Below are 72,089 nucleotides of genomic sequence, written 5' to 3' on the forward strand. Positions count from 1 at the left end.
AGCTTTTATAGATATGTGAAGAGAAAAAGACTAGTTAAGACAAATGTAGGTCCCTGGCAGTCGGAAACAGGTGAATTGATCATAGGGAACAAGGAGATGGCAGACCAATTAAACAACTACTTTGGTTCTGTCTTCACTAGGGAAGACATAAACAATCTGCTGGAAATAGCAGGGGACCGGGGGTCTAACGAGATGGAGGAACTGAGGGTAATCCAGGTTAGTCGGGAAGTGGTGTTAGGTAAATTAAATGGATTAAAGGCCGATAAATCCCCAGGGCCAGATCCCCAGGCCCAGAGTGTTTAACGATGTAGCCTCAGAAATAGTGGATGCATTAGTGATAATTTTTCAAAACTCTTTAGATTCTGGAGTAGTTCCTGAGGATTGGAGGGTGGCTAATGTAACCCCACTTTTTAAAAAGGGCGGGAGAGAGAAAACGGGGAATTATAGACCAGTTAACCTAACATCAGTAGTGGGGGAAATGCTAGAGTCAGTTATTAAAGATGTGATAGCATCACATTTGGAAAGTGGTGAAATCATAGGACAAAGTCAGCATGGATTTATGAAAGGCAAATCATGCCTGACGAATCTTATAGAATTTTTGGAGGATGTAACTAGTAGAGTGGATAAGGGAGAACCAGTGGATGTGTTATATCTGGACTTTCAGAAGGCCTTCGACAAGGTCCCACATAGGAGATTGGGGTACAAACTTAAAGCACACGGTATTGGGGGTTCAGTGTTGAGGTGGATAGAGAATTGGTTGGCGGACAGGAAGCAAAGAGTAAGCGGGTCCTTTTCGGAATGGCAGGCAGTGACTAGTAGGGTACCGCAAGGCTCAGTGCTGGGACCCCAGTTATTTACAATATATATTAATAATTTGGACGAGGGAATTGAATGCAACATCTCCAAGTTTGCGGATGACACGAAGCTGGGGGGCAGTGTTAGCTGTGAGGTGGATGCTAGGAGGCTGCAGGGTGACTTGAATAGGTTAGGTGAGTGGGCAAATGCATGGCAGATGCAGTATAATGTGGATAAATGTGAGGTTATCCACTTTGGTGGCAAGAACAGGGAAGCAGACTATTATCTGAATGGTGGCCAATTAGGAAAAGGGGAGATGCAACGAGACCTGGGTGTCATGGTGCACCAGTCATTGAAAGCAAATGTGCAGGTGCAGCAGGCAGTGAAGAAAGCGAATGGTATGTTAGCATTCATAGCAAGAGGATTTGAGTATAGGAGCAGGGAGGTTCTGCTACAGATGTACAGGGCCTTGGTGAGACCGCACCTGGAGTATTGTGTACAGTTTTGGTCTCCTAATCTGAGGAAAGACATTCTAGCCTTAGAGGGAGTACAGAGAAGGTTCACCAGATTGATCCCTGGGATGGCAGGACTTTCATATGAAGAAAGACTGGATAGACTAGGCTTATACTCACTGAAATTTAGAAGACTGAGGGGGGATCTTATTGAAACATATAAAATTCTTAAGGGGTTGGAGGGGCTAGATGCGGGAAGTTTGTTCCCGATGTTGGGGAAGTCCAGAACCAGGGGTCACAGCTTAAGGATAAGGGGGAAGTCTTTAAGGACCGAGATGACAAAACATTTCTTCACACAGAGAGAGGTGTCTGTGGAATTCCCTCCCACAGAAGGTAGTTGAGGCCAGTTCATTGGCTATATTTAAGAGGGAGTTCGATGTGGCCCTTGTGGCTAAAGGGATCAGGGGGTATGGAGAGAAGGCAGGTACAGGTTACTGAGCTGGATGATCAGCCATGATCATATTGAATGGCGGTGCAGGCTCGAAGGGCCGAATGGCCTACTCCTGCACCTATTTTCTTTGTTTCTAAAATGATTGAGGACTTGCGAATTGTGTCCTGATCTTCAAACAGTCTTCTCCTCAGACGGCCAAAGGTTGTGCAGGTGCACTGAAGGCGCTGGTGAGTCTCACCATCAATGTCTGCCTTCCTCTGGGAAGAGGAGCGCCGGCCAGAGCACCCGAGGTTCACCATCGTTACGACCATTTTAAAGGAAGGAGACAAATCCACCCGCGGGAACTATGGAGGGTTCACCCGCTCTTTACCACAGGGAGGGGTCAGTTACACATTAAACTGTCCTGAATATACACGGAAGCGGAGAGTAGCGCTTGGGACAGTGTAAGGCAGGATAAAATGCTGGAAACAACTGCAGAGTGGATTCACGAAGATGGTGCCAGGATTTGAGGGTCAGAGCGAAAGGGAGAGGTTGGGCAGGGAAGGATTTATTAATTGGAGCGCAGGAGGCTAAAGTACATAAGATCAAGAGGTGAATAGACAGGGTGAATGCACAGTCTGTTACCCGGAGCAGTGGAATCGAGAACTAGAGGACACAGGTTTGTGGTGAGAGGTGCAAGATTTAATCGGAACCTGAGGAACAACATTTTCACACAGAAGGTCGTGGGTGTCTGGAACAAGCTGCCAGAGGGGGTTAATGAGGTTGGATAACAACGTGGAGTGGAGTTCAAGCCCCGTTTCCTGAAGAAAGAGGATACCTCCGAATCACCCCTCCACTTCCTCTCCTTCACCCCTCCTCCTCTCCTTTCTTCCTCCCTCTCTCCTCCTCTCCCTTTCACCCTTTTTCCGCTTTCACCCTCCTCTCCCTGCCACCATTCTCTCTCATCCTCTCCCTCTCCCTGCACCTCCCCCTCATCCCCCCCTTCCTCTCCTCCTCCTCCTCCCCCTCCTCTCCCCTCTTCCTCGCCTCCTCACCCCTCCATTTTTCTCTCCTCCTCTCCCTCACCCCTCCATTTCTCTCTCCTCCTCTCCCTCACCCCTCCATTTCTCTCTCCTCCACTCCGGGCCTCAAATGCCGCCTCTCTCCGCAGCCGCCGCCGCTCCTTGTGGAGCTGCTGCCGGGTGGGGTCGGGGCCGCCGCTGCAGGCCCGGCGGAGAGGGAGGGGGATGAGGGGGAGAGGGTGGAGGAGGGGGATGAGGAGCCGCAACAACAGCGGGTCTCGGGTTGCCGCCGCCATCAGCGCCATGGGGTCTTGCTTCCATAATACCGGTTGCCATCAAAGCTGAAGTGAACAGTAATCAGTCGGTATGTGTAGGAAGGAACTGCAGATGCTGGTTTAAACCAAAGACAGAAACAAAGTGCTGGAGTAACTCAGCGGGACAAACAGCATCTCTGGAGAGAAGGAATGGGTGACGTTTCGTGTCAAGACTCATCTTCAAACGGTCAGAATCGACCCGTTAGTTGGAAGTAACTGCAGATGCTGGTTTAAACCAAAGATTGAGTCTGAAGAAGGGTCTCGGCTCGAAACGTCACCCATTCCTTCTCTCCAGAGATGCTGCCTGTCCCGCTGAGTTCCTCCAGCCTTTTGTGTCTATCTTCAGCAATCAGTCGGTGACAAGCTTTGAGTTTAAAGTCTGAAGATGTTAGAGGGGATGATTGAGGTTTCAGTGATGAATCAGGCTGGCAGACGGCATCCTGATTTAGTAGTAAATAACTCACTTAGACCAGAGATTTCAGGAGTAAATGTTCAGTACCAAAGTACAACTAGTATTTGATTGTCAGTTTGTGCTAGAATTCCGTCCATCTAGCAGTTCAGCAACCGTGGATCCGGCCACTCTGGCCACTCTACGGAGCCTGGGACTGCTACGTCGGATGGTACCGGCGGCCGACAAAGCTGCGGAGCCTCCTCCCAGCCCCAGCCGCTGTCGGAGGAGACGGAGGCGGTGCGACAGGAGGCAGAAGTGCGGCACTCGGGGAGGGCTAACAGCGAAGCTAAAGGCGAACCCCTGCAGAACGCCGCTTCCATCTATTCTGCTCGCTCACGTCCGCCCCTTGGAGAATAAACTGGACTATCTGAAGCTGGGTTTAATAACCAAACGGGAGATGAGAGACTGCTGCGCCCTGATCTTGACAGACATGGTTAAACTCCTCCGTTCCCGACGTCGCTATCAGCGTGGAGGGCGAACAACATTCCGGTCGGACAGGAGCTGCGCTCTCAGTGGTAAATCCCGGGGCGGTGGTGTGTGCATTTACACTAATAACAGCTGGTGTAATAATGCCACAGTGGTCTCAAGTCATTGCTCTCCAGACATTGAGTTTTTGACAATAAAATGTAGACCCTTCTATCTGCCCAGGGAATTTACTATCATAACCATCACAGCCGTGTACATCCCCCCAGTGCAAACACTAAGGAGGCCCTGAATGTCCTTTATCGCTCCATCAGTGACCTGCAAACTGCACATCCGGATGGTGTTTTCATTGTTGCTGGGGACTTTAACCAGGCCAACATGAAGACAGTTCTCCCACATTACTACCAGCATGTGGACTTTGCAACCAGGGGAGTGAACACACTGGGCCTAGCCTATACAAACATCAAGAAGGCACTCAACGCAGTCCCCCGCCCCCACCTTGGCTCCTCAGACCATCTCTCTGTGATGCTAATTCCTGCATACAGGCCCCTGCTCACCAGAGAAAACCCCACTGTGAAGCAGGTTAGGGTCTGGCCAGAGGGAGCTATGTCAGCATTACAGGACTGCTTTGAGTGCACTGACTGGGACATGTTCAAGAAGGCTGCGACTGACAATCAACACACCAGCCTGGAGGAGTACGCTGCATGTGTGTCTGCGTACATGGACAAGTGCATAGAGGATGTCTGTGTCACCGAGATCATCACTATACGGGCCAACCAGAAGCCCTGGATGACCAGCGAGGCACGTGCAATGCTGAGAGCACGAAATGCGGCATTTAAATCCGGCGACATGGTGGCACTCAGATCAGCAAGAGCCAGCCTGAACCGAGTCATCAGGCGAGCAAAGCGTGCCCATGGTCAGGAAATCCAGAGTCTCTTTCATGACCCCATGAACACCAGGCCCATGTGGCAGGGAATCCAAACCATCACAGGCTATAAGACTGCTCCACCGCCCTGTGAAGACAGCACAAACTTTCTCAATGAACTGAATAAATATTTTGGACGGTTCGAGGCGCTCAACAACACACCTGCGAGGAAAGCTATTCCTCACCATGATGACAAGCCACTCAGTCTCAACACAGCAGATGTCCGGAGGACCCTAAGAAGAGTCAGCGCACGGAAGGCGGCAGGCCCTGATAACATACCAGGCCGGGTGCTCAGGGAATGTGCTGATCAGCTGGCACATGTCCTCACTCACATCTTCAACACCTCGCTGAACCACGCTATTGTCCCATCGTGCTTCAAGACTGCTACCATCATACCAGTGCCGAACAAAATCCACAATCACTTGTCTCAACGATTACCGCCCTGTAGCACTCACTCCCATAATGATGAAGTGCTTCGAGAGGCTGGTCAAGGACCATATCATCTCCAGACTAACCCCCCCCCACACACTTGACCCGTTGCAGTTTGCTTACCGGCCAAACCGCTCCACAGAGGACTCCATATCCTCTGCACTCCACCTGAGCCTGGCACATCTGGAGGACAAGAACACATATGTGCGAATGCTGTTCTTGGACTTCAGTTCAGCATTCAACACGATCATCCCTCAGCATTTGGTTAGAAAATTGGGTCCACTGGGCCTTAGCAACTGGCGGACTGGTGCAACACAAGTAATCTGGTCCTGAATGTCGCAAAACCAAAGGAGATCATCGTTGACTTCAGGAGAAAACGTTGCAGGCACACACCACTCCACATCAGTGACACTGCGGTGGTGGTAGTCAGTAGCATTAAGTTCCTGGGGGTGCAGATCACAGACAGTCTGACCTGGTCCCTAAACACTGCAGCTCTCGTCAAGAGAGCCTAGCAGCGTTTGCACTTTCTGCGCCTGATGACAAGAGCACACCTCCCCCATCACACCCTCACCACTTTCTACAGGGGCACCATAGAAGTCCGTGCAGAGAGTGGTGAGGACGGCTGAGAAAATCATCGGGACTTGACTTCCTTCCATCCAGGACATTGCACACAAACGCTGCTTGTCCAAGGGCAACAAAATTATTAAAGACCCCACCCATCTCCATCACGGACTGTTCACCCTGCTGCCCTCTGGTCAAAGGTACTGCAGCATCCGGAGCAGAACAGTCAGGTTCTGCAATAGCTTCTTCCCCCCGAGCCATCAGACTCTTGAATTCACAATGGTCCCCCGCCATTATTTTATATGCGAGTCACTTATTTATTTATTTTTCTTTAATACATTTTTATTATTTTGTGTTACATTGAAGCCAGTTGCAACGGAATTTCTTTCAAATATGCACTCGTCTGTATAGTTTTGAATGAAAGTAAAGTTTTATTCATTCATTCATTCATTCATCACAGATCCTCATTACACGATAATCAGAAACAAAGATAAGGTCTGAACAAGAGCTAGTTTAAAAGCATTAAGTTCTCCAAGCAAGCTTTAGTAAGTTTTAGAGATATAGGTTTCAAAGGGGTTTTTTTTGTCACGTGTGCCAATTAAGCTACAGTGATATGCGAATTACCATAAAGCTATACGAATATAAAAGCAACAAGACACAGAATTACAAAAAAGTATTTCTGTTCCGTTGGCGGACGCAGTTAACTCGTTGAAATGAACGGATCGACAGCTGTGATTCCACTTGCTGTTTATTTCTCTCTTCCCACATTTACATTCCCCCTGGTTTTATTTCCGTGCTCACTGGGGTTTTTACGACGCGGAATTTGGGGAAAATGGGAGCCGTTCAGCGCCGACCTGTTGTCCACCGGGTTTCTGCCCCACAGCCCCTGAGCCCCGCTCCTCACGCCGGTCCTGGGACCCGACCCTTTTACACACCCGGAGCGGAACCGGAGCAGATCCTCAGCCAGTTTCCAACCCAATAAACCCCGAAGAAAGGGTAAAGTTTCTCCGTGAATTTATTCCCAGTGAAGGTGTGGAGATGGGACTTGGTGTCCGCGTCGTAAAATGAAACTGTCCCGGACTCGTAACTGAGATAAACTCCCACCCTCCCGGTGATGGGACAGGCGGGGAGACGGGATGGAGGGGAGGTGAGTGCATCAAACCCGCCACCCACCCGCCTGATGCCCCAGACGCCAGTCTCCAGTGTCAGTGTGGCCTGTCTCTTCCTCTCCACAGACTCTGCGGCGACTCCCAGACCCCAGCACAGACTCCCCGCCACCTCCACCTCCCAGTAATGTCTCCCCGATGTGAATCCCTCCGATCCCAGCACACACTCCCTGCCTGTAAACCTCTTCCCGGTGTCAGGGAGACTCCTCCTGGTCTGGGTCAGTCTCACCCTCTTCCGATCCTCAAACACCTCGAGCTGCGGATGCGCTGTTTCCACATCCAGGGTGACGGAGACTGGGGAGAGAAGCAGAGAATCAGAGAGTCCCCGGGGGTCGGGGGGAAGACTCGGGCAGCGCGGCCCCGGGACCGGGGGAGAGGCCGCTCGGCCTCAGGCACAGGCGGGCGGACAACTGAAACCCTGCCCGGGGTTTCACCCCGACCACATCGGGTGGACAACAGACATCTCTCCCGGAGATTTTATCCGGGGATGGAGAGGAGAATTTCGTGAGGTGGGGGAGGGTGGACGGGGAGGACGAGTGTGGAGAGTGAGGAGGATTGCGAGATTGCGGTGGGGATGGAGGAATGAAGCGGGTTATTCAGATATGGAGGCAGATCGGAGCAGGTTGATATTGAGGTTAGCGGTAATTTGAGGATGTTGAAGAGGAGTTGGAGGTGTGTGGTGGGGTCGTTATGATCACGGTGAATTGGAGTGGGTGCAAAAGTGTTTACAACAACTTCATCAGGTCTGAAGGGCTGGGTTATCAGGTGAAGTTGGACCATCATCAGGTCGTAATGTCATCAGTGAAAGTATTAGAATTTGGCCATTCGGCCCTTCAATTCTACTCCACCATTTAATCATGGCTGATCTATCTCTCCCTCCTAACCCCATTCTCCTGTCTTCTCCCCATAACCTCTGACATCCATACTAATCAAGAATCCAGCTATCTCTGCCTTAACAATATCCACCGACTTGGCCTCCACAGCCTTCTGTGGCAATGAATTCCACAAATTCACCACCCTCTGATTAAAAGCATTTCCCCTCATCTCCTTCCTAACGGAACATCCTTTAATTCTGAGGCTCTGACCTTTCGTCCCTTTCTGCCCAAACCACCCCATCCCCGGGCACATTCCCCTGCAACCGCAGGAGATGCAACACCTGTCCCTTTACCTCCCCCCTCAACTCCATCCAATTTATCCCAAAGAGGAGGAAAGATTCCAAGGGGAGTAAGAGACACCCGTGGCTGACAAGGGAAGTCAAGGACAGCATGAAAATAAAAGAGCAGAAGTATAACAAAGCAAAGAAGAGTGGGAATCCAGAGGATTGGGACTCTTTTAAAGAGCAACAGAAGATGACTAAGAAGGCAATACGTGGAGCAAATGAGGTACAAGGGTAAACTAGCTAATAATATAAAGGAGGATAGTAAAAGCTTTTTTAGGTATGTAAAGAGGAAAAAAATAGTCAAGGCAAATGTGGGTCCCTTGAAGACAGAAGAGGGAGAATTTATTATGGGAAACAAGGAAATGGCAGACGAGTTGAACCGGTACTTTGGATCAGTCTTCACTAAGGAGGGTACAAGCAATCTCCCAGATGTTCTAGTGGGCAGAGATCCTAGGGCAGTGGTGTCCAAACTTTTTTCAAAGAGGGCCAGATTTGATAATGTGAAAATACCCAAGGGCCAAAGACCCCCCGCCCCCGAACCTTTAACTAATGCGCCCCCCCGCCGAACCTTTAACTAATACGCCCTCCCCCCCCCCCCCGAACCTTTAACTAATGCGCTCCCCCCCCCGAACCTTTAACTAATACGCCCCCCCCGGACCTTTAACTAATGCGCTCCCCCCCCCACCGGACCTTTAACTAATACACTCCCCCCCCCCCCCCCACCGGACCTTTAACTAATGCGCTCCCCCCCCCCCCCACCGGACCTTTAACTAATACGCTCCCCCCCCCCACCGGACCTTTAACTAATACGCTCCCCCCCCCCCCGGACCTTTAACTAATGCGCTCCCCCCCCCCGACCTTTAACTAATGCGCTCCCCCCCCCCCCCCCCGGACCGTTAACTAATGCGATCAGTTAGTCTGACATCACTGGTGGGGAAGATGCTGGAGTCAATTATAAAAGACGAAATTGCGGAGCATTTGGATAGTAGTAACAGGATTGTTCCGAGTCAGCATGGATTTACAAAGGGGAAATCATGCTTGACTTATCTTCTGGGATTCTTTGAGGATGTAACCAGGAAAATTGACAGGGGAGAGCCGGTGGATGTGGTGTACCTTGACTTTCGGAAAGCCTTTGACAAGGTTCCACATAGGAGATTAGTGGGCAAAATTAGAGCACATGGTATTGGAGGTAGGGTACTGACATGGATAGAAAATTGGTTGACAGACAGAAAGCAAAGAGTGGGGATAAATGCGTCCCTTTCAGAATGGCAGGCAGTAACTAGTGGAGTACCGCAAGACTCGGTGCTGGGACCGCAGCTATTTACAATATACATTAATGACTTGGATGAAGGGATTAATAGTACCATTAGCAAATTTGCAGATGATACAAAGCTGGGTGGTAGTGTGAACTGTGAGGAAGATGCTATGAGGTTGCAGGGTGACTTGGACAGGTTGTGTGAGTGGGCGGATGCATGGCAGATGCAGTTTAATGTGGATAAGTGTGAGGTTATCCACTTTGGTTGTAAGAATAGGAAGGCAGAGTATTATCTGAATGGTGTCAAGTTAGGAACATGGGACGTACAACGAGATCTGGGTGTCCTAGTGCATCAGTCACTGAAAGGAAGCATACAGGTACAGCAGGCAGTGAAGAAAGCCAATGGAATGTTGGCCTTCATAACAAGAGGAGTTGAGTATAGGAGCAAAGAGGTCCTTCTGCAGTTGTACAGGGCCCTAGTGAGACCGCACCTGGAATACTGTGTGCAGCTATGGTCTCCAAATTTGAGGAAGGATATTCTTGCTATTGAGGGCGTGCAGCGTAGGTTTACTAGGTTAATTCCCGGAATGGCTGTACTTTCAAATGTTGAAAGACTGGAGCGACTAGGCTTGTATACACTGGAATTTAGAAGGATGAGAGGAGATCTTATCGAAACGTATAAGATTATTAAGGGGTTGGACACGTTAGAGGCAGGAAACATGTTCCCAATGTTGGGGGAGTCCAGAACACAGTTTAAGAATAAGCCATTTAGAACTGAGATGATGAAAAACTTTTTCAGTCAGAGAGTTGTGAATCTGTGGAATTCTCTGCCTCAGAAGGCAGTGGAGGCCAATTCTCTGAATGCATTCAAGAGAGAGCTGGATAGAGCTCTTAAGGATAGCGGAGTCAGGGGATATGGGGAGAAGGCAGGAACGGGGTACTGATTGAGAATGATCAGCCATGATCACATTGAATGGCGGTGCTGGCTCGAAGGGCCGAATGGCCTCCTCCTGCACCTATTGTCTATTGTCTTTAGATAGTTCCTCTGTCCCTCTCTTCCCCTCCCCTTCCCAGTTCCCCTCTGTCTTCCTGTCTCCACCTACATCCTTCCTTTGTCCTACCCGAAACGTCACCCTTTCCTTCTCTCCTGAGATGCTGCCTGACCTGCTGAGTTACTCCAGCATTTTTGTAAATAAATATCTAGTCCTAGACTCGCTCACTAATGGAAACGTCCTCTCCACGTCCATTCTATCCAAACCTTTCACTATTCTGTATTTTTCAATGAGATCCCCCCCTCATTCCTCTAAGCAACAGCGAGTACAGGCCCAATGCCGACAAACGCTCATCATAGGTTAATCTACTCATTCCTGGAACAGACTATTTAGACTGGGACATTTTTTCTTGGGAGCCTGTCAGAGAGACATTATATATGTGTATAAGATGCACAGACAAGGTGATTAGCCGTAATACTTTACCCAAGGTCGGAGAGTCTAAACCTCGAACGCATCAGTTTAAGGTGAGAATGGAAACAATAAAAAGGACCTGAGGAGCAGGTTTTTCAGTCAGTGGGTAGTGTAGATGTGGAACGATCTGACAGAGGAAGTGGGCGAGGCAGGTACAATTACAACAGTTCACAGAGAATTGGGTAGATACGTGGGTAAGAAAGACTTGGAAGGATATGAGCCAGACTCAGGAAAATGGGGCTAGCTTGGTTGGGCAACGTGGTTGGCATGGTCGAGTCCAGTCAAAGGGCGTGTTGCTGTGCTACAAAGCTCTCTGACTCGGTGATGCTTCCCAGCAGATGAGCTTGGTGGTAGATCAAATCTTCAATTTCCCTTCAGTTCAAAATAACATTAATCTTTGCATCTTTGTATAACTTAAAGATAGTCCAATCAAAGGTAGACACAAAATGCTGGAGTAACTCAGCGGGACAGGGAGCAGCTCTGGAGAGAAGGAATGGGTGACGTTTCAGGTCAAGACCCTTCTTCAGACTGAAGAAGGGTCCAGACCCGAAACATCACCCATTCCTTCTCGACTGAGATGCTGCCTGTCCCGCTGAGTCACTCCAGCATTTTGTGTCTACTTTCGATTTAAACCTGCAACTGCAGTTCTTTCGTACACATCTTACTTCAAGATGTCAGAAACAAGAACAATGGAAAAGTTATAAGCTTTACCTTGCTTGAAGTCATCAGATGTTTCTTTAAATGTTGTGTTGAATGAAACAGGGCAATGAAACTTTTCAATCGGCAAGGCCTCCTCTACCACCGACGGTGGTTTGGCTTCATCATGAACCCTGCGAATATTTAACAGCCGCTGCCACGCAGATAGAAAGTGGACATTACCGTCGAGACGTAGAACGATGGGGAAAAGCACAAGGAATGTTCATGATAATGATGCCATGACTGAGAGGATGGAGCGCAATGCAAAGACAGGGCAGGTCGTGGGGTTTTATCTGAAGAATGATGAGATAGGATTTAAGTTTATCGGTGGATTTAAATGGGTGAGGATGAAATAATATCTCTAATCGATGGGAGAGCAAAAATCAAAGCTGAAATGTAACGTGGTCTTCAACAAATACCGAAAGGAATGCAGTCATGAGAACATGGACCTCACTAGCATTGGAGGGAATGAAGACAACAGCAGAGAGACATTTAAGGGCAAGCGGGATAAACACGCGAGCGCTCCTGGAATTCGGGGTATTGTTACCGGGTGTGGTGAGTAGATGGGAGGGATGTTGAGTGGAGCAAAAATCCTGACTGGATAGGATGTGCCGAATGGCCTGGTCTATGATGTAGAATGGGATGTCATTCTATGGTGAACAAAGGTGGGTAAAACAAACAGAGCAAATTCCCCCAAGGTGACCGCCCACTGCTGATGGGAACCGGATATAGATGATCAATCTGCTGTGTGCGCCACATTCCAGATTTCAATGTTAATCCCCACAATGTGGTCATGGCTGATCTAGCCCAGGAACAAACTCCTCCGCCTTGTCCCATTCCCTTTCATTTCAGTTCCCCGAATTTTCAAAAATGTATCTTCCTTTGGTAAAATACGTCTAACAGGTTAAACCTCTCAGAGTCTCTTGGTTGGAGAACCCCAGAGATTTACAGTCCTCTGCTCATTCGTGGCCCTTGGGATCAGTTATAGGATCACCCGTCGGAGTTCTCAACTCCACAGAATACAAACACCTCTCTACATTTAGGCCAGGCAGTCCTGAGATCCCATAGATTATGTGGGAGGCCAATTAGTTTGGGAACAACAACAACTGGAACAGATGAAACATTTACCCAGTTCTGAATTACTGGTAAATGCAGCATTTATTTCTGAAATATCCCCCTCCATTTTGTGACTGTACTTTCACTTCGCCAGACTGTAGTGTAACTCCTCACCTTTAGAAACACCACAATGTTTGTCTAAATGCTTCTGAAATGTTGTGATGGTAATCTGATAACCCATCAATCCTCTCCCCCGAATGCAATTCCCAGCTGCCTATTCCTTTTCAAGTGCCCATTAATTCCCATTTATCCGTCCACCACCCCCTAGTGGGGTGCCGCAAGGCTCATTGCTGGGACCGCAGTTATTTACAATATATATTAACGATTTAGACGAGGGAATTAAATGTAACATCTCCAAGTTTGCGGATGCCACAAAGCTGGGCGGCAGTGTGAGCTGCGAGGAGGATGCTGTGAGACTGCAGGGTGAGTTGGACAGGTTGGGTGAGTGGGCAGATGCATGGCAGATGCAGTAAAATGTGAATAAATGTGACGTTATCCACTTTGGTTTCAAGAACAAGAAGGCAGATTATTATCTGAATGGCGTCAGATTAGGAAAAGTGGAGGTGCAATGAGACCTGGGTGTCCTTGTACATCAGTCAATGAAAGTAAACATGCACGTGAAGAAAGCTAATGGCATGTTGGCCTTCATTGTGAGAGGATTGGAGTTTAGGAGCAAGGAGGTCCGACTGCAGTTGTGCATGGTCCTGTTGAGACCACACCTGGAAAATTGTGTGCTGTTTTGATCTCCTAATTTAAGGAAGGACATTCTTGCTATTGTGGGAGTGCAGTGTAGGTTCATCAGGTTAATTACCGGGATGGCAGGACTGACAAATGATGAAAGAATGTATCACAAATGCTGGAGTAACTCAGCAGGTCAGGCAGCATCTAGGAGAGAGGGAATGGGTGACGTTTTGGGTCGAGACCCTCTTCAGACTGATTCTGAATGGGTCGACTGGGCTCGTATTCACTGGAATTTAGAAAGATGAGATAGGATCTTATGGAAACATGTAAAATTCTTTAGGGATTGGAGAGGCTAGATGCAGGAAAAATGTTCCCGATGTTGGGGGAGTCCAGAACCTGGGGTTATAGTTAAAGAATAAAGGGTAGGCCATGATCATATTGAATGACGGTGCTGGCTCGAAGGGCCGAATGGCCTACTCCTGCACCTATTTTCTATGCAGCACCCGAGGTCAGGATCGAACCCGGTAACCAGAACTGGGAGACAGCAGCACTACTTGTGTCACTGCGCTGCCCTGTTATTACACGCGTCACAGGGATCAAACCTGCACAAGATCAGGAAATCGAAACTTAAAAGCCTTACCAGAACTCCAGAAATCTTCTCTTTCTGTTGCTGCATCATTTGCTGGATCCCTGATTTATCTTTTGTGAGAGACTGGATGGAAGCTTTAACCTGACCCTGCGATTGTTTTTGAAAATCGGAGAATACAAGTTTTAGAGTATAAAGACGGAATTAAACAACGATGCGATCAAAATCGGTTTGCTTTTACCTTGTAGTTTTCAACAGCTTCATCTATCAGAATGAAGCGGTGATCTCTGTGTTCCCGCCCACCTGCACAAACCACACAGATCAGCTTCTTGTCAGTTTCACAAAACAGCTTCAGTTCTTCCTGATGTTCCTCGCAGTGAAGTTTACTTTCCTTCTCTGTCCGATTCAGGCTCAGTGTTCGAGCTTTCTCAGCCAGTCTCGCCAAGGCCCGACTCACCCTGAGGGTGCGGTCTGTAAACACCTCTCTACATTCCGGGCAGGAGTTTCTCCCCTCCATGTCCCAACTCTGTGTGATACAGGAGCGGCAGAAGTTGTGCCCACACTCCAGTGACACCGGATCGGTGAAGAAATCCAGGCAGATGGGACAAACTGCCTCCTCGGTTAAAGTCTCGAACCTGTCTTTCGAAGCCATTTTTTAACTCTGCCTCTTCCTGGTTCAAAACGCATGTCCACTGCGTACGCCGCCGTCTAGAGGAATGAATGTAAATCTGACGCAAATGTTCAACGTGAAGGTGCAGAAACAAGAAACTGCAGATGCAGGTTTACAAAAAAAAGTACAAAGTGCTGGAGTAAGTCAGTGGGTCAAGCAGCACATCTGGAGAATATGGACAGCTGATGTTTCGGGTCGGGACCCTTCTTCAGACTGATTGTAGGGGGTGGGAGATGGAATAACGATGGGAGGAAGGAGGCAGGACAAAGCCTGGCTGGCAATAGGTTGACACAGTTGAGGGGGGAGAGGGAGTTGATAGTCAGACGGTTGGACAAAGGCCAGAGATGAAAAGACAGAAGGTGTGTGACAAAATGATTGAGGACTTGCGAATTGTGTCCTGATCTTCAAACAGTCTTCTCCTCAGACGGCCAAAGGTTGTGCAGGTGCACTGAAGGCGCTGGTAAGTTTCACCATCAATGTCTGCCTTCCTCTGGGAAGAGGAGCGCCGGCCAGAGCACCCGAGGGTCACCATCGTTACGACCATTTTAAAGGAAGGAGACAAATCCAGCCGCGGAAACTATGGAGGGTTCCCCCGCTCTCTACCACAGGGAGGGGTCAGTTACACATTAAACTGTCCTGAACATAGACGGAAGCGGAGAGTAGCGCTTGGGACAGTGTAAGGCAGAATAAAATGCTGGAAACAACTGCAGAGTGGATTCACGAAGACGGTGCCGGGATTTGAGGGTCAGAGCGAAAGGGAGAGGTTGGGCAGGGAAGGATTTATTAATTGGAGCGCAGGAGGTTGAAGTGCATAAGATCAAGAGGTGAATAGACAGGGTGAGTGCACAGTCTGTTACCCGGAGCAGTGGAATCGAGAACTAGAGGACACAGGTTTGTGGTTGGAGGTGCAAGATTTAATGGGAAACTGAGGAACATTTTCACACAGAAGGTCGTGGGTGTCTGGAACAAGCTGCCAGAGGGGGTAAGTGAGGCTGGACAACAACGTGCGGCGGGTTTAGGACCCGGGGGGGCGGAGCTGTGGAGCCGCCGCCGCGACTGCTGCTGCTGCTGAACCTGCGGCCAATGAAAGGGGCGGGGCACGGCTGGGGGGAGGCGGAGCTCAGCCCCGTCAATCACAAAGTGGATGTCATTTGCAATCAGCTGCGGGTAAATTTCATTCCCTTAAACTCAACACATCAGTGTTTCTCATCGTGAATTGTTCATTACATTAGGCTGCACAATAACATTACTTCTACAGCAAACACTGTTATTTTATTTAACAGTCTCATGTGCAAACTTGAATTAAACTCAATGATTCAATTATACTCTATTGTCACATGTTATGTGACCCCCCCTCCCCCACTCATACGCCGCTTCATCTGGGGGTCGAGGATGGACCGGGTGCGACGGGCCATAATGCACAAGTTGGCAGACAATGGGGGTAAAAGCTTGCCCAACGTCGCATTCACCCTGATGGACGCCTTCGTGTGTGGCTGCATCAGGCGGAGCGTAGAGCCAAGGCATGTGGGCACCAAGTATCACTGCCTGCTGACGTTCTACCTGTCCCCAGTGTTGCGAAGGATGGGCCTGGCGCAGATACCACGCAATGTGACAGTCAGCTGGACCATTGCCGCAACAAGTGATTCGTGGTAAGGTTCTTCCAGACCAACACGTTTGACCACAAGTCCATCGGACAGTGGTCAGCACGGAACGTCCTGCAGGCACTGCAGGGAAATGACTCCATGGATCATGTGGCGTGGTTCCTAGAGCAGACTGCCCAGCTTGTCTGGCAAAATGTCTCATCACCAGAACTCACCAACAAGCACCAAGATCTGGCTTGGCTGGCGGTGAGGGGAGCCCTCCCACTCAGATCCTTCCTGCACGGTCAGAACCTCACTACCAGCGCACACTGCCCTCGGGACGGCTGCTACGGAGAGGAGACGGTCGCACACCTCTTCACAGAGTGTGGATTTTCCAAGAAAGTCTGGAGAGGTTTGCAGGGGTCCCTGTCACGATTTATTCCGATCAGCTCCGTCACAGAGGACTCTGTGATCTACGGACTGTTCCCAGGGACGCATTCAGAGACTGACATCGAGTGCTGTTGGAAGGTCATCAACTGGGTGAAAGACGCTCTTTGGTCTGCCCGAGCTTTGTTGACCTCCCAGCGGAGCGAGCTGTCCGTCTGATAATGTTGCCGACTGGCCCACTACAGACTGCAGGAGTACGTGCTGAGGGACGCATTGAAGCTTGGTGCAGCCAACACCAAGGCTCTGTGGGGGAGGGCCACAGACTAGGGTCCTTCTGCTGCTGGACACGGGGGGGGGGGAGGGGGGCAGGGTGTGGTGGAGACGCCCCTCCAAATAAGGGAAGGGATTCCACGCCATTGAGCCACATGAGTGGCAAGGGTAGGGGGTAATTTTGTGTAAGTGGTGTATTGAATATCTGCATTGAATGTGTGTATAGCCTCTGAGAATGTCGGATGGAGTTTTGGAAGGAACATCTTTTGTATATACTGATTTCTTGAATAAAATATTTTTTGATAATAAAAAAATAAATAAAAGGGAAGGGCGATTGTTTCACTCTTTATATTTTCACAAAAGTATTTCTGTTCCGTTGACGGACGCAGTTAACTCGTTGAAATGAACGGATCGACAGCTCTGATTTCACTTGCTGTTTATTTCTCTCTTCCCACATTTACATTCCCCCTGGTTTTATTTCCGCGCTCACTGGGGTTTTTTACCACGTGGAATTTGGTGATTAAACGGGAGCCGTTCAGCGCCGACCTGTTGTCCACCGGGTTTCTGCCCCACAGCCCGAGCCCCGTTCCTGACGACGGTCCCGGGACCCGATCCTTTTACACACCCGGAGCGGAACCGGAGCAGATTCTCAGCCAGTTTCCATCCCAAAAGGCCCGAAGAAAGGATAACGTTTCTCCGTGAATTTATTCCCAGTGAAGGTGTGGAGATGGGACTTGGTGTCCGCGTCGTAAAATGAAACTGTCCCGGACTCTGAATGGACAGCAAATTGGCTCCATGGAAGGAAGCTGAGGGTGATGGTGGAAGGTTGCTTCTCAGACTGGAGGCCTGTGACCAATGGTGTGCCTCAGGGTTCAGTGCTGGGCCCATTACTGTTTGTCATCTACATCAATGATTCATATGAGAACATACAGGGCACGATTAGCTAGTTAGCTGATGATACAAAAGTGGGTGGTTTTGAGATTGTTAAGATGGTTGTGAAAGATTGCGGCAGGATCTGGATCGATTGGCCAGGTGGGCGGAGGAATGGTTGATGGTATTTAATACAGAGAAGTGTGAGGTATTGCATTTTGGAACGTCTAACAAGGGCAGGACCTGCACACTGAATGGTAGGCTTCTGGAGAGTGTTGTAGAGCAGTGGGAACTGGGAGTGCAGGTGCATAGTTCCTTGAAGGTCAAGTCCCAGGTAGATAAGTTCAAGTAGGTTTTGGCACATTGGCCTTCATCAATCAGAGTATAGAAGTTGTGAGGTCATGTTGCAGTTGTATAAGACGTTGGTGAGACCGAATTTAGAATATTGTGTTCAGTTCTGGGCACCATGTTATTGGAAAGAAATTGTCAAGCTTGAAAGGATTCAGAGAAGATTTACGAGGATGTTGCCAGGACTCGAGGGTGTGAGCAAAAGGGAGAGGTTAAGTCGGCTTGGTCTCTATTCCTTGAAGCACAGGAGGAAGAGGGGTGATCTTATAGAGGTGTACAAAATCATGAGAGGAATAGATCGGGAAGATGCACAGTCTCTTGCCCAGAGTAGGAGAATCGAGGACCAGAGGGCATAGGTTCAAGTTGAAGGGGAAAAGATTTAATAGGAATCTGAGGCGTAACCTTTTCACACAAAAGGATGGCGGGTGTATGGACAAGCTGCCAGATGTGGTAGTTGAGGCTGGGACTATCCCAATATTTAAGAAACAGTTAGACAGGTACATGGATAGGACAGGTTTCGAGGGATATGGACCAAGCGCAGGCAGGTGAGACTAGTGTAGCTGGGACAGTTTGGCCGGTGTGGACAAGTTGGGCCGAAGGGCCAGTTTCCACACTGTGTCACTCTATGACTCCGTGACTCGTAACTGAGACAAGCTGCCACCCTCCCGGGGATGGGACGGGCGGGGAGACGGGATGGAGGGTAGGCGAGTGCATCAGACCCGTTACCCAGCCCCCGCTAGATACTCCAGACTCCAGTCTCCGGGGTCGGTGCGACCTGTCTCTTCCTCTCCACATACTCTGCGCGACTCCCAGACTCCAGCCCCGACTTCCCGCCACCTCCACCTCCCAGTAATGTCTCCCCGATGTGAATCCCTCTGATCCCAGCACACACGCACTGCCTGTAAACCTCTTCCCGGTGTCAGGTAGACTCCTCCGGGTCTCGGTCCATCTCACCCTCTTCCGATCCTGAGACACCTCGAGCCGCGGACCTGCTGTTCCCACATCCAGGGTGACGGAGACTGGGGGGAGAAGCAGAGAATCAGAGAGTCCCCGGGGGTCGGGGGGAGACTCGGGCAGCGCGGCCCCGGGACCGGGGGAGATCATGTCTCCCGGAGTCTTTATCCGGGACGGGGAGGGGAATTTCGGGAGGTTTCGGGAGGGGGGAGGGAGAGGGCGGGGAGGACGAGTGCAGAGAGTGAATCTTATAACACATCAATCCTCTTCCCTCAATACAATTCCCTGCTGCCTTTTCCTTCTCACGTGCCCTTTAATTCCCATTCATCCGCCCACCACCCACTTTCACAGGGATAATTGACAGTCGCCGATTGACTATAGAACCAGTGTGTATTGTGGACGTGGAAGGAATCCGACGCGGTCACAGGGAGAAGGCGTGAACCACATGGGCAGCACTCAAGGTCAGGATGGAACCCGCTCACCAGAACTAGGAGACAGCAGCACTACTTGTGTCACTGCGCTGCCCAGTTGCTTCTGCTTTGTTGCTGTTCCATTTGCTCTGATTTTTTTAGGTGAGATTTCGAAGGAAGATTTCTCCTGCTCCTGGGAAAGGCAGCCAGCATCATCAGAGACCCGCGCCACCCTGTGTGGGATAGTGCTAATGTACAGGTATCGCTGGTCAGCACGGATACGGTGGGCCAAAGGACCTGTTTACGCACTGTATCTCTTAAAGTAAACCAAAGAACGTTTTTTAGCCAAAGAACAGTGGGAATGTGTGACCCACTCCCTCAGGTTGAACAGAATAAAGTGAATATATTTTAGTTTAAAGATACAGCACGGAAACAGTCCCTTCAATCCAGCGCGTCCACGCCGACCATCGATCACCCGTTCACACTAGTTCTATGGTACCTCACTTTCTCATCCGCTGGTTAGCACTCAACAAAAGCTTCTCACTGCACCACGCCTGACAACTGAACTCAATCAACTAAATTCAAAACTACCGAGACACGGGGGGGGGGGGGGGGGGGGGGGGACATACAGCGCAGAAACAGGCCCTTCGGCCCGCCGGGTCCGCGCCAACCAGTGATCCCTGTTCACTAGCAATAGGCTAATCACTAGGGACAATTTACAATTTTTACCGAAGCCAATAATCCTACGAACCCACACGTCTTTGGGATATGGGAGGAAACCGGAATACCCGGAGGAAACCCACGCAGTCACAGGGAGAATGTGCAAATTCCACACGGACAGTACCCGAGGTCAGGATGGAAACCCTGGTATCTGGCGCCGTGGGGCAGCGGCTCTACCATCTAGGCCACTGTGCCACCCGAGGGAAAAAGCAAAAAAGGGGGTTATGCCGATAGTTTTAAACTGAGGAGGAAGCTTGCCTGGAGCATGAAGACCAGAAATGCATGATTGGGCCGAATGGTCTGTTTGTGTGTAGGAAGGAACTGCAAATGGTGGTTTAAACCAAACATAGACACAAATTGCTGGAGTAACTCAGCGGGACAGGCGGCATGGCCGGATGGAAGGAATGGGTGATGTTTTGGGTCGAGACCCCTCTTTAGATGTCTGTTTTGTGTCAAGTCAATTTTATTTGTATAGCACATTTTAAAACAACCCACGTTGACCAAAGTGCTGTACATCAGTTCAGGTACTAAGAAACGAACATACAGTGGCACACAAACATAACAGCGCATACATAAACAGTTCACAACACCCCCTAAGAGGGCCTCAAACGCTGGGTAGTAGAAACAGGTTTTGAGCCTGGACTTAAAGGAGTCGGTGGTGGGGGCAGTTCTGATGGGGAGAGGGATGCTGTTCCACAGTCTCGGATTGTGTCCAATTGTGTCTTTGCATCCAATGAATAATTCAAACAAAATCCACAAAAATATTTAAAAGAACATTAAAATTGTCATTGAAATGGCTGCAATATTAGAAACAGAATCTGCAGTTTATATTAATAAACTAATTTAAAATATACATTCCTGCTGTAATGTAATAGTTGCATTCCTAGCAAACTTGTGTTAATAAAAAAATCACACGATTAAAAACTGGAAGGGGCGATTTGGGACCACAGTTTGGGGCTGGCACGAACAGTTACAATGCCCCTGCAGAATTTGCAGAATAAAAGTCTCGCTTTTTCGCACAGTCTTCTTTCTTGTAGAATGTTGTGTGTCATTCATGTATAAATGTCGTTAAACTGGCAAGATTACAGAGAAGTTTCTTTTTTTTTTTTTTTAATCTATTTTTATTTTTATTTTCCAGTTCCATACATTCCACAATGATACACATTCTCATTCACCTTAAACCCTCCGTAGTTAACAAATACTGCATATCCCAAAATAAATCATACCACAGGTATTGGAAGCACTAAAAGGATGGGTAATGACTTACTGGACATTTGATCATATCAAAAACTTAACTACACACAAAAACAAAAACAAAAACAACTAAAACCAACATTTGGGGTATACCTCAATAATATTTCATCACTACTTCTGGAGCGGTATGAAATCAAGGAAAATGAGATAGGACACGGAAGTAGGATACAAAGATCCGCTTTAAACAAACGATGGCCGTACGGGCATAATGTACAACATCCATTTTTCCCACCTTTTCAAAAATATTCCCTGTTGCAATCTTAAAGCAAAAGTTATCCTTTCCATTATAAAAATATCATATACAATGTTAATCCAGTCATCCACATTAGGTTTTCCAGGTTTCAACCACTTCCTAGTAATAGCTTCCTGCTGGCAGCACTTAAGATCTGGAAAAGATACTTATCTTTAATAGAAGCATTTTGTACTGGTAAAGCACCAAAATATAAAAACAAATTTAAATGGAATATCCATATAAAAACTTTTTGTAAAACTTTATGAATCTCCTACCAAAATGGGATCACTGATACACAAGACCAAAATATGTGAAAATGGTTTGCCTCAAGACACCCACATTGTCGCCAGCATGAAGAAGAATTTGTGTAATGCCTTTTTTGAACTGGTGTAATAAAAAACCTAATAAGGGTTTTCCAGCAAAACACCTGCCAAACATTTGAACTTGAAGTTTTCCATTGTATCTCACATAAGCTCTCCCAGGATTCTTCCTTTAGAACCAGATTACCTTCCCTTTCCCATTTCTGTTTTACATACAGTGAGTTGCCTTTTCTCTGCCGTAAACCCTTGTATAATTTTGAGATGGTTTTCTGTTTTGAGCCTCCATGGTAAGCATCAATAAATACATTTAACAAAATATTATCCCATTTTACTTCTGCACATTCCTTTTGTATTTGATCTATATAATGGCGAATTTGAAGGTATCTATAGAAATCATCATTATTCAAACCAAATTGCCTCTTCAGATTCTCAAAGCTGTTCAAAATGTGCAATATGATGTCAAACCTTGAGAACTCCATCTTTTAAAACTAGTGTCCTGTCTTTTTGGTACAAAATCTGGATCAAACGTGCACCATCTCAAAACCTTCACAGCATCCCTCAGATGATTTTGGGTAACGACCTTATTCCATACCTTAAGTGATAATCGAATCCATGAGTTTCCCAAATTAATTAACTTATTTGTTAACTCCTTATCTCCGATTGCAGCCTGAATCGGAAATTCCTCTGTTATAGCAATCTCAATCTCCTTCCATCTAGCACAATAGTCGGGGTTGCACCAATAAATTAATGTTCTCAGCTGAGCAGCTGCATAATAGTCTTTCAAGCACGGGAGTGCAACCCCACCTTTATTTTTGGTCTGTTGTAACCCCTGGTATCTGATTCTTGGTCTTTGTCCCTGCCAAATATACCTCGAGATTTGTTTATCCCATTCTTGAAATTGTTGGTCTGATATATCTAGTGGAAGTGATTGAAAGAGATACAACAGCCTCGGTAACATAACCATTTTGACCGATTCAATACGAGATCCAAAATTAAGATAAGGTATTAGGTCCCACCTCCTAATGTCTTCCCTGATCTTATTGTTCAATGGGAGGTAGTTAAGCAAGTGCAGTTTAGTCAGATCTATTGGAATGTTTATTCCCAGATATCTCATGGATTCAGCATCCCACCTCAAATTAAACTTTTCCCTTACTTTTACTGAGGGGCTATATTTGAAACTAAGAATTTGTGTTTTTATAACATTTAACTTATAGCCAGAGAAGGATCCATATCGTTCCAAAACATAAAATAACTGTAATAAAGACTGTTCAGGGTCTGACAAATACACCAATACACATCGGCAAATAAATAAATCTTTTGTTCCCCTCCTTTCATTACTATTCCTTTGATATTATTATTCTGGATAATCCACTGACTCAAAGGTTCGATAAAAACCGCAAATAAAAGGGGGCTGATTGGACATCCCTGTCTTGTTCCTCTTTCTAGCAAAAATGGTTTTGAAACTACTCCGTTAATTTTAATTCTTGCACTTGGGCTATCATAAAGAGCCTGTATTGTTTTAATAAAAGTATTGTGAAATCCAAATCTATCTAAAGCTCTAAGCAAAAAAGACCAATTTACACAATCAAAAGCTTTTTCAGCATCTAACCCAACTAGGACTGCTTCTAAGTTAAATTTTGTTATGTGGTCAATTATGTGCAATGTCCTTCTAATGTTGTCTTGGGTTTGTCTCTCTCAAACAAACCTTGTCTGATCCAGGCTAATAATTTGTGGTAGCAAACAATCTAATCGTTTGGCTAGTATGTGAGTAAAAATTTTGTAATCCTGGTTGAGTACGCTCACTGGCCTAAAATTACTGCATACAGATTTATCTTTTCCCTCTTTCGGAATCAATGAGATTACTGCCTCCTTCCAGGAGGGGGGTATTATGTTCTCTTTGAAAACCCAATTGAAAGTGCGTTGTAACGTAGGGACCAATGAGTCCACCATTACCCGGTACCATTCTGAAGGGAACCCGTCTGGGCCCGGGGCCTTATTTGGTTTAAGATGTACTATAGCAGACCTAACTTCTTTCTCTGTTATTTCAGCTACAAGGGATTTACTCTGTTCACTGGTCAATTTTGGCAAATGAATCTCATTAAAGAAATCCTCCATTTTCTCCCCACTGATTTGAGGTTGTAAATATAATCTTTTGAAATATATATTAAAACAGTGTTGTATTTCCTTCAATTTATAGTGTGTAAAATTAGTTACAGGGTGTTTTATTTTATGAATTGTATTCTCTGCCTGTTGTTTTTTTAGTTTATAGGCTAATAATTTACTGGCTTTTCCTCCCCCATCATAATATTTCTGTTTTACAAAAATCAACTTTTTTTCTATATCTTTTGTATAAATATCATTTATTTCATTCTTCTTCTTCACAAGTAGTTCTCGGATTTTTTGATCATTTGTATCCTTATGGTTTTGTTCCAGTTGTTTCAGTTCCACTTGCAGCCGATCTAACTTTTCATGTCTAGATTTCTTTATGTGAGCACTGTATCCTATTATCTTGCCCCGAAGCACCGCTTTACATGCATCCCACAGTATCAGAGGTGAAACTTTGTCATTGTCATTTAGTTCCAGATACTCTGTAATATCGTTCTTAATCTGTTCTTTCATATGAGTCAGTACATATGTATTTAATCTCCATAAAGTGTCTCTTTGATACCGATCAAGAAGTAGTTTTAAATACACAGGACTATGATCTGAAAGGTCCATGCTCCCCACCTCGCAGCTTACAACCCTATGAAGGTCTTTTCCAAAGGTAAGAAAATAATCAATCCGAGAATATGCCAAATGTGGATTAGAAAAATATGTGTAGTCTCGTTTTGACAAACATCAATTAATCCAATATCCTTCATTGCCAAATTAATTTTTTAATTTATCAATTTCGGCTGAGCTATATGAACATTTGAAGAGTCCAGTTTAGGATTTAATCTAACATTAAGATCCCCCCCCCACAGATTAATACTCCCTGGGTTTCAGATATTATCAAATCAAACACTTGTTTAAAAAATTTCCAATCCGAGTTGGGAGGAGCGTAAATATTAAACAGAGTAACCAATGAGCCGCCTAAATTACCTCTCATGAAGATATATCTCCCCTCTGGATCTCTCTTTTCAAAGGTGGGATCAAAACTTATATTGCTAGAGATTAATATTGCCACCCCCTCCTATGACCAGCACTATATGATGAGGAGTACTGATGTTTAAAGCCCAGTCGTTTTAGTTTAGCATGCTCTGTTTCAGACAGGTGTGTTTCTTGTAGAAAGGCCACCTCGACTCTATCTCTCTTTATTTTGGTTAATATCTTGCTTCTCTTAATAGGATTGATAAGGCCATTCACATTATAAGTTACTATTTTAACTGCTTGCATTTAGTGTCCAACAAGTAGAAGAAATAAAAGTATATAAACCATACCAGCTCCAGTATCCATGCACGAAACAGCCCCCAAAAACAACTACAAAACAAAAACACAATAATAACACTAAAGTAAATAAATGGACTTCCAACTGTGGGGTCCTGATTTTGACCCTATTAAAGCCCTGATGGTGAGAGGGCTTTGAGGTGTTGCCTCTCCCCCTGACAGGTGGGAGAGGGCCGTCTTCTAACGGTGGCTCTTCCGTTCCAAAGCTGTCCATCTATCCGGCTACCCGGTTAGAAGAGTCCACCCGAAATATACGTAATATCCGTGTTCATAGCCTATACCATGCTCGTTTAATGTAACGAGTAAAAACAAGGCCTTAAAGTCTGTCCTCCGATGGGAGACGGGTCCTGAAACTCCCCAACATCAAAACTCGACTCACCCGCTTCCTTTGGTCACCTCTGCCATTCAAACCTTTCGGTTCAGTCATTATCCCGAGTCCTGGCGTCTAAAAGCCTGTAACTTTTCCTTGAAATCCACTTTCCTGACCGTTCTCTCCCGGTTCCCCGGTCTCCCGGCACTACGCCAAGTGAGATGCTGGATCCGCTCCAAAAGGGACTCCGGGTGTTTGATGACCGACACCGGGAGTCCCCTCTTCGCCATATCCTCTGTCGCCTCCTCCGCCGATCCATATACCACTGTTCCCTCCTGGTAGAAAACTCTTAACTTGGCCGGAAATGGAGTTTGAAATCTGATTTTCTTCTCCTTCAGGATTCTTTTCGCTTCAGTGTATTCCCTCCGTTTTTTTAACACATCTGGCGCATAATCGTGATCCAGGTTAACTCTCTTCTCGAGGTATTGAAATCCTCTATGCTGCCAGGCCAGTCTAAGCAGCTCCTCTTTCATCCTGTAACTTGACAACTTGGCCACCATGGACCTCGGTCGGGCATCCCCGGGCGGCTTCGACATCAGAGCTCGGTGCGCTCTCTCTACCCGTCATTTAAAGGCGGCCGGGAGCCTCAGTCCTTCCCGCAACAAACTTTCCACAAAATCCACCATTGACGGGGAGTTCTCCTCTGCTCCCTCTTTAACTCCATGAATTTGGATATTTTCACGTCTGGAGCGGCTCTCTATATCCGTCAATTTGGCATCTAGGTATATTTGGAGTTGCAGCAGCTCCGTCACCACGTCCTCTGCCACCTGTAGCCTGTTTTCAGCCGCATCAATCCTCTCTTCCGCCTCCCCGATTCTGGTGTTCGTCTTAGTAATTTCTTCCCGAATTCCGTTCAGCTGCTCACTATTGTCCTTTCTAAACTCTCTCAACTCTTTCAATATGAGGCTGAGGTCCGCTCTCTCTCGTTCCTTATCTGGGTGCATTTGCTTATCATCGTCCACCCTTGCACTGCTAGCTGAGGAGGCTCGGCTAGGCCCTTCCCCCTCACCATCGAAAAACTCCATCTGCGTCGACTTTTTACTCTTTCCTCTAGGCATAATCCTGACCCACAATATTTACGAAACTGCAACAAAAGTTTTGGAAATATTCGAGTTGTAGTGGGTAAATATTAACTCAAAATGTCGGGAGCTCTTACCCTAATCTGCCATCTCGTGGCTCGTTCAACCGGAAGTCCGATTACAGAGAAGTTTCACAAAGATGTTGCCAGGACTTGAGGGCCTGAGCAATAGGGAGAGGTTGAACAGGCTCGGACTTTATTCCTTGGAGCGCAAGAGGATGAGGTGTCACCTTATGATGATGTATACGATCCTGAGGGGAATAGCTAGGGTAGAGGTACAGAGTCCTTTACTCAGATTCGGGGAATCAAGAACCAGAGGACATAGATTTAAGGTGAGACTGGGGAAAGATTTCACAGGAACGTGAGGGGTCACTTTTTTTTATACAAAGGGTGGTAGGTACATGGAATGAGCTGTCTTCCTATTGAGGGAGTGCAGCGCATGTTCACGAGGTTAATTCCCGGGATGGCGGGACTGTCATATGATGAAAGAATGGAGCTGCAGGGCTGGTATTCACTGGGATTTAGAAGGATGAGCGGAGGTCTTCATATCATATCATATCATATATATACAGCGCGGAAACAGGCCTTTTCGGCCCACCAAGTCCGCGCCGGCCAGCGATCCCCGCACATTAACACTATCCTACACACACTAGGGACAACTTTTTACATTTACCCAGTCAAATTAACCTACATACCCGTACGTCTTTGGAGTGTGGGAGGAAACCGAAGATCTCGGAGAAAACCCACGCAGGTCACGGGGAGAACGTACAAACTCCTTACAGTACAGCACCGGTAGTCAGGATCGAACCTGAGTCTCCGGAGCTGCATTCGCTGTAAAGCAGCAACTCTACCGCTGCGCTACCGTGCCTTATAGAAACACATAAAATTATGAAGGGATTGGACACGCTGGATGCAGGAAACATGTTCCCGGTGTTGGGGCAGTCCAGAACCAGGGGTCACACACAGTTTAAGAATAAGGGGTCGGCCATTTAGAACTGAGATGAGGAAAAACCTTTTTCACCCAGAGAGTTGTGAATCTGTAGATTCACCAGATATGTTCAAGAGAGAGTTAGATAGAGCTCCAGGGGCCAGCGGAACCAAGGGATATGGGGAGAAGGCAGGAACAGGGCACTGATTGTGGATGATCAGCAATGACCACATTGAATGGCGGTCCTGGCTCAAAGGGCCGAATGGCCTCCTCCTGCAGCTATTGTCTATTTATCAATGTATCCCATCTTGTCCCCCTCCCCTCAACCTCTCCTCTTCTGCCTGCCCTCCTTTCCCACCCCTCCTCCCTCCTCCCATCCCACCCCTCACCCCCCCCTCCTCATTTTCCCCGTCACTTCTCCTCCCTCCCCCCCCCCCCCCCATAACCCGCCCTTCCCCTTTTTCCTCCCTCTTCCCTGTCCAGGTTGGGACCAGGTCGCGTCTCCATGGAGACGGGCCCCGCCGTTGCCCCCCCCTCTCCCCCTCCTCCGGTCGCCATGGTTACTCACCCCCTCTCCCCGCTTCCTGCTCCAGCGCCGTCCCGCCCGCACGCCCAACCACAAGTCACTGGCCGGCGCCACTATTCCGCCCCGTCGCACCCGACACGTGACACCAGATCGCTATTCACCCGCCCAGACACGTGACACCAGACCCCATTCACCCGCCCCGACACGTGACACCAGACCTAATTCACCCGCCCCGATAAGTGACACCAATCCTATTTCACCCGCCCCCGACACGTGGCACCAGATCTCCATTCAACTCGCCCCCGACACGTGACAGTTGTCTCCGTCCACACCCCCTTTCCCCCCGGCACGTGACAGGAGCAGGGAGGTTCAGCTGCAGTTGTACAGGGCCTTGGTGAGACCGCACCTGGAGTATTGTGTACAGTTTTGGTCTCCTAATCTGAGGAAAGACATTCTAGCCTTAGAGGGAGTACAGAGAAGGTTCACCAGATTGATCCCTGGGATGGCAGGACTTTCATATGAAGAAAGACTGGATAGACTGGGCTTGTACTCGCTGGAATTTAGAAGACTGAGGGGGGATCTTATCGAAACATATAAAATTCTTATGGGGTTGGAGAGGCTAGATGCGGGAAGATTGTTCCCGATGTTGGGGAAGTCCAGAACTAGGGGTCACAGCTTAAGGATGAGGGTGAAGTCTTTTAGGACCGAGATGAGAAAACATTTCTTCACACAGAGAGTGGTGAGTCTGTGGAATTCTCTGCCACAGAAGGTAGTTGAGGCCAGTTCATTGGCTATATTTAAGAGGGAGTTAGATGTGGCCCTTGTGGCTAAAGGGATCGGGGGGTATGGAGAGAAGGCAGGTACAGGTTACTGAGCTGGATGATCAGCCATGATCATATTGAATGGCGGTGCAGGCTCGTAGGGCTGAATGGCCTCCTCCTGCACCTATTTTCTATGTTTCTAACAGGCTCATCTGACCACCCGCCCACGGCACGTGACAGCAGAGTGACGTAACTCAGGGCGCTCGCATTGTCCTGCCCTCCGCACGTGACAAGGGCCCCCGCTCCCCGAGTCTCATCCCTGCTTCAAAGATTGGCAACTCTTTGAAGCTTTGGTCATGGGGATGAACATAAGTTGCAGAAGTGAAGTTCCAGGAAGTTATCCACAGTGCCATTCAACAAAACAGTTGTGTTTATTTCTAAATCATTCTGTTCAGTGAAAAGGGATAGAAAAACAGCCGTGTTTAAACGTGTTCATTCATTAAAAAATCTCCTGGGAGCCCTTGACTTGGTCACCCAACCTACGCCTGGACTGACAGTGGGAGCTTCACATGTTTCAGTGTCCCATCTGCAAAGACCACAGCACTCACTTTGTCCAACTGATTGGTGAGGCTGCACTCGAGAATATTATGTTCAAAAGGACACAAAGTGTTGGAGTAACTCAACGGGTTACAAGTGATAGAAGCAGAATTGGGACATTTAGATTTAGAGATACAGCGCAGAAACAGGCCCTTCGGCCCACCGGCTCCGCGCAGCACATTAACATTATTCTTCCACCCATTAGGAACAATTTTTACATTTGCCCAGCCAATTAACCTACAAACCCGTACGTCTTTGGAGTGTGGGAGGAAACCGAAGATCTCGGAGAAAACCCACGCAGGTCACTGGGAGAATGTACAAACTCCGAACAGTACAGCACCCGTAGTCAGGATCAAACCTGAGTCTCCGGCGCTGCATTCGCTGTAAGGCAGCAACTCTACCGCTGCGCCACCATTTGGCCTATTGTCTACTCCGCCATTCAATTATGGCTGATCTATCTCCCTCCTAACCCTATTCTCCTGCCTTCTCCCCATAACCTCTGATACCCGAAATAATCAAGAATCTATCTATTTCTGCCGTAAAAAACATCCACTGATGGCCTCCACAGCCATCTGTGGCAAAGAATTCCACAGACTCATTACCCTCTGGCAAAATGAAAATCCTGCTCATCTCCTTCCTAAAAGAACATTCTTCAATTCTGAGGCTATGACCTCTAGACCTAGACTCTCCCACTGGTGGAAACATCATCTCCACTATATCCAAGCCTTACATTATTTACTACGTTTTGATGAGGTCCCCCCGCATTCTTCTAAACTCCAGCGAGCACAGGCCCAGTGCAGTCAAACGCTCATCAGGCAGCATCTCTGGAGAACATGGATAGGCGACGTTTCGGACTCAATCCGAAATGTCACCTATTGAGGTTCTCCGGTGATGCTGCCTACTCAATTATTCAAATATTCCTTACACCAAGTCAAGCCTGATGCACCAATTAAGTCATACAGTGTGGAAACGGGCCCAACAGCCCAACTTGCCCATCTCAACGAACATGCCCCATCTACACTAGTCCGACCTGCCCCACATTTGGTCCACGACCCTCTGAACCTTTCCTATCCATGTTCCTGTCCAACTGTCTTTTAAACTTTAGATATACAGCGTCAGGGTTCAATCCTGACTACGGGTGCCGTCTGCACAGAGTTTGTACATTCTCAGTGTGACCGCATGGGTTTCCTCCAGGTGATCTGGTTTCCACCCACATTTCAAGACGTGCAGATTTGTAGGTTAATTGGCTCCGTTAAGAAATTTAAAACGTCCCCATTGTGTATGATAGTGTTGATGGTAATGGTCATAGTGTTGATGGTTCGGCACGGACTAGGTGGGCTGAAGGGCCTGTTTCCGATCTGCACCTCTGAAATGAACTAAACTATACGAAACTAAGTCCATCCAATGGAGCGGATGTCACTGGAGTTTAACAATTCACCTGAACGTCAGCATCTCATTCTCACAGCACCCCACAGGGATGGTCACCCTTGGTAAACGTAAATTTCCTGAGCAGTCTGTGACCCATAGCACTGTGGACATAGTGCTATATTTAAACCCCACAGCGCTGTGCCCATAGTATACTGCCCAAGCTGCTGAATGCGGACGTTTTCTGTTTTTTTGTTGGCAGTATATGCTCAGTCTCACATTCCAATCACCCAATCAACTGGATGAAGTAAAAAAAAACACAGATCCTGAAAATCCGAATGGAAAGACCATTCATCGTCCTCGCAACATGGACCCACTACAGTTCACATACCGTCCGAACAGGTCCACGGATGATGCGGTCTCCCAGGTTCTGCACACCGCTCTCTCTCATCTGGACAGCCAGGGGGGCTATGTGATGATGCTGTTCATTGACTTTAGTTCAGCTTTTAACACAATAGTCCCCAGCAGACTGGCTGAGAAGCTGCTGGAACTGGGGATTAGCACCCCTCTGTGTGCCTGGGTCCTGGATTTTCTCACCGCCAGGCCCCAAGTGGTCAGGATGGGGGAACACACATCTAGCTCCCTCAGTCTGAACATAGGATCCCCCCATGGTTACGTCCTTAGCCCCCTACTGTACTCCCTGTACATACATGATTATGGGGCCAGGTTCAGCTCAAACTCCATCATCAAGTTTGCTGATGACACTGTGGTGGTGGGCTGGATCTCCGACAACGATGAGAAGGCCTACCGGGAGGAGGTGGCTGATCTGGCACTCTAGTGTCAGGACAATAGCCTCCTCTTGAATGTCACTAAAACTAAGGAGCTGATTGTGGACTTTAGAAGAGCTAAACATCCAAGGACGTACACGGTACTGGAGATAAATGGGTCTACTGTGGATAGGGTGAGCAGTTTTAAACACTTGGGAGTCCACATTACAGAGGATCTGACGTGGGCAACGCACATTGCCGCACTGGTGGGTCAGGCAAAGCAACGCCTTTACCACGTTAGACAGCTGAGGAAATTCAGAGTGTCTCTGGGGATCCTTCATTGCTTCTACTCTGGGGCTGTAGAGAGCATCCTGTCCGGCAACATTACCGTCGGTTTGGGAACAGCTCTGCCCAGGACAGGATGGCCCTGCAGAGAGTAGTGCGTTCGGCAGAACGCACCATGGGAACTACACTCGTCCCCCTGCAGGACCTATACATCAGGAGGTGCAGATCCAGAGCAAGCAAGATCATGAGGGGCCCCTGTAAGGGCTCAAATTCAGCGTAGCCATGTGGGTTTTATTGCAGGGGTATAAAAAAGGTGTAAAAGCTCCAGCTCGATTATGTTGCCAGGACATCCTGTTTATGGCTAAGGGTATCCTTTGATATGTGCAACTGGCTTTAAGGCTTTGATGGTTAGCCATCCTTTGAAGTGTTAAGAAGAACAACTTGCCGTATGGACTGCCCTTTGTTCCCAAGAAAGAAGAGGTCACGATGGACACAATGGACACGGAGGTCCCGAAAGAAACATAAAGATTTATAGGACATTGTAAAACTTGCCATATAAGGTAGCAACAGGAAATGTACTGGCACATGTATTTCGGGTATAAATATGTGTAATTGTTAGCATTCGGAGAGAGACTACACTGGCTTCCTAAGCGTTTCTAAATGCTTCGGTTTCTAGACTCTCTCCCACCTGGGTGAGTAGAATAAAGAGGTTAAACGAATTCGGTTGTTTTTTCTAATAGGCCAGACTACAACATTTGGCGTAGTCGGCAGGATCTCTTTGGCACCGTCAACCACGAACGACTAAGCGGCATCGGTGGCTGAAACACGTCCGAAGGGGACAGAGTGCACTTCTCGACCGTTGTTCGAGACTCCGGACGTTGACGTTTTTCAGACACTGAAGTCCCTCGTTTGGGGTTGATTTCGTGTTCAACTGAGATTCACGGACGAACCGATAAGGAAAAGGACAAGGATAAGGATAAGGATAAGGTTCCGGATTTGGAAGGTAAGGGGCGGTCACTCTTGTTGTCATTGTCTTGGTCTGGGTGCAATTAATATTTATTGGTAATATTTATTGGTAGTATTTATTGGTAACATATTTTCAGGTAATTGGCAATCAGACATATGGGACAGTCTTTGGATAAGAGTGATGGCGGTGCCCCGGTACAACACATGTGTTATTTATTTATTTGATTCGTTAATGAAAAGATTGGGAAACGAGGCCTGGCCAGTAGGAGGTACATGGAATGTCGAGACTATCAAAGAGGGGGTGCAGAAGCGCCATCAGGAGTCGAGGGAGCGAAGTTGGAGGGAAAATGCAAGTAGTAGAGGGATATCAGTGTGTGATAGGTTGGGAATACCGAAAACATGCGATATTTTGCAAGCGGAATGTAAGGTGTATGATCTAAGACTTGACCGTGATACCCGAGCTTGAGATGAATTTAAACCCGGTACCAAAGGGATATATCCCGCCCAACAACAACAAAAGTCAGAGTCCGAACCACTGGAAGGCATAGCGTCTATATTAGGTAATCAGGAATCCGAGGGTGACGAGGAACCCTGACGTATCCGATCCCCACAGCCCCACAGGCAGAGCCACCGGCTGCGGTGGTGCCAGTCCCGGTTCTACTCTCCCGCCAGGATATTCGGGACTACCCCCCCAATTATGAGGCAGCATCAGGGAATATGGATAGGTCCCAGACAACCGTTGGTGAAAGGGTTAGGTTGCGCCACGGACAAGAATCCGCACGATCGGCGCTAGAGATTGAGGATACTGCCCACCCTTGCTTTTTTCAGTACACCTCATGCTGCCCAGCAGGTTGAATTATTTGCCCTCACACGGGCCTGCCACCTTTGCGCTGACCAATGTGCTAATATTTACACCGACTCACGATATGCTTTTGGGGTTGCACATGATTTTGGTACCCTGTGGCAGCACAGGGGCTTTTTGACTGCAGCAGGCACTCCTATTAAAAATGCCCTGTTTGTCCGAAATCTACTAGCGAGTTTAACACTCCTGAAAATCTTGGCTGTCATTAAATGTAATTCGCATACATCTGTCAAGGATCCCATTTCTTTCGGGAATGCATTGACTGACACATTGGTACGCACAGAAGCCCTGACCCCTACCATTTTAGTTTCTTCAGGGAACAACAGCAGTTTTCTGCAACTATCGCTATGCCCAGTGTTTCAGAATTCTGCCAGCTTCAGGGGGACGCCCCCGAGGCTGAGAGACAACAGTGGAGCCAGGATGGGTGTTCCCCTCGCGAATCTAACTCGCTTTGGGTTACTGCCTCTGGCAAAGTTTGTGTCCCTAACGCGCTTTTACCTGTTTTGTTGCATTATGTGCACTCTCTTACCTATGCTGGTAAGAGGGGAATGTTGGATGTAATAAATGCTACATGGTATCACCCCAAAATACATTGGGGTTTACAAATTGATTTTATTGAATTGCCACGTGTACATAGTTATAAGTATTGCTTAGTTATTGTTGATGTGTTTAGCTGATGGATTGATTTTGCTATTGATGTTGCTATTTTGCTATTGTTACTCCTGCTATTAGGGGAAGTGCACTCAAGAATTATATGGTATTGTGGTCAATCTGTATTTACTCCATGACATTTATGTAAAGACGATCAGATGATGTGCAGAGGAGACAAAGGCACAATACCCTGGAAGGCAGAAAGAATAGGACCCTGCTCAGGATAGTTTAATGGTTTAATAAGACCAGAGCTAAACAATTGAGAGACCAAGCCTATTGGGTTGTAACCTGTGGACATGCTTTGTGCCAGTTTAATTTCCAATGCCTGACAGATGAATTTAGTTTTCCATGTAAGAAGCAGCAGCCGTATCAGGGTCGATCTAGACGAACTCGAGGGTTACATCAGTCGTCCCTACGAGAGGAGATGAGGGGAAGAATAGACTGGGAAAAATTGGAGGTTACATGGGAATTTTGTTTTTGTCTTTCAGTCCAGATATTTTAAAATTCATGTTACAAGTTGACAAAACTTTTAATCAGGCGTAGCAACTTCATGGTGAACTATTTTATGGATAACACCTTTCCTTACTCCTATTCTGTGCACGCTTTACTATTGACTTATTTACTGCCTAGTATTGAGAGCGATAACCATTTGCTCGGAGGGTGAGCTGGTGCTTTAGAACACCAGGTCTGCCCGGTTCTTTTTTAATCACTCACAGAGCCCTGGCCCCAATAATTGGTGTACGGATTATGATAACCGACCAGATGACTGTGGATTTCAATGTTTTAATGGGTGGTCCTTGAGACCCTATCTTAATCAAACACAGGAGAATTGGCCCCGGATACAAGTTAATTCTCCTCATGACTCTCCAGAAACACCAATAAATACAACTTGTTTCTGTAGAATGGGATCTAAACCAAATGAAGTTAGCCTGTCTGTGGGATTCAGCACATGCACCCATTTCAGTACTGCAGTTCCCCCAAGACCTCTTAATGGGACTTACTTAATATGTGGGAGCTGGGCATATGTCTGGTTACCAAGACTTTCACCACGGTATGATCAGGGGTCTTATGAGACCTGGACAGGGTGATGTTATCTAGCTTTTGTAATCCCACATTTACGAATCATAAATCATCCTCTACAGCATCCAGAGTGGAGCTCTAAACGAGCTGTATCGGAGTTTGAGGGGTTTTGGTGGCTAATATTCCCGAGATGGGGAACCGCTCGGGCGGGAACTGAAATTTGAAACTTAGCTAGTGCCCTGGAACAATTAGCAAATTGTACCGCTGATGGACTGTACGAGACTCAGGAACAAATAGGCCAGTTAACAACTGAAATGATAGCCCTGCGTCTTGTCGCTCTCCAGAATCGTATGGCTCTAGATTTCCTGCTAGCCGAGAGAGGGGGTACCTGTGCTATGATAGGGCAAGAATGTTGTACATTTGTACCAGATGTATCCTCTAATATCACCAATATCGCGGGGCATGTGAAGGAGGTTATTGAAAGAGCATTTAGCGTTTGAGCCCTCTGAGGGGGCGCTGTGAACTGTTTATGTATGTGCTGTTATGTTTGTGTGCCATTGTATGTTTGTTCTTAGTACCTGAACTGATGTACAGCGCTTTGGTCAATGTGGGTTGTTTTTAGATGTGTTATACAAATAAAATTGACTTGACTTGACTAAGAAAATAGGGGCAGATTTAGCCCAAGATCGAATTAATGCTTCAGGATGGGATTGGTTTGGTTTAGGATATTTGTGGGGGCCGATTCTCCATTATGGCAGTATCATTGCGTTAATTGTTGTGATTCTGTTAATCTGTTATTGCTTCGGCCCATGTATATGCCAAATATTTGTCAATCAACCACTTTAAAAGTCTCTGATTATAGTATAATCAAAGAGGGGATGTAAGGGCTCAAATTCAGCATAGCCATGTGGGTTTTATTGCAGGGGTGTAAAAAAGGTGTAAAAGCTCCAGCTCGATTATGTTGCCAGGACATCCTGTTTATGGCTAAGGGTATCCTTTGATATGGGCAACTGGCTTTAAGGCTTTGATGGTTAGCCATCCTTTGAAGTGTTAAGAAGAACAACTTGCCATATGGACTGCCCTTTGTTCCCAAGAAAGAAGAGGTCACGATGGACACAATGGACACGGAGGTCCCGAAAGACACATAAAGATTTATAGGACATTGTAAAACTTGCCATATAAGGTAGCAACAGGAAATGTACTGGCACATGTATTTCGGGTATAAATATGTGTAATTGTTAGCATTCGGGGAGAGAGACTACACTGGCTTCCTAAGCGTTTCTAAACGCTTCGGTTTCTAGACCCTCTCCCAACTGGGTGAGTAGAATAAAGAAGTTAAACGAATTCGGTTGTCTGCCTGTTTTTTCTAATAGGCCACAGACTACAACACCCCTGCCACCCCAGCAATGGACTATTCCAGATGCTACGGTCAGGCAAACGCCTCCGCTGTCACGCTGTGAAAAAGGAGAGGATGAGACGGAGTTTCTTCCCACAGGCCATCGGGATTGTTAACTTTTATAACTCCAGGGGCTAAATTTTGTCTTCTCTATACAATACAATACAATGCAATATATCTTTATTGTCATTGTACCCAGGGGTACAACGAGATTGGGAATGCGCCTCCCATACGATGCAATAATTTAGGTAATTTAGACAGCAGCAACCCAACGAAACGAAACAGTTGTAACAGTTTTGGACAGGGTAAAGTGCAAGTTGATCTATGCGTTGTGACCATCTGGCTCAGCAGGACCGGTTCATAGCAGCTATGGCCCTGGGGATGAAGCTGTTCCTGAGTCTGGAGGTGCGGGCGTAGAAGGCCTTGTATCGTCTGCCCGATGGAAGGAGTTCGAACAGACTGTTGCAGGGGTGTGAAGAGTCTTTGTGGATGCTGGTGGCTTTTCTGAGGCATCGTGTGTTGTAGATGCCCTCCAAGTCTGGTAGCTGTGTTCCGATGGCCCTCTGAGCTCTATGGACTACCCGCTGTAGAGCTTTATTAACTTTATATTAACTTTATATTAGAGCATATTAACTTTATTTATATGCTGTAACTGTAATTCTTTTTTGTGCACAATCCACTTTCATTTCATTACACATCGTGTGTGTGTATGTGACAAATAAACTTGACTTGTATTAGAACTGAAATGTAAAGTCTGTTTCACCTTGCAGATGCTGCCTGACCTGCTGAGTATTTGGGGCAATTCATGCTTTTATTCCACATTTTAAGCCATGCATGTGGTTTGGACCGCAGGTGCGGTAACAGGTGACAAAAGTCACTTATTAAATCAGATTCCCGCTGTTTCTGCAATTGTCAAAAGTTAATTCTCAAAGTTACAGCCGGTCTGTGGTCGCACCGCGTGGCGTTGCTGCCATCTAGTGGCGGGACCAAGAAGTGACGCGGTTAACGCGTTGAAATGAACGGATCGACAGCTCTGATTATTCCACTTGCTGTTTATTTCTCTCTTCCCACATTTACATCCCCCCTGGTTTTATTTCCGCGCTCACTGGGGTTTTTACGAAGCGGAATTTGGGGATTAAATGGGAGCCGTTCAGCGCCGACCTGTTGTCCACCGGGTTTCTGCCCCACAGCCCCTGAGCCCCGCTCCTGACGCCGGTCCCGGGACCCGACCCTTTTACACACCCGGAGCGGAACCGGAGCAGATTGTCAGCCACTTGTTTCCATCCCAATAAGGCCCGAAGAAAGGATAAAGTTTCTCCGTGAATTTATTCCCAGTGAAGGTGTGGAGATGGGACTTGGTGTCCGCGTCGTAAAATGAAACTGTCCCGGACTCGTAACTGAGATAAACTCCCACCCTCCCGGGGATGGGACGGGCGGGGAGACGGGATCGAGGGGAGGTGAGTGCATCAAACCCATCACCCCGCCGCCTGATGCTCCAGACTCCAGTCTCCGGGGTCAGTGTGACCCGTCTCTTCCTCTCCACAGACTCTGCGGCGACTCCCAGACTCCACCACCGACTCCCCGCCACCTCCACCTCCCAGTAATGTCTCCCCGATGTGAATCCCTCCGATCCCAGCACACACGCACTGCCTGTAAACCTCTTCCCGGTGTCAGGGAGACTCTTCCGGGTGCCGGTCCCTCTCACCCTCTTCCGATCCTCAGACACCTCGAGCCACCGATGCACTGTTTCCACATCCAGGGTGACGGAGACTGGGGGGAGAAGCAGAGAATCAGAGAGTCCCCGGGGGTCGGGGAGAGACTCGGGCAGCGCGGCCCCGGGACCGGGGGAGAGGCCGCTCGGCCTCAGGCACAGGCGGGCGGACAACTGAAACCCTGCCCCGGTTTCACCCCGACCACAGCGGGTGGACAACAGACATCTCTCCCAGAGTTTTAATCCGGAGATGGAGAGGGGAATTTCGTGAGGTGGGGGAGGGTGGACGGGGAGGACGAGTGCGGAGAGTAAGGAGGATTGTGAGATTGCGGTGGGGAAGAGGGGATGAAGCGGGTTATTCAGATATGGACGCAGGTCGGAGCAGGTTGATATTGAGGTGAGCGGTAATTTGAGGATGTTAAAGAGGAGGTAGAGGTGCGTGGTGGGGTCGTCATGATCACAGTGAAAGGGGGCAGACACGAGGGGCCAGATGACCTGCTCCTGTGTTGTTTGAGTGGAGGGTGAGACAAAGGGAAGGGTGGGTTTGTTAGTCAATTGGAGTGGGTGCAAAAGGGTTTACAACAACTTCATCAGGTCTGAAGGGCTGGGTTATCAGGTGAAGTTGGACCATCATGAGGTCGTAATGTCATCAGTGAAAGTATTAGAATTTGGCCATTCGGCCCTTCAATTCTACTCCACCATTCAATCATGGCTGATCTATCTCTCCCTGCTAACCCCATTCTCCTGTATTCTCCCCATAACCTCTGACATCTATAATAATCAAGAATCCAGCTATCTCTGCCTTAAAAATATCCACCGACTTGGCCTCCACAGCATTCTGTGGCAATGAATTCCACAAATTCACCACCCTCTGATTAAAAGCATTTCCCGTCATCTCCTTCCTAACGGAACATCCTTTAATTCTGAGGCTCTGACCTTTCGTCCCTTCCTGCCCAAACCACCACATCCCCGGGCACATTCCCCTGCAACCGCAGGAGATGCAACACCTGTCCCTTCACCTCCCCCCCTCAACTCCATCCAATTTATCCCAAAGAGGAGGAAAGATTCCAAGGGGAGTAAGGGACACCCGTGGCTGACAAGGAAAGTCAAGGACAGCATAAAAATAAAAGAGCAGAAGTACAACAAAGCAAAGAAGAGTGGGAAGCCAGAGGATTGGGACTCTTTTAAAGAGCAACAGAAGATGACTAAGAAGGCAAAACGTGGAGAAAAGATGAGGTACGAGGGTAAACTAGCTAATAATATAAAGGAGGATGGTAAAAGCTTTTTTAGGTATGTAAAGAGGAAAAAAATAGTCAAGGCAAATGTGGGTCCCTTGAAGACAGAAGCGGGAGAATTTATTATGGGAAACAAGGAAATGGCAGACGAGTTGAACCGGTACTTTGGATCTGTCTTCACGAAGGAAGGTACAAGCAATCTCCCAGATGTTCTAGTGGGCAGAGATCCTAGGGTGACGGAGGAACTGAAGGAAATCCACATTAGGCAGGAAATGGTGTTGGGTAGACTGATGGGACTGAAGGCTGATAAATCCCCAGGGCCTGATGGTCTGCATCCCAGAGAACTTCAGGAGGTGGCGCTAGAAATGGTGGACGCATTGGTGATCATTTTCCAATGTTCTATAGATTCAGGATCAGTTCCTGTGGATTGGAGGGTAGCTAATGTTGTCCCACTTTTTAAGAATGGAGGGAGAGAGAAAACGGGAAATTATAGACCAGTTAGTCTTACATCAGTGGTGGGGAAGATGCTGGAGTCAATTATAAAAGACGAAATTGCGGAGCATTTGGATAGTAGTAACAGGATTGTTCCGAGTCAGCATGGATTTACGAAAGGGAAATAATGCTTGACTAATCTTCTGGAATTCTTTGAGGATGTAACCAGGAAAATTGACAGGGGAGAGCTGGTGGATGTGGTGTACCTTGACTTTCAGAAAGCCTTTGACAAGTTTCCACATAGGAGATTAGTGGGCAAAATTCTCTGAATGCATTCAAGAGATAGCTGGATAGACCTGTTAAGGATAGCGGAGTCAGGGGGTATGGGGAGAAGGCAGGAACGGGGTACTGATTGAGAATGACCAGCCATGATCACATTGAATGGCGGTGCTGGCTCGAAGGGCCGAAAGGCCTCCTCCTGCACCTATTGTCTATTGTCTTTAGATAGTTCCTCTGTCCCTCTCTTCCCCTCCCCCTTCCCAGTTCTCCCTCTGTCTTCCTGTCTCCACCTACATCCTTCCTTTGTCCCACCCGAAACGTCACCCTTTCCTTCTCTCCTGAGATGCTGCCTGACCTGCTGAGTTACTCCAGCATTTTTGTAAATAAATATCTAGTCCTAGACTCGCTCACTAATTGAAACATCCTCTCCACGTCCATTCTATCCAAACCTTTCACTATTCTATATGAGATCCCCCCTCATTCCTCTAAGCAACAGCGAGTACAGGCCCAATGCCGACAAACGCTCATCATAGATTCATATACTCATTCCTGAGACTATTCAGACTGGGACATTTTTTCTTGGGAGCCTGTCAGAGTGACATTATAGATGTGTATAAGATGCACAGACAAGGTGATTAGCCGCAATACTTTACCCAAGGTCGGAGAGTCTAAACCTCGAGCGCATCAGTTTAAGGTGAGAGTGGAAACAATAAAAAGGACCTGAGGAGCAGGCTTTTCAGTCAGTGGGTAGTGTAGATGTGGAACGATCTGACAGAGGAAGTGGTCGAGGCAGGTACAATTACATCAGTTCACAGAGAATTGGGTAGATACGTGGATAAGAAAGACTTGGAAGGATATGAGCCAGACTCAGGCAAGTGGGGCTAGCTTGGTTGGGCAACGTGGTTGGCATGGTCGAGTCGAGTCAAAGGGCCTGTTGCTGTGCTACAAAGCTCTCTGACTCGGTGATGCTTTCCAGCAGATGAGCTTGGTGGCAGATCAAATCTTCAATTTCCCTTCAGTTCAAAATAACATTAATCTTTGCATCTTAGCATTACTTAAAGATAGACCAATCAAAGGTAGACACAAAATGCTAGAGTAACTCTGCGGGACAGGGAGTGTAAGGGCTCACATTACGAATGTAGCCATGTGGGTTTTATTGCAGGCGTGTAAAAGGGGTGTGAAAGCTCCAGCTCGATTATGTTGCCAGGACATCCTGTTGTCAGCATGGAAGCGCGGTTTATGGCTAAGTGTATCCTTTGATATGGGCAACTGGCTTTAAGGCTTTGAAGGTTAACCATCCTTAGATTGTTAAGGGGAACATTTGGCCATAAAGACTGCTCTTTGGTCCTGGGAATACCGAGGACATGTAGGTCACACAGGACACGGAGGACATGGGGGTCCTAAAGGGCACATAAAGATTTATAGGACATTGTAAAACTTGCCATATAAGGTAGCAACGGAAATGTACTGGCGCATGTATTACGGGTATAAAATGTGTGTAATTGTTAGCATTCGGGGAGAGAGACTACACTGGCTTCCTAAGCGTTTCTAAACGCTTCGGTTTCTAGACTCTCTCCCACCTGGGTGAGTAGAATAAAGAGGTTAAACGAATTCGGTTGTCTGCCCGTTTTTTCTAATAGGCCACGGACTACAACATTTGGCGTAGTCGGCAGGATCTCTTTGGCACCGTCATCCACGAACGACTAAGAGGCAGCGGTGACTGAAACACGTCCGAAGGGGACAGTGCACTTCTCGACCGTTGTTCGAGACCCCGAACGTTGACGTCTTTCAGACACTGAAGTCCCTCGTTTGGGGTTGATCTCGTGTTCAACTGAGATTCACAGACGAACCGATAAGGAAAAGGAAAAGGATAAGGATAAGGACAGGGATAAGGATAAGGTTTCGGATTTGGAAGGTAAGGGGCGGTCACTCTTGTTGTCATTGTCTTGGTCTGGATAAAATTGATCGTTTGGTAATATTTATTGGTAGTATTTATTGGTAACATAATTTCTGATAATTGGCAATCAGACATATGGGCAAATCAGTCTTTGGATAAGAGTGATGGCGGTGCTCCGGTACAACACGTGTGTTATTTATTTATTTGCTTCGTTAATGAAAAGATTGGGAAACGAGGCCTGGCCAGTGGGAGGTAAATGGAATGTAGAGACTCTCAAAGAGGATTAAAGAATGGAGAGAAGGGGTGCAGAAACGCCATCAGGAATCGAGGGAGGGAAAATGCAAGTAGTAGAGGGATATCAGTGTGTGATAGGTTGGGAATACCGAAAACATGCGATATTTTGCAAGCGGAATGTAAGGTGTATGATCTAAGACTTGACTGTGCTACCCGAGCTCGAGATGAATTTAAAACCGGTACCAAAGGGATATATCCCGCACAACAACAACAAAAGTCAGAATCCGAACCACTGGAAGGCATAGCGGCTATATTAGGTAATCAGGAATCCGAGGGTGACGAGGAACCCTGACGTATCCGATCCCCACAGCCCCACAGGCAGAGCCACCGGCTGCGGTGGTGCCAGTCCCGGTTCTACCCTCCCGCCAGGATATTCGGGACTACCCCCCCAATTATGAGGCAGCATCAGGGAATATGGATAGGTCCCAGACAACCGTTGGTGAAAGGGTTAAGTTGCGCCACGAACAAGAATCCGCACAATCGGCGCTAGAGATTGAGGATACTGCCTACCCTCGCCTTTTCCAGTACACCTCATGCTGCCCAGCAGGCTGAATTATTTGCCCTCACGCGGGCCTGCCACCTTTGCGTTGACCAATGTGCTAATATTTACACCGACTCACGATATGCTTTTGGGGTTGCACATGATTTTGGTACCCTGTGGCAGCACAAGGGCTTTTTGACTGCAGCAGGCCTCCTATTAAAAATGCCCTGTTTGTCCGAAATCTACTAGTGGGTTTAACACTCCCGGAAACCTTGGCTGTCATTAAATGAAATTCGCATACATCTGTCAAGGATCCCATTTCTTTCGGGAATGCATTGGCTGACACATTGGCACGCACAGAGGCCCTGACCCCTACCATTTTAGATTCTTCAGCAGTTTTCTGCAACTACCGCTATGCCCAGTGTTTCGGACCTCTGCCAGCTTCAGGGGGACGCCCCCGAGGCTGAGAGACACCAGTGGAGCCAGGATGGGTGTTCCCCTCGCGAATCTGACTCGCTTTGGGTTACTGCCTCTGGCAAAGTTTTTGTCCCTAACGCGCTTTTACCTGTTTTGTTGCATTATGTGCACTCTCTTACCTATGCTGGTAAGAGGGGAATGTTGGATGTAATAAATGCTACATGGTATCACCCCAAAATACATTGGGGTTTACAAATTGATTTTATTGAATTGCCACGTGTACATAGTTATAAGTATTGTTTAGTTATTGTTGATGTGTTTAGCCGATGGATTGAAGTGGTGCCAACGACTAATAATACAGCTACCACCACGGCAGCAGTTTTATTAAGGGAAATAGTACCACGGTTTGGATTACCATGTACATTAAGCTCGGACAATGGACCCCATTTCACAGCTAAAGTTAATGAGGAAATGTGTAAACAGTTGAATATCCGCCAGCAGTTCCACTGCGTACACCATCCACAGGCTGCAGGTCTAGTGGAACGTGCAAATGGCACACTGAAAAATAAATTCTCTATGCGTATAACCCCACACTCTACTACAGGTTTAACCCCAGCTGAGGTATTATACGAGAAACCACTCCGAACCCCTTGGGGGGCAGAGGAAAAGGGGTGCATCAACCTCCATGAACTGTACGACCTGGATGAGCGTTTAATTGAATATATGAAATTATTAACCCAATGTTTATCAGTCTAGCATTCTCAGGTCCGAGACGCCCAGAAACCACGGGACAACATGAGGCTAAGATGGGATTGTGGATTATATTGACCCTCGGTAGTCAGATAGAAGGACGAGCCTCGGATCTCCGGCGAACCAATCGTTTCCTCTCTTTATGTCAGACATATGCTACACAGGTGGAACGGTCTGCCTGTTGGGTGTGCGCCCCAGGTTTCAACACATTGAAAAAGCATGATGCCTCTTTACCCGGTCCCCTTCACTCCGAGTGAAGTCGATCTAGACGAACTCGAGGGTTACATCAGTCGTCCCTATGAGAGGAGATGAGGGGAAGAATAGACTGGGAAAAATTGGAGGTTACATGGGAATTTTGTTTTTGTCTTTCAGTCCAGATATTTTAAAATTCATGTTACAAGTTGACAAAACTTTTAATCGGGCGTAGCAACTTCATGGTGAACTATTTTATGGATAACACCTTTCCTTACTCCTATTCCGTGCACGCCTTACTATTGACTTATTTACTGCCTAGTATTGAGAGCGATAACCATTTGCTCGGAGGGTGAGCTGGTGCTTTAGAACACCAGGTCTGCCCGGTTCTTTTTTAATCACTCACAGAGCCCTGGCCCCAATAATTGGTGTACGGATTATGATAACCGACCAGATGACTGTGGATTTCAATGTTTTAATGGGTGGTCCTTGAGACCCTATCTTAATCAAACACAGGAGAATTGGCCCCGGATACAAGTTAATTCTCCTCATGACTCTCCAGAAACACCAATAAATACAACTTGTTTCTGTAGAATGGGATCTAAACCAAATGAAGTTAGCCTGTCTGTGGGATTCAGCACATGCACCCATTTCAGTACTGCAGTTCCCCCAAGACCTCTTAATGGGACTTACTTAATATGTGGGAGCTGGGCATATGTCTGGTTACCAAGACTTTCACCACGGTATGATCAGGGGTCTTATGAGACCTGGACAGGGTGCTGTTATCTAGCTTTTGTAATCCCACATTTACGAATTATAAATCATCCTCTACAACATCCAGAGTGGCGCTCTAAACGAGCTGTATCGGAGTTTGAGAGATATTTGGTGGATAATATTCCCGAGATGGGGAACCGCTCGGGCGGGAACTGAAATTTGAAACTTAGCTAGTGCCCTGGAACAATTAGCAAATTATACTGCTGATGGACTGTACGAAACTCAGGAACAAATAGGCCAGCTAACAACTGAAATGATGGCCCTGCGTCTTGTCGCTCTCCAGAATCGTATGGCCCTAGATTTCCTGCTAGCCGAGAAAGGGGGTACCTGTGCTATGATAGGGCAGGAATGTTGTACTTTTGTACCAGATGTATCCTCCAATATCACCAATATCGCGGGGCATGTGAAGGAGGTTATAGAAAGAGCGTTTAGCGTTTGAGCCCTCTGAGGGGGTGCTGTGAACTGTTTATGTATGTGCTGTTATGTTTGTGTGCCATTGTATGTTTGTTCTTAGTACCTGAACTGATGTACAGCGCTTTGGTCAATGTGGGTTGTTTTTAAATGTGCTATACAAATAACATTGACTTGGCTTGACTAGGAAAATAGGGGCAGATTTAGCCCAAGATCGAATTAATGCTTCAGGATGGGATTGGTTTGGTTTAGGATATTTGTGGGGGCCGATTCTCCATTATGGCAGTATCATTGTTGTGATTCTGTTAATCTGTTATTGCTTCGGGAATTTATTATGGGGAACAAAGAAATGGCAGACGAGTTAAACCGTTACTTTGGATCTGTCTTCACTGAGGAAGATACACACAATCTCCCAAATGTTCTAGGGGCCGGAGAACCGAGGATGATGGAGGAACTGAAGGAAATCCACATTAGGCAGGAAATGGTTTTGGGTTTTCGGTAGACTGATGGGACTGAAGGCTGATAAATCCCCAGGGCCTGATGGTCTGCATCCCAGGGTACTTAAGGAGGTGGCTCTAGAAATAGTGGAAGCATTGGAGATCATTTTTCAATGTTCTATAGATTCAGGATCAGTTCCTGTGGATTGGAGGATAGCAAATGTTATCCCACTTTTTAAGAAAGGAGGGAGAGAGAAAACGGGTAATTATAGACCAGTTAGTCTGACATCAGTTGTGGGGAAGATGCTGTAGTCAATTATAAAAGACGAAATTGCTGAGCATTTGGATAGCGGTAACAGGATCATTCCGAGTCAGCATGGATTTACGAAGGGGAAATCATGCTTGACAAATCTACTGTAATTATTTGAGGATGTAACTAGGAAAATTGACAGGGGAGAGTCGGTGGATGTGGTGTACCTCGACTTTCAGAAAGCCTTCGACAAGGTCCCACATAGGAGATTAGTGGGCAAAATTAGAGCACATGGTATTGGGGGTAGGGTACTGACATGGATAGAAAATTGGTTGACAGACAGAAAGCAAAGAGTGGGGATAAATGGGTCCCTTTCGGAATGGCAGGCAGTGACCAGTGGGGTACCGCAAGGTTCGGTGCTGGGACCCCAGCTATTTACGATATACATTAATGACTTAGATGAAGGGATTAAAAGTACCATTAGCAAATTTGCAGATGATACTAAGCTGGGGGGTAGTGTGAATTGTGAGGAAGATGCAATAAGGCTGCAGGGTGACTTGGACAGGTTGTGTGAGTGGGCGGATACATGGCAGATGCAGTTTAATGTAGATAAGTGTGAGGTTATTCACTTTGGAAGTAAGAATAGAAAGGCAGATCATTATCTGAATGGTGTCAAGTTCGGAAGAGGGGATGTTCAACGAGATCTGGGTGTCCTAGTGCATCAGTAACTGAAAGGAAGCATGCAGGTACAACAGGCAGTGAAGAAAGCCAATGGAATGTTGGCCTTCATAACAAGAGGAGTTGAGTATAGGAGCAAAGAGGTCCTTCTACAGTTGTACCGGGCCCTGGTGAGACCGCACCTGGAGTACTGTGTGCAGTTTTGGTCTCCAAATTTGAGGAAGGATATTCTTGCTATTGAGGGCGTGCAGCGTAGGTTCACTAGGTTAATTCCCGGAATGGCGGGACTGTCGTATGTTGAAAGGCTGGAGCAATTAGGCTTGTATACACTGGAATTTAGAAGGATGAGGGGGGATCTTATTGAAACATATAAGATAATTAGGGGATTGGACACATTAGAGGCAGGAAACATGTTCCCAATGTTGGGGGAGTCCAGAACGAGGGGCCACAGTTTAAGAATAAGGGGTAGGCCATTTAGAACGGAGATGAGGAAGAACTTTTTCAGTCAGAGTGGTGAAGGTGTGGAATTCTCTGCCTCAGAAGGCAGTGGAGGCCAGTTCGTTGGATGCTTTCAAGAGAGAGCTGGATAGAGCTCTTAAGGATAGCGGAGTGAGGGGGTATGGGGAGAAGGCAGGAACGGGGTACTGATTGAGAGTGATCAGCCATGATCGCATTGAATGGCGGTGCTGGCTCGAAGGGCTGAATGGCCTACTCCTGCACCTATTGTCTATTGTCAATCGGCCACTTTAAAAGACTATAGCATAATTATAGCATAATTATAGTGAGACTACACTGGCTTCCTAAGCGTTTCTAAACGCTTCAGTTTCTAGACTCTCTCACACCTGGGTGAGTAGAATAAAGAGGTTAAACGAATTCGGTTGTCTGCCTGTTTTTTCTAATAGGCCACGGACTGCAACAGGAGCAGCTCTGGAGAGAAGGAATGGGTGACGTTTCAGGTCGAGACCCTTCTTCAGACTGAAGAAGTGTCCAGACCTGAAACATCACCCATTCCTTCTCGACTGAGATGCTGCCTGTCCCGCTGAGTCACTCCAGCATTTTGTGTCTACTTTCGATTTAAACCTGCAACTGCAGTTCTTTCGTACACATCTTACTTCAAGATGTCAGAAACAAGAACAATGGAAAAGGTATAAGCTTTACCTTGCTTGAAGTCATCAGATTCTTCTTTAAATGTTGTGTTGAATGAAACAAGGCAATGAAACTTTTCAATCGGCAAGGCCTCCTCTACCACCGACAGTGGTTTGGGACAATTAGCAAATTGTACTGCTGATGGACTGTACGAGACTCAGGAACAAATAGGACAGTTAACAACTGAAATGATGGCCCTGCGTCTTGTCGCTCTCCAGAATCGTATGGCCCTAGATTTCCTGCCAGCCGAGAGAGGGGGTACCTGTGCTATGATAGGGCAAGAATGTTGTACATTTGTACCAGATGTATCCTCCAATATTACCAATATCACGGGGCATGTGAAGGAGTTTATAGAAAGAGTGTTTTGCGTTTGAGCCCTCTGAGGGGGCGCTGTGAACTGTTTATGTTTGTGCTGTTATGTTTGTGTGCCATTGTATGTTTGTTCTTAGTACCTGAACTGATGTACAGCGCTTTGGTCAATGTGGGTCGTTTTTAAATGTGCTATACAAATAAAATTGACTTGGCTTGAATTGGAAAATAGGGGCAGATTTAGCCCAAGATCGAATTAATGCTTCAAGATGGGATTGGTTTGGTTTAGGATATTTGTGGGGGCCGATTCTCCATTATGGCAGTATCATTGTGTTAATTGTTGTGATTCTGTTAATCTGTTATTGCTTCGGCCGATGTATATGCCAAATATTTGTCAATCGGCCACATTAAAAGACTGTGATTATAGCATAATCAAAGACGGGAATGTAAGGGCTCACATTACGAATGTAGCCATGTGGGTTTTATTGCAGGGGTGTAAAAGGGGTGTGAACGCTCCAGCTCGATTATGTTGCCAGGACATCCTGTTGTCAGCATGGAAGCGCGGTTTATGGCTAAGTGTATCCTTTGATATGGGCAACTGGCTTTAAGGCTTTGATGGTTAACCATCCTTTGATGGTTAAGGGGGACATTTGGCCATATAGCCTGCTCTTTGGTCCTGGGAATACCGAGGACATGTAGGTCACACAGGACACGGAGGACATAGGGGTCCTAAAGGGCACATAAAGATTTAGCAACGGAAATGTACTGGCACATGTATTACGGGTATAAAATGTGTGTAATTGTTAGCATTCGGGGAGAGAGACTACACTGGCTTCCTAAGCGTTTCTAAACGCTTCGGTTTCTAGACTCTCTCCCACCTGGGTGAGTAGAATAAAGAGGTTAAATGAATTCGGTTGTCTGCCTGTTTTTTCTAATAGGCCACGGACTACAACAGGAGCAGCTCTGGAGAGATGGAATGGGTGACGTTTCAGGTCCAGACCTGAAACATCACCCATTCCTTCTCGTCTGAGATGCTGCCTGTCCCGCTGAGTCACAGCAGCATTTTGTGTCTACTTTCGATTTAAATCTGCAACTGCAGTTCTTTCGTACACATCTTACTTCAAGATGTCAGAAACAAGAACAATGGAAAAGTTATAAGCTTTACCTTGCTTGAAGTCATCAGATGTTTCTTTAAATGTTGTGTTGAATGAAACAGGGCAATGAAACTTTTCAATCGGCAAGGCCTCCTCTACCACCGACAGTGGTTTGGCTTCATCACGAACACTGCGAATATTTAACAGCCGGTTATCAACTGAGCATTAGAAATGTTTTGAACTGTTCCACGAAAACTTACAATGTTTCCATCAAGAGCATGTCCTACCTTTGCTTGCGACCAGCTTCCCCCTGAAAGAAATAAAACACAAATCTCAATTGACTGAGATGGACCGTCCTCATCCCGACAGCGGGAATTTCTCCACATTTCTACAACCCTCTGATAATTCCCATTTCCCAACTCTTATCTCCGCTGCCATGCAGATAGAAAGTGGACATTACCGTCGAGACGTAGAACGATGGGGAAAAGCACAAGGAATGTTCATGAGAATGATGCCATGACTGAGAGGATGGAGCTCAATGTAAAGACTGGGCAGTTCGTGGGATTTTATCTGGAGAAAATGTCAGGAATGATGAGATCGGATTTAATTTATCGGTGGATTTAAATGGGTGAGGATGAAATAATATCTCTAATCGATGGGAGAGCAAAGATCAAAGCTGAAACGTAACGTGGTCTTCAACAAATACCGAAAGGAATGCAGTCATGAGAACATGGACCTCACTTGCATTGGAGGGAATGAAGACAACAGCAGAGATACATTTAAGGGCAAGCGGGATAAACACGCGAGCGCTCCTGGAATTCAGGGTATTGTTACCGGGTGTGGTGAGTAGATGGGAGGGATGTTGAGTGGAGCAGAAATCCTGACTGGATAGGATGTGCCGAATGGCCTGTCTATTATGTAGAATGGGATGTCATTCTATGGTGAACAAAGGTGGGTAAAACAAACAGAGCAAATTCCCCCAAGGTGACCACCCACTGCTGATGGGAACCGGATATAGATGTTCAATCTGCTGTGTGCGCCACGTTCTAGATTTCAATGTTAATCCCCACAATGTGGTCATGGCTGATCTAGCCCAGGAACAAACTCCTCCGCCCTGTTCCATTCCCTTTGATTTCAGTTCCCCGAATTTTCAAAAATGTATCTTCCTCTGGTATAAATACGTCTAACAGGTTAAACCTCTCAGAGTCTCTTGGTTGGAGAATCCCAGAGATTTACTGCCTTCTGTCCATTCGTGGCCCTTGGGATCAGATATAGGATCACCCGTCATAGTTCTCAACTCCAAAGAATACAAACACCTCTCTACATTCAGGCCAGGCAGTCCTGAGATCCCATAGATTATGCGGGAGGCCAATTAGTTTGGGAACAACAGCTGGAACAGATGAAACATTTACCCAGTTCTGAATTACTGGTAATTGCAGCATGTATTTCTGAAATATCCCCCTCCATTTTGTGACTGCACTTTCACTTCGCCAGACTGTGGTGTAACCCCTCACCTTCAGAAACACCACACTGTCCTTTTGATCCATCTGCTGCTGCAACTTAGAGAGTTCCTCCTGAATAGATTTTAAATTCTCTTTGATCTCTCCAAGATTTTTCTTCATTCTATTCAGAATCCTCTTCTCTTCCTCCCGGATATCTGCCTGTACGCGCTGCTCTTTATCAGTGAGAATCTGGTGCAGTTCAGCAAACTGGGATGCGATCTTGGACTGAAGGTTGTGTGACTGTTCCTGTCAAATGAAAGGTGAAGATCAATATGTAATGTCACTGATTGTGTTTCCCTCAGAGGTTGACGATGACATTTGTCCTGTGCATTTTATTTACTTGCTTTGGCAATTCAATAGTTTGTCTAAATGCTTCTGAAATGTTGTGAGGGTAATCTTATAACCTTCAATCCTCTACACCTAATACAATTCCCAGCTGCCTATTCCTTTTCAGGTGTCCATTAATTCCCATTTATCCGTCCACCACTCCCTAGTGGGGTGCCGCAAGGCTCATTGCTGGGACCGCAGTTATTTACAATATATATTAACGATTTAGACGAGGGAATTAAATGTAACATCTCCAAGTTTGCGGATGCCACAAAGCTGGGCGGCAGTGTGAGCTGCGAGGAGGATGCTGTGAGGCTGCAGGGTGAGTTGGACAGGTTGGGTGAGTGGGCAGATGCATGGCAGATGCAGTAAAATGTGAATAAATGTGACGTTATCCACTTTGGTGGCAAGAACAAGAAGGCAGATTATTATCTGAATGGTGTCAGATTAGGAAAAGTGGAGGTGCAATGAGACATGGGTGTCCTTGTACACCAGTCAATGAAAGTAAGCATACACGTACAGCAGGCAGTGAAGAAAACTAATGGCATGTTGGCCTTCATTGTGAGAGAATTTGAGTTTAGGAGCAAGGAGGTCCTACTGCAGTTGTGCAGGGTCCTGTTGAGGCCACACCTGGAAAATTGTGTGCTGTTTGTTCTCCTAATTTAAGGAAGGACATTCTTGCTATTGAGGGAGTGCAGTGTAGGTTCATCGGGTTAATTACCGGGATGGCGGGACTGACATATGATGAAAGAATGTATCACAAAATGCTGGAGTAACTCAGCAGGTCAGGCAGCATCTAGGAGAGAGAGAATGGGTGACGTTTCGGGTCGAGACCCTTCTTCAGCCTGATTTTAAATGGGTCGACTGGGCTTGTATTCACTGGAATTTGATAGGATCTTATAGAAACATGTAAAATTCTTTAGGGATTGGAGAGGTTAGGTGCAGGAAAATTGTTCCCGATGTTGGGGGAGTCAGAACCAGGGGTTATAGTTTAAGAATAAAAAGTAGGCCGTGATCATATTGAATGACGGTGCTGGCTCGAAGGGCCGAATGGCCAACTCCTGCACCTATTTTCTATGCAGCACCCGAGGTCAGGATCGAACCCGCTCACCAGAACTGGGAGACAGCAGCACGACTTGTGTCACTGCGTTGCCCTGTTATTACACGCGTCACAGGGATCAAACCTGCACAAGATCAGGAAATCGAAACTTAAAAGCCTCACCAGAACTCCAGAAATCTTCTCTTTCTGTTGTTGCTCCATTTGTTGGATCTCTGATTTGTCTTTTGTGAGAGACTGGATGGAAGCTTTAACCTGACCCTGCGATTGTGTTTGAAAATCGGAGAATGAAAGCGTTAGACAATAAAGACGGAATTAAACAATGATGCGATCAAAATCGGTTTGCTTTTACCTTGTAGTTTTCAACAGCTTCTTTAACCGGCATGAAGCTGTGAGACTTGTGTTCCCGCCCAGCTGCACAAACCACACAGATCAGCTTCTTGTCAGTTTCACAAAACAGCTTCAGTTCTTCCTGATGTTCCTCGCAGTGAAGTTTACTTTCCTTCTCTGTCCGATTCAGGCTCAGTGTTCGAGCTTTCTCAGCCAGTCTCGCCAAGGCCCGACTCACCCTGAGGGTGCGGTCTGTAAACACCTCTCTACATTCCGGGCAGGAGTTTCTCTCCTCCCTGTCCCAACTCTGTGTGATACAGGAGCGGCAGAAGTTGTGCCCACACTCCAGTGACACCGGATCGGTGAAGAAATCCAGGCAGATGGGACAAACTACCTCCTCGGACCAACTCTCGACCTGTTCTTTCGAAGCCATTTTTTAACTGTGTCATTTCCTGGTTCAAAACGCATGTCCACTGCGCACGCTGCCGTCGAGAGGAATGAATGTAAATCTGACGCAAATGTTCAACGTGAAGCTGCAGAAACAAGGAACTGCAGATGCAGGTTTACCAAAAAAAAGTACAAAGTGCTGGAGTAAGTCAGTGGGTCAAGCAGCACATCTGGAGAACATGGACAGCTGATGTTTCGGGTCGGGTCCCTTCTTCAGACTGATTGTAGGGGGTGGAAGATGGAATAACGAAGGGAGGAAGGGGGCAGGACAAAGCCTGGCTGGCAATAGGTTGACACAGTTGAGGGGGGAGAGGGAGGACACAGGTTTGTGGTGAGAGGTGCAAGATTTAATCGGGAACCTGAGGAACAACATTTTCACACAGAAGGTCGTGGGTGTCTGGAACAAGCTGCCAGATGGGTACGTGAGGCTGGACAACATCGTGGAGTGAAGTTGAAGCACCGTTTCCTGAATAAAGAGGATACCTCCGAATCATCCCTCCTCCTCTTGCTCCACCTCCCCCTCACCCCTCCTCTCCCTCTCCTCCTCTCCCAAATCCTCCTCCTCGCCCACTCCCTCTCGTCCTCCCCCTCTCCCTTTCACCCTCCTCTCCCTCTCCCTGTACCTCCTCCTCACCCCCCCACTTCCTCTCCTTCACCTCTCCTCCTCCTCTTCCACTCCGTCACCTCTCCTCCTCCTCCCCACTTCCTCTCCACCTTTCCCTCACCCCCTCCTTCCCCTCACCCCTCCTCTCCCTCGCCTCCTCCTCTCCTCCTCACCCCTCCATTTCTCTCTCCTCCTCTCCCTCACCCCTCCATTTCTCTCTCCTCCTCTCCCTCACCCCTCCATTTCTCTCTCCTCCTCTACTCCGGGACTCCATGGCAGCAACTCTCCGCAGCCGCCGCCGCTCCTTGTGGAGCCGCTGCCGGTCGGGGTCGGGGCCGCCGCTGCAGGCCCGGCGGAGAGGGATGGGGATGAGGGGGAGAGGGTGGAGGAGGGGGATGAGGAGCCGCGGCAACAGCGGGTCTCGGGTTGCCGCCGCCATCAGCGCCATAATACCGGTTGCCATCAAAGCTGAAGTGAACAGTAATCAGTCGGTATGTGTCGGAAGGAACTGCAGATGCTGGTTTAAACCGAAGACAGACACAAAGTGCTGGAGTAACTCAGCGGGACAAACAGCATCTCTGGAGAGAAGGAATCGTGTCAAGACCCATCTCCAAACGGTCAGAATCGACCCGTGCGTTGGAAGGAACTGCAGATGCTGGTTTAAACCGAAGATTGAGTCTGAAGAAGGGTCTCGACCCGAAACGTCACCCATTCCTTCCCTCCCGAGATGCTGCCTGTCCCGCTGAGTTACTCCAGCTTTAGTGTCTATCTTCAGCTTCTGACAAGCTTTGAGTTTAAAGTCTGAAGATGTCAGAGGGGATGATTGAGGTGTAAGTGAGGAGAGAATCAGGCTGGCAGATGGCATCACAGATCCTCATTACACGATAGTCAGGAAAAAAGATAAGGTCAATAGACAATAGACAATAGACAATAGGTGCAGGAGTAGGCCATTCAGCCCTTCGAGCCAGCACCGCCATTCAATGCGATCATGGCTGATCACTCTCAATCAGTACCCCGTTCCTGCCTTCTCCCCATACCCCCTAACTCCGCTATCCTTAAGAGCTCTGTCCAGCTCTCTCTTGAAAGCATCCAACGAACTGGCCTCCACTGCCTTCTGAGGCAGAGAATTCCACACCTTCACCACCCTCTGACTGAAAAAGTTCTTCCTCATCTCCGTTCTAAATGGCCTACCCCTTATTCTTAAACTGTGGCCCCTTGTTCTGGACTCCTCCAACATTGGGAACATGTTATCTGCCTCTAATGTGTCCAATCCCCTAATTATCTTATATGTTTCAATAAGATCCCCCCTCATCCTTCTAAATTCCAGTGTATACAAGCCCAATCGCTCCAGCCTTTCAACATACGACAGTCCCGCCATTCCGGGAATTAACCTAGTGAACCTACGCTGCACGCTCTCCATAGCAAGAATATCCTTCCTCAAATTTGGAGACCAAAACTGCACACAGTACTCCAGGTGCGGTCTCATCAGGGCCCGGTCCAACTGTAGAAGGACCTCTTTGCTCCTATACTCAACTCCTCTTGTTACGAAGGCCAACATTCCATTGGCTTTCTTCACTGCCTGCTGCACCTGCATGCTTCCTTTCATTGACTGATGCACTAGGACACCCAGATCTCGTTGAACTCCCCCTCCTCCTAACTTGACACCATTCAGATAATAATCTGCCTTTCTATTCTTGCTTCCAAAGTGAATAACCTCACACTTATCTACATTAAACTGCATCTGCCATGTATCCGCCCACTCACACAACCTGTCCAAGTCACCCTACAGCCTTATTGCATCTTCCTCACAATTCACACTACCCCCCAACTTAGTATCATCTGCAAATTTGCTAATGGTACTTTTAATCCCTTCGTCTAAGTCATTAATGTATATCGTAAATAGCTGGGGTCCCAGCACCGAACCTTGCGGTACCCCACTGGTCACTGCCTGCCATTCCGAAAGGGACCCATTTATCCCCACTCTTTGCTTTCTGTCTGTCAACCAATTTTCTATCCATGTCAGTACCCTACCCCCAATACCATGTGCCCTAATTTTGCCCACTAATCTCCTATGTGGGACCTTGTCGAAGGCTTTCTGAAAGTCGAGGTACACCACATCCACCGACTCTCCCCTGTCAATTTTCCTAGTTACATCCTCAAAAAATTCCAGTAGATTTGTCAAGCATGATTTCCCCTTCGTAAATCCATGCTGACTCGGAATGATCCTGTTACCGCTATCCAAATGCTCAGCAATTTCGTCTTTTATAATTGACTCCAGCATCTTCCCCACCACTGATGTCAGACTAACTGGTCTATAATTACCCGTTTTATCTCTCCCTCCTTTCTTAAAAAGTGGGATAACATTTGCTATCCTCCAATCCACAGGAACTGATCCTGAATCTATAGAACATTGAAAAATGATCTCCAATGCTTCCACTATTTCTAGAGCCACCTCCTTAAGTACTCTGGGATGCAGACCATCAGGCCCTGGGGATTTATCAGCCTTCAGTCCCATCAGTCTACCCAAAACCATTTCCTGCCTAATGTGGATTTCCTTCAGTTCCTCCATCACCCTAGGTTCTCCGGCCCCTAGAACATTTGGGAGATTGTGTGTATCTTCCTCAGTGAAGACAGATCCAAAGTAACGGTTTAACTCATCTGCCATTTCTTTGTTCCCCATAATAAATTCCCCTGCTTCTGTCTTCAAGGGACCCACATTTGCCTTGACTATTTTTTTCCTCTTCACGTACCTAAAAAAACTTTTGCTATCCTCCTTTATATTATTGACTAGTTTACCCTCGTACCTCATCTTTTCTCCCCGTATTGCCTTTTTAGTTAACTTTTGTTGCTCTTTAAAAGAGTCCCAATCTTCTGTCTTCCCACTCTTCTTTGCTACGTTATACTTCCTCTCCTTAATTTTTATGCTGTCCCTGACTTCCCTCGTCAGCCACAGGTGTCTCTTACTCCCCTTAGAGTCTTTCCACCTCTTTGGAATAAATTGATCCTGCAACCTCTGCATTATTCCCAGGAATACCTGCCATTGCTGTTCTACCGTCTTCCCTGCTAGGGCCTCCTTCCAAACAATTTTGGCCAGCTCCTGCCTCATGCCTCTGTAATCCCCTTTGCTATACTGTAATACCGACACTTCCGATTTTCCCTTCTGCCTTTCCATTTGCAGAGTAAAACTTATCATGTTGTGATCACTGTCTCCTAATGGCTCTTTTACCTCTAGTCCCCTTATCAGATCAGGATCATTACACAACACTAAATCCAGAATTGCCTTCTCCCTGGTAGGCTCCAGTACAAGCTGTTCTAAGAATCCATCTCGAAGGCACTCTACAAACTCTCTTTCCTGGGGTCCATTTCCAACCTGATTTTCCCAGTCTACCTGCATGTTGAAATCTCCCATAACCACCGTAGCATTACATTTTTGACACGCCAATTTTATCTCCTGATTCAACTTGCACCCTATGTCGAGGCTACTGTTTGGGGGCCTATAGATAACTCCCATTAGGGTCTTTTTACCCTTACAATTTCTCATTTCTAACCATACTGATTCAACATCTCCTGATTCTATGTCACCCCTTGCAAGGGAATGAATATCATTCCTTACCATCAGAGCAACCCCACCCCCTCTGCCCACCTGTCTGTCTTTTCTATACGATGTGTACCCCTGAATATTCAGTTCCCAGCCCTGGTCCTCTTGTAGCCATGTCTCAGTGATCCCTACAACATCATACTTCCCCATGACTAACTGAGCCTCAAGCTCATCCACTTTATTTTTTATACTACGCGCATTTAAGTATAACACTTTAACTTCTGTATTTACCTCCCCTCTCACATCGTTCACAAATGGCCCTGCCCTTAATTTCTTTTCCCCTCTAGAACTTCTGTTCCCATTCTTCCGAGAGTCTTTTGCAATATCTCCTGTATTCCCTTTTACCTCATCTTCATATTCACAATTTGTTAACCCCTCCCCCCACTACTTAGTCTAAAGCCACAGGTGTCACACTAGCAAACCTGCCTGTCAGAACAAGAGCTAGTTCAAATGCGTTAAATTCTCCAAGTAAGCTTTAGTAAGTTTTAGATATAGGTTTCAAAGGTCTTTTATTGTCACGTGTACCAATTAAGGTACAGTGATATGCGAATTACCATAAAGCCAGACGAAAATAAAAGCAACAAGACCAGAATTACACAAAAGTATTTCTGTTGCTTTGACGGACGCGGTTAACGCGTTGAAATGAACGGATCGACAGCTCTGATTCCACTTGCTGTTTATTTATCTCTTCCCACATTTACATTCCCCCTGGTTTTATTTCCGCTCTCACCCGCGTTTTGTAGCTTTACCATTTTGTACGTAATTATATTTTCAATAAACACATCCACAAGTTCCACGGCATGATTTGGCACAGAATACAGAAAGAACATTACAGTAGTCTTGTCGTGGTTCAATTTGAGCCACAGACCACTTTTCCAATGCACATTATAAGCAGATGCCACTGTGCTAAATGTCGCAACGCTCCCTGCACACTAAGGGCAATTAACCAACAAACCCGCATGTCTTTTGGAGGTGGGAGAAACCCGGAGCAATAGACATAGAAAATAGGTGCAGGAGAAGGCCACTCGGCCCTTCGAGCCAGCACCGCCATTCAATGTGATCATGGCTGATCATTCTCAATCAATACCCCGTTCCTGCCTTCTCCCCATACACCCTGACTCCGCTATCATTAAGAGCTCTATCTAGCTCTCTCTTCAATGCATTCAGAGAATTAGCCTCCAATGCCTTCTGAGGCAGAGAATTCCACAGATTCACAACTCTCTGACTGAAAAAGTTTTTCCTCATCTCAGTTCTAAATGGCCTACCCCCTTATTCTTAAACTTTCGCTCCTTGTTCTGGACTTCCCCCAACATTGGGAACATGTTTCCTGCCTCTAACGTGTCCAACCCCTTAACAATCTTATACGTTTCGATAAGATCCCCTCTCATCCTTCTAACCTGCAGGAAACCCACGTGGTCACAGGGAAAACGTGCAAACTCCGAACAGACTGCAACAGAGGTCATGTTTGAACTCTGGCCCTATGAGGCAAAGGCTCTGCCTGCAGCTCCACAGCACCTCAGAAATATTAACCCTTCCCTTTCCAGACACTGTATACTGCCCAACCTGCTGAATGCCGACAACGTTTTCTGTTTTTTTGTTGGCTGTTTATGGTCAGACTCACATTCCAATCACCCAATCAACTGGAAAAACGAAAAAAAACCACGCAGATGCTGAAAATCCAAATGGAAACACCATTCATCATCAGTATTAGATCTGAAATGTCAGGTCTGTTTCACCTTGCAGATGCCGCCTGACCTGCTGAGTATTTGGGACAGAGGGGGTAAGTGAGGCTGGACAACAACTTGGCGGCGGGCTTTAGGACCCGGGGGGACCCGGAGCTGTGGAGCCGCCGCCGCGGCTGCTGCTGAACCCGCGGTCAATGAAAGGGGCAGGGCACGGCTGAGGGGAGGCGGAGCTCAGCCCCGTCAATCACAGCCCTGACCACAAAGTGGATGTCATTTGCAATCAGCTGCGGGTAAATTTCATTCCCTGAAACTCAACACATCAGTGTTTCCCATCGTGAATTGTTCATTATATTAGGCTGCACAATAACATTACTTCTACACCAAACACTGTTATTGTATTTAACAGTCTCATGTGCAAACTTGAATTCAACTCAATGATTCAATTATACTCTTGTCACATGTACCTCGGGACGGTGAAATGCTTTGCTTTTGCATGCAATCCGGTAAAATACAGACCTCACCTGGGCGGTACAGAGAGAGTCGCCACGTTTCATTATATTAGGCTGCACAATAACATTACTTCTCCTGCAAACACTGTAATGAAGAAGGGATCACAAAATGCTGGAATAACTCATTTTGTGATACCTTCGATTAGTACCAGCATTTGCAGTTATTTTTCTGTAATGAAGAAGGGTCTCGCTCCGAAATGTCACCCATTCCTTCTCTCCAGAGATGCTGCCTGTCCCGCTGAGTTACTCCAGCATTTTGTGTCTGTCTTCGGTTTAAACCAGCATCGCCAGTTCCTTCCTAGACACTACAATTTTATTTAACAGTCTCATGTGCAAACTTGAATTCAACTCAATGATTCAATTATACTCTATTGTCACAGGTACCGAGGGACGGTGAAATGCTTTGCTTTTGCATGCAATCCGGTAAAATACAGACCTCGCCCGGGCGGTGCAGAAAGAGTGGCCACGTTTCTGGCGGTGACAAAGTTGCGAGAAGTTCATGGAACAGTCTGTATTTCCCCGCAGCGGCGAACCAGGCCCCGCCGCACGAGGCAGCAGGCGCCCCCCGCGCCGGGACCCCCTTCGTTCTCGGCTGCCCCCCGCCGGGTTGCTCTCAGGATGGAATGATTCACGGCTATTTTCCCGATTGCGGTGGGGATGGAGGAATGAAGCGGGTTATTCAGATATGGAGGCAGATCGGAGCAGGTTGATATTGAGGTTAGCAGTAATTTGAGGTTGTTAAAGAGGAGGTAGAGGTGTGTGGTGGGGTCGTCATGATCACAGTGAAAGGGGGCAGACACGAGGGGCCAGATGACCTGCTCCTGTGTTTTTTGAGTGGAGGGTGAGACAAAGGGAAGGGTGGGTTTGTTAGTCAATTGGAGTGGGTGCAAAAGGGTTTACAACAACTTCATCAGGTCTGTAGGGCTGGGTTATTAGGTGAAGTTGGACAGTCATCAGGTCATAATGTCCTAAGTGAAAGTATTAGAATTAGGCCATTCGGCCCATCATGTTTACTCCACCATTCAATCATGGCTGATCTATCTCTCCCTCCTAACCCCATTCTCCTGTCTTCATCCTGGAAAATAAACTGGACTTCCTCTGTCTGACAGAAACCTGGCAACAACCTCTGGATTACCTCGCACTCAACCTCACTACACCCAACGGATACTCCTACATCAATAAACCACGCTCGGAAGGCCGAGGTGGTGGGATTGCCGTAATTCACCGACAGGACTTCAAGATCAACCTCATCTCCATCTCATCTGCTCCTTCATTTGAACACCTGGCTTTCAAACTCTCTGGCCACACACAATTAGTCATGGCAGTTGTCTACCGCCCTCCCAAACCACACCCATCATTCATTTCTGACTTCTCTGACTTTCTGACCCAGTTCTGTTCTCTCTCCCCCTCAATCCTCCTCCTCGGTGATTTCAACATCCATATGGACTCCACTGACTCCACAATAACCGCTGACTTCACTGAAATACTAAACTGCTTTAACCTCACTCAACACGTCAATTTTCCCACCCATAACCGTGGGCACATTCTGGACCTTGTCTGCTCCACTGGACTAAATCTACATCACCTCTCTGGCTCCGACCCCACCCTCTCTGATCACTTAGCCATCACCATGTCTGTCAACATTCCCACCCCAGCTCCAAAGCAAAAACGCAAAATCAACTTCCGTAAGCTGAACTCTGTTTCACCTACCTCGCTCTCATCCTCCCTCTCTGAAATAATGTCCGCCTCTCCCTTCGTTGACCTCCACAGCCCCTCTGATCTCACTGACTATTACAACCGCACTCTCTCCTCCTGCCTCGACCAGCTTGCACCTATAAAAACCAAAACAGTTTCCTTCACCCACTCTGCTCCCTGGTTTACCCCTGAACTCCGCGTGATGAAAACTCATGCCCGCCAACTTGAAAGACTCCGCAACAAAACAGGTCTCACAATTCACTCCCAAGCCTACAAAGACCACCTGCAGCACTACAAAGATGCCCTCTCCCGCGCCCACTCCACCTACTGCTCTCAAATAATTCACTCTGGCTCCGGAAACCCCAAAACACTCTTCTCTGCAATAAACAAACTCCTCAGCCCCCTGGACACCATCTCCCAATCATTCACAGTTGACAAATGCACCACTTTCCTTTCATTCTTCCAAAGCAAAATAGACAACATCTACAGCACCTTAACCACCAACGCACCTGCTCCCCCTCAAACCACCTGCCCCCCCCTTATCCTGTCAGCCCCTGCCTCAGTTCTCCCCAATCTCCACCACCGACCTCTCTGACCTCTTCACAGGAATAAAAACTGCCACCTGCTCTCTGGACCCCATCCCCTCCAGCTTTGTCAAGGCCTGCCTTCCTGCTCTCTCTCCACTTATCACTGCAACAATAAACTCCTCCCTGTCCACTGGCATCGTCCCGCCATCCCTCAAAATCGCTGCTGTCACCCCCATTCTGAAAAAACCTGGTCTAAACCCTGACACCCCAAACAACTTCAGACCAATCTCCAACCTACCCTTTCTGTCCAAAGTTTTGGAACGTGCTGTAGCTTCCCAACTCAAATACCACCTCTCTACCAATAACCTGTATGAAACTTTCCAATCCGGATTCCGCTCAAACCACTGTACTGAAACTGCGCTCCTCAAAATCACAAACGACATTCTCCTCTCCTCCGACGCTGGCAACCTCAACATCCTCATCCTACTTGACCTCAGCGCCGCCTTTGACACCATAAATCACTCCATTCTCCTCACCCGACTTGAAACCTCCCTTAACATCACCGGCACAGCCCTATCCTGGTTCAAATCTTACCTCTCTGACAGACACCAGTTCATCTCCATTAACAACTGTAAATCCCCCACCGCTCCCCTCCCCCAAGGTGTCCTCCAAGGCTCAGTCCTCGGCCCCCTCCTCTTCATCCTCTACCTGTTCCCCCTTGGTCAATTAATCCGCCGTCATGGTCTCAACTTCCACTGCTTCGCCGATGATATCCAGCTCCTCATCTCCACCAAGTCAATCTCCCCCACCACACACTCTACAGTGACAAACTGCATCACTGAAATAAAATTTTGGCTTCAATCAAATTTCCTCAAACTCAATTGCAACAAATCTGAAATCATCATCATTGGTCCAAAAACGCTCACCAAATCCACCCAAAACTTCATCCTCAACATTGATGGTCTCCCAGTATCCACCTCCCCTCACATCCGGAATCTTGGAATCATCTTTGATCAAACCCTCTCCTTCGACAAACACATCAAACACATCACAAAGACAGCCTTCTTCCACCTCAAAAACATTGCCCGTCTCCGTCCATCCCTCTCCTCCACAGCTGCAGAAACCCTCATCCACGCCTTCATCACCTCCCGTCTGGACTACTGCAACAGCCTCCTCTATGGCGCACCCTCAAAAATCATCAGTAAACTTCAATACATTCAAAACTCCGCTGCCCGTCTACTCACCCACACCCCGATCCGTGACCATATCACCCCCGTCCTTTACAAACTCCACTGGCTCCCCATCCCCCAGAGAATCCAGTACAAAATCCTCCTCATAACCTACAAAGCCCTCCATAACCTGGCCCCATCCTACCTGACCGACCTCCTCCACAGGCACACTCCCACCTGCACCCTCCGCTCTGCTGCTGCCAATCTCCTATCCCCCCACATCCGGACCAAACTCAGATCCTGGGGGGACAGGGCTTTCTCCATCGCTGCTCCCACCCTATGGAACTCACTACCCCAAACCGTTAGGGACTCCTCCACACTCACCACATTCAAAACATCGCTGAAGTCTCACCTGTTCAGTACTGCCTTCAACCACTGAAGGTCACCTCGCCTTCTGTCTCCTTTCTCTGTTCGTTTACTTATTTACTTATTTATCTATTTATTCATTTCCCTATGTTCTCCAAATCTCTGTAAAGCGTCTTTGAGTATATGAAAAGCGCTATATAAATAAAATGCATTATTATTATTATTATGCTAGATATTAGGGGTGCCCAGAGAACCCGGATGGGAAGGGACGTTACCCAATGATAACGCGAGAAGCAGAAGAACCCATGGTTCAGGTAATTTTGGGAGGACGGTTAACACCTATGATGATAGACACTGGGGCCACATATACTTGTGTACAGCCGCAGTATGCCTCCCACCTTCCCAAGTCAGGGAAATTTGTTAAAACTGTAGGATTCCCGGGAAAAACACAGTTAACACAATGCACAACCCCCGTAAGTTTGAAAATGAGCAACAGAGAAATAGTATTACCGATATGTTAATAACACCTATAGGTCATATACCTGTGCCTGAAGGGCCATTTAGACACTTGGTGATCGACTCTGTGGACATGGTGAAAACGGTAAGAGGGAAAAGATACATGCTGGTACTAATTGATAGATTTAGCAGGTGGGTGGAGGCGGTACCATCTAAAGACTTGGGTGCAGGAACTGTAGTCAAGTTTCTGACTAACGAGGTCATCCCACGATTCGGCATAACGACCGAAATCAGCTCCGACAATGGAGGGACTTTTATCCAAAAAAACAGTTAAGTTGGTGTTGCAAGCCCTAAGAGTGAAACAAAGATTTGGGTGTGTGTACCACCCTCAATCTCAGGGCATGGTAGAAAGGGTTAATGGAACATTGAAGGCCAAGCTGAATAAGATTTGTGCAACCACAAAGTTAAACTGGATCGATGCCCTGCCACTGGCATTAATGAGCTGTCCCATGCAAACTAATCGAATAACTCATTTAACACCACATGAGATGCTCACTGGCAGACCCATGCCAATCCCCAAATGGAGAGGTCCTTGCAAGGGACCAAGCTTGGAACAATTAGAGGTGGAACTTAAACAGTACATGCAACAGTTAACTATGATACACAAGTCTATTTATACACAGGAAAAGCAAAAAGAACCAGAGGCGGACGAGGAAGAAGGACTTATTAAATCCGGAGATCAGGTCTATGTGCGAGCCTTTCGACGAAGGTGGAATGAGCCAAGAAGGGAAGGCCCGTTCATGGTAACTAAACCCTCACCGACTGCTGTCCAGGTAGAAGGCCGGTCTACATGGTACCACCTCAATCATTGTACAAGGACTGTCCCAAGGCACAACCTGTGAATAACCTCGAGGTAAGCGAACGAGAGAACGAAAATGCAGGAGAAGAGGTAAGCGAGCGTGAGAACGAAAACGCAGGGGAAGGACCAAGCGTTGCCCAGCTCATAAAGGAAGTCTTGGGAGACATTAGTGATTCTGAGGTTGTTGAAGATGAGGTCGTGGGCGCCGGTCCTCCTCGCGACAATATGGGCGGAGGCGACAGGGGGGAGGCCACTATTGCCCCTTCCAACTCAGACCTGGAAGTCATCGACTGTGCAGGTTTCGACTTGGCTGAACCAGGCTGGTCCTAACGTTGCCCTGCTAGGGTTAGGGGAGCAGGTGCGGGATTGAAGGGACATTAGGAATATGTATGGATATGACTCGGTTATGTGGCTCATGGCGGCCACTAATGATTGGTATAAGTGGGCGCAATACACGGCACAAACTATGAAGCTATCACAATGCGTCATATGTGCCAAAGCCAGGGAACCATTACTTGCTATACCAGATCCTCATAACTATACGCATTGTACAGAATTTTTTGACAAGATATAAAACACTGGTCAGTTATGTCTTACTGCCCAATACAGTGTCTAAATGCAGCAGGATCAACACAAGTAACGCTCTCAGCAGAGCGCTGTGCATTATGGAATTTCACACAGGTAAGAAAACCCTACCCCAAGCCACCACAAGGGATTAAGATCAAAAGTACGGAGCAATATGAGTGCTATTATGCAGTGAATGGCATGCATCCGGTAGGGAAATTCCCAGGTAAATGTACCAGGATCTGGAGATGCAATCAGCAAGATCCGCGTCAGTCAGCCCGAGACTGGCCACTGAAGGTTGGTGATACTTTACTGCCAAATTGTAGGGCTATCTTGATGGCAGATGTAGCCAAAGCGGACAGATTTTGGATGTGCGGAGGCAGCCCCAGAAATACACTTCCACTTAACTGGACTGGGCTATGTGCTGGGGTAATGTTAGCTCCACTCCCTCTCATTCTCTCCCTCTCCCTGCACCTCCACCTCCTCCCCCTCTTCTTGTCCACCTCTCCCTCATCCCCCTCCTTCCCCTCACCCCTCCTCTCCCTCGCCTCTTCCTCTCCCTCACCCCTCCACTCCCTCTCCTCCTCTCCATCACCCCTCCATTTCTCTCTCCTCCTCCCCCTCACCCCTCCATTTCTCTCTCCTCCTCCACTCCGGGCCTCCATGGCCGCCTCTCAGCAGCCGCCGCCGCTCCTTGTGGAGCCGCTGCCGGGCGGGGTCGGGGCCGCCGCTGCAGGCCCGGCGGAGAGGGAGGAGGATGAGGGGGAGAGGGTGGAGGAGGGGGATGAGGAGCCGCGGCAACAGCGGGTCTCGGGTTGCCGCCGCCATCAGCGCCATGGGGTCTTGCTTCCATAATACCGGTTGCCATCAAAGCTGAAGTGAACAGTAATCAGTCGGTATGTGTAGGAAGGAACTGCAGATGCTGGTTTAAACCGAAGACAGACACAAAGTGCTGGAGTAACTCAGCGGGACAAACAGCATCTCTGGAGAGAAGGAATGGGTGACGTTTCGTGTCAAGACCCATCTTCAAACGGTCAGAATCGACCCGTGCGTTGGAAGGAACTGCAGATGCTGGTTTAAACCGAAGATTGAGTCTGAAGAAGGGTCTCGACCCGAAACGTCACCCATTCCTTCTCTCCAGAGACGCTGCCTGTCCCGCTGAATTACTCCAGCTTTTGTGTCTATCTTCAGCAAGCAGTCGGTGACAAGCTTTGAGTTTGAAGTCTGAAGATGTTAGAGGTGATGATTGGGGTTTCAGTGAGGAATCAGGCTGGCAGATGGCATCCTGATTTATCCGTAAATAACTCACTTAGAGCAGAGATTTCAGGAGTAAATGTTCATTGTACCAAAGTACAACTAGTATACGATTGTAAGTTTGTGCATCCGTCCATCCATTCCGTCCATCCAGCAGTTCAGCAACAGTGGATCCGGCCACTCTGGCCATGTTTAACATGCTCAGGAAGATCTGGAGTTAAAAATAAATGTCAATTAACACCAAAATACGCATCTTTAATTCAAATGTGAAGCAGGTAATGCTGTATGGATCAGAGACGTGGAAAACAACAAAACACACAACAAACAGGCTGCAAACATTCATTAACACCTACCTCAGGAGAATACTAAACATCTGGAGAAGAGACAAAGTAAGCAATGTGGACCTGTGGAAAAGAACAAGCCAGTTCCCCATTGACTTAAAAATTCGAAAGAGAAAATTGAGTTGGATTGGACACACCCTCAGAAAACCTGCCACAAACATCACCCGGCAAGCCCTGAAATGGAACCCTCAAGAAAAGAGGAAAAGAGGTTGCCCCAGGAACAGCTGGAGAAGATGTGTCCAGGCAGAAATGTCTGGGAGTGGGCTCAACTGGGGAGATCTTGAAAGAACCGCCAACAGCCGAGTGAGGTGGATGACATTTGTCAATAGCCCATGGGGGGGGGGGGGGGGGGGGGGAGAGGGGAGAGGGGAGAGGAGGAGGAGGAGGAGGAGCGGTTGGAGCAGCGTGTGGGCGGGGCCCAGGAACGGTTGGTGCAGCGTGTGGGCGGGGCCCAGGAGCAGTTGGAGCAGCGTGTGGGCGGGGCCCAGGAGCGGTTGGAGCAGCGTGTGGGCGGGGCCCAGGAGCGGTTGGTGCAGCGTGTGGGCGGGGCCCACGAGCGTTTGGTGCAGCGTGTGGGCGGGGCCCAGGAGCAGTTGGTGCAGCGTGTGGGCGGGGCCCAGGAGCGGTTGGAGCAGTTGGTGCAGCGTGTGGGCGGGGCCCAGGAGCGGTTGGTGCAGCGTGTGGGCGGGGCCCAGGAACGGTTGGAGCAGCGTGTGGGCGGGGCCCAGGGGCGGTTGGAGCAGCGTGTGGGCGGGGCCCAGGAGCGGTTGGTGCAGCGTGTGGGCGGGGCCCAGGAGCGGTTGGAGCAGCGTGTGTGCGGGGCCCAGGAGCGGTTGGAGCAGCGTGTGGGCGGGGCCCAGGAGCGGTTGGAGCAGCGTGTGGGCGGGGTCCAGGAGCGGTTGGTGCAGCGTGTGGGCGGGGCCCACGAGCGTTTGGTGCAGCGTGTGGGCGGGGCCCAGGAGCGGTTGGAGCAGTTGGTGCAGCGTGTGGGCGGGGCCCAGGAGCGGTTGGAGCAGTTGGTGCAGCGTGTGGGCGGGGCCCAGGAGCGGTTGGTGCAGCGTGTGGGCGGGGCCCAGGAACGGTTGGAGCAGCGTGTGGGCGGGGCCCAGGGGCGGTTGGAGCAGCGTGTGGGCGGAGCCCAGGAGCGGTTGGTGCAGCGTGTGGGCGGGGCCCAGGAGCGGTTGGAGCAGCGTGTGTGCGGGGCCCAGGAGCGGTTGGAGCAGCGTGTGGGCGGGGCCCAGGAGCGGTTGGAGCAGCGTGTGGGCGGGGCCCAGGAGCGGTTGGAGCAGCGTGTGTGCGGGGCCCAGGAGCGGTTGGAGCAGCGTGTGGGCGGGGCCCAGGAGCGGTTGGAGCAGCGTGTGGGCGGGGCCCAGGAGCGGTTGGAGCAGCGTGTGGGCGGGGCCCAGGAGCGGTTGGAGCAGCGTGTGGGCGGGGCCCAGGAGCGGTTGGTGCAGCGTGTGGGCGGGGCCCAGGAGCGGTTGGTGCAACGTTGGTTTAAAAACGTTCCCTCACACTTCAAAAGAAGTGGTCTGGAGGAAGCCGCTGATTGGTAGAAGCGGACTAGAGGAAGCAGCTGATTGGGCGTAACCCCGGGGTTGTATTTCTGCTTTTTATCGTACTTTTAGTTAAGGGTTCAGTGAGTTAAGGGTTCAGTGAGTTAAGGGTTCAGTGAGTTAAGGGTTCAGTGAGTTAAGGGTTCAGTGAGTTAAGGGTTCAGTGAGTTAAGGGTTCAGTGAGTTAAGGGTTCAGTGAGTTAAGGGTTCAGTGAGTTAAGGGTTCAGTGTGTTAAGGGTTCAGTGAGTTAAGGGTTCAGTGAGTTAAGGGTTCAGTGAGTTAAGGGTTCAGTGAGTTAAGGGTTCAGTGAGTTAAGGGTTCAGTGAGTTAAGGGTTCAGTGAGTTAAGGGTTCAGTGAGTTAAGGGTTCAGTGAGTTAAGGGTTCAGTGAGTTAAGGGTTCAGTGAGTTAAGGGTTCAGTGAGTTAAGGGTTCAGTGAGTTAAGGGTTCAGTGAGTTAAGGGTTCAGTGAGTTAAGGGTTCAGTGAGTTAAGGGTTCAGTGAGTTAAGGGTTCAGTGAGTTAAGGGTTCAGTGAGTTAAGGGTTCAGTGAGTTTAGGGTTCAGTGAGTTTAGGGTTCAGTGAGTTTAGGGTTCAGTGAGTTTAGGGTACAGTGCTTTTTAGTAAAGGTACAGTTTAAAGGAATAAGAGGGAGTTGATTTAATTTGGGGGTAAGACATGTCTGGTGAGATCGGCTCCGTGGAATGCTCATGCTGCAACATGTGGGAGATCAGGGATATTGTCGGTGTCCCTGATGACTACGTGTGCAGGAAGTGTGTCCAGCTGCAGCTCCTGGCAGACCGCATTGAACGGTTGGAGCTGCGGTTGGACTCATACTGGAGCATCCACGATGCTGAGACGGTCTTGAATAGCACGTACAATGAGTTGGCCACACCGCAGGTAAAAGATAAGTGGACAGAAAGGAAACGGGTGGCAAATAGCCAGCGTAGCAGTAGGCAGGTCATCTCCTTCCTAAACAGATATGCCATTTTGGATACTGTTGGGGTAGATGGCTCATCAGGGGAAGGCAGCAGCAGCCAAGTTTATGGCACCGTGGGTGGCTCTGCGGCAAAAGAGGGGAGGAAAAAGAGTGGAAGGGTTATGGTAATAGGGGATTCAATTGTAAGGGGAATAGATAGGCGTTTCTGCGGCCGCAAACGAGACTCCAGGATGGTATGTTGCCTCCCTGGTGCAAGGGTCAGGGATGTCTCTGAGCGGCTGCAGAACATTCTGGAGGGGGAGGGTGAACAGCCAGTTGTCGTGGTGCACATTGGCACCAACGATATAGGTAAAAAACGGGATGAGGTCCTACAAGGTGAATTTAGGGAGCTAGGAGATAAACTTAAAAGTAGGACCTCAATGGTAATAATCTCTGGATTACTACCAGTGCCACGTGCTAGTCAGAGTAGAAATAGGAGGATATTTCAGATGAATACGTGGCTTGAAAAATGGTGCAAGGGGGAGGGATTCAAATTTCTAGGACATTGGAACCAGTTCTGCGAGAGGTGGGACCAGTACAAACAGGACGGTCTGCACCTGAGCTGGAATGGAACCAATGTCCTTGGGGGAGTGTTTGCCAGTGCTGTCGGGGAGGATTTAACCTAATGTGGCAGGGGGATGGGAGCATGAGCAGAGAGACAGAGGGGTGTAAAATGAGGGTAGAAGCAATAGGTAGCAAGGTGAAAGGTAAAAGTGGCAGGCAGACAAATCCAGGGCAAAAATCATAAAGGGCCACTTTTCAACATAATTGTACAAGGGGTAAGAGTGTTGTAAAAACAAGCCTGAAGGCTTTGTGTCTCAATGCAAGGAGTATACGTAATAAGGTGGATGAATTAAATGTGGAGATAGTTATTAATGATTATGATATAGTTGGGATTACGGAGACATGGCTCCAGGGTGACCAAGGCTGGGAGCTCAACATCCAGGGATATTCTATATTCAGGCGGGATAGACAGAAAGGAAAAGGAGGTGGGGTACCGTTGCTGGTTAGAGAGGAGATTAACGCAGTGGAAAGGAAAGACATTAGCTCGGAGGATGTGGAATCGATATGGGTAGAGCTGCGAAACACTAAGGGGCAGAAAACGCTAGTGGGAGTTGTGTACAGGCCACCTAACAGCAGTAGTGGTGACATTCAAGAGAGAGCTAGATAGAGCTCTTAAGGATAGCGGAGTCAGGGGGTATGGGGAGAAAGCAGGATCGGGTTACTGATTGAGAATGATCAGCCATGATCACATTGAATGGCGGTGCTGGCTCGAGGGGGTGATTGGCCTACTCCTGCACCTATTGTCTATTGTCTATAGTGAGGTTGGGGATGGCATCAAACAGGAAATTAGAAATGCGTGCACTAAAGGTGCAGCAGTTATAATGGGTGACTTCAATCTACATATAGATTGGGTGAACCAAATGGCAGGGGTGCTGAGGAAGAGGATTTCTTGGAATGTTTGCGAGATGGTTTTCTAAACCAACATGTCGAGGAACCAACGAGGGAGCAGGCCATTCTAGACTGGGTATTGAGTAATGAGGAAGGGTTAGTTAGCAGTCTTGTTGTGCGAGGCCCCTTGGGCAAAAGTGACCATAATATGGTGGAGTTCTTCATTAGGATGGAGAGTGACAAAGTCAATTCAGAAACAAGTGTTCTGAACTTAAAGAAAGGTAACTTTGAGGGTAACAAGGGAAATCAAGGATAGTATTAAAACAAAAGATGAAGCATATAAATTAGCCAGAGAAAGTAGCATGGCTTAATTAGGAAAGGGAAAATTGATTATGAGAGAAAACTGGCAGGGAACATAAAAACTGACTGCAAAAGCTTTTATAGATATGTGAAGAGAAAAAGACTAGTTAAGACAAATGTAGGTCCCTTGCAGTCGGAAACAGGTGAATTGATCATAGGGAACAAGGTGATGGCAGACCAATTGAACAACTACTTTGGTTCGGTCTTCACTAGGGAAGACATAAACAATCTGTCGGGAATAGCAGGGGACCGGGGGTCTAACGAGATGGAGGAACTGGGGGTAATCCAGGTTAGTCGGGAAGTGGTGTTAGGTGAACTAAATGGATTAAAGGCCGATAAATCCCCAGGGCCAGATAGGCTGCATCCCAGACTGCTTAAGGAAGTAGCCTCAGAAATAGTGGATGCATTAGTGATAATTTTTCAAAACTCTTTAGATTCTGGAGTTGTTCCTGAGGATTGGAGGGTAGCTAATGTAACCCCACTTTTTAAAAAGGGAGGGAGAGAGAAAACGGGGAATTATAGACCAGTTAGCCTAACATCGGTAGTGGGGAAAATGCTAGTCAGTTATTAAAGATGTGATAGCATCACATTTGGAAAGTGGTGAAATCATAGGACAAAGTCAGCATGGATTTATGAAAGGCAAATCATGCCTGACGAATCTTATAGAATTTTTCGAGCATGTAACTAGTAGAGTGGATAAGGGAGAACCAGTCGATGTGTTATATCTGGACTTTCAGAAGGCCTTCGACAAGGTCCCACATAGGAGATTGGGGTACAAACTTAAAGCACACGG

The 72,089-nt window shown here is 47.7% G+C and overlaps 2 protein-coding genes across 2 annotated transcripts; both read right to left on the reverse strand.

The window, feature by feature from the left end:
- Positions 1-6,161: 6,161 nt before the first annotated feature.
- LOC144602859 (E3 ubiquitin-protein ligase TRIM31-like) lies at positions 6,162-15,804 on the reverse strand. Its single transcript, XM_078415980.1, has 4 exons — positions 15,783-15,804; positions 14,166-14,320; positions 13,979-14,074; positions 6,162-7,262 (listed from the first exon to the last, which is right to left on the reverse strand). Exons 1-4 carry the CDS (start codon positions 15,802-15,804, stop codon positions 7,194-7,196), a joined length of 342 nt encoding a protein of 113 aa, XP_078272106.1. The 3' UTR covers positions 6,162-7,193.
- A 22,246-nt stretch (positions 15,805-38,050) lies between these two features.
- Positions 38,051-52,995, reverse strand: LOC144603153 (zinc-binding protein A33-like). The gene is made up of 6 exons (XM_078416313.1): positions 52,963-52,995; positions 52,776-52,871; positions 51,239-51,472; positions 50,012-50,034; positions 49,796-49,914; positions 38,051-38,707 (listed from the first exon to the last, which is right to left on the reverse strand). Exons 1-6 carry the CDS (start codon positions 52,993-52,995, stop codon positions 38,172-38,174), a joined length of 1,041 nt encoding a protein of 346 aa, XP_078272439.1. The 3' UTR covers positions 38,051-38,171.
- Between the last annotated feature and the right edge of the window lie 19,094 nt (positions 52,996-72,089).

This window comes from Rhinoraja longicauda, chromosome 19 (assembly GCF_053455715.1).
Source record: "Rhinoraja longicauda isolate Sanriku21f chromosome 19, sRhiLon1.1, whole genome shotgun sequence".
Classification (NCBI taxonomy): Eukaryota; Metazoa; Chordata; class Chondrichthyes; order Rajiformes; family Arhynchobatidae; genus Rhinoraja; species Rhinoraja longicauda.

Coding starts and splice junctions, on each gene's coding strand:
- LOC144603153 (XM_078416313.1), bottom strand. CDS start 52,995: ATGCCGGTTAAAGAAGCTGTTGAAAACTACAAG. Junction 51,473..52,775: donor AGAAGATTTCTGGAGTTCTG/GTGAGGCTTTTA, acceptor TTCATTTGACAG/GAACAGTCACACAACCTTCA. Junction 49,915..50,011: donor GAAGCTGGTCGCAAGCAAAG/GTAGGACATGCT, acceptor AAATATTCGCAG/TGTTCGTGATGAAGCCAAAC.
- LOC144602859 (XM_078415980.1), bottom strand. CDS start 15,804: ATGAGAAACACTGATGTGTTGA. Junction 14,321..15,782: donor GAGAAACACTGATGTGTTGA/GTTTAAGGGAAT, acceptor TGAATCGGACAG/AGAAGGAAAGTAAACTTCAC. Junction 7,263..13,978: donor AGAAGATTTCTGGAGTTCTG/GTAAGGCTTTTA, acceptor TTCTCTCCCCAG/TCTCCGTCACCCTGGATGTG.